General features: G+C 34.0%; 2 protein-coding genes across 2 annotated transcripts; both read left to right on the top strand.

Moving 5' to 3' along the window:
- The first annotated feature begins 31,223 nt into the window (after positions 1-31,223).
- Positions 31,224-58,924, top strand: LOC142607900 (ABC transporter B family member 25, mitochondrial). The gene is made up of 20 exons (XM_075779557.1): positions 31,224-31,757; positions 31,840-32,082; positions 32,169-32,355; positions 32,568-32,629; positions 32,810-32,853; positions 33,288-33,390; positions 33,603-33,710; positions 34,058-34,141; positions 34,262-34,322; positions 35,007-35,152; positions 35,248-35,364; positions 36,028-36,113; positions 40,669-40,757; positions 53,635-53,690; positions 54,369-54,449; positions 54,582-54,647; positions 54,765-54,857; positions 55,328-55,392; positions 57,971-58,106; positions 58,427-58,924. The coding sequence occupies exons 1-20, from the start codon at positions 31,479-31,481 to the stop codon at positions 58,568-58,570; spliced, it is 2,250 nt and encodes a 749-aa protein (XP_075635672.1). The 5' UTR covers positions 31,224-31,478; the 3' UTR covers positions 58,571-58,924.
- Positions 58,925-61,872: 2,948 nt separating this feature from the next.
- On the top strand, positions 61,873-68,177 carry LOC142606235 (uncharacterized). The gene is made up of 9 exons (XM_075777618.1): positions 61,873-62,193; positions 62,550-62,592; positions 62,698-62,776; positions 62,908-62,953; positions 63,064-63,162; positions 63,396-63,464; positions 63,605-63,704; positions 64,166-64,284; positions 66,762-68,177. The coding sequence occupies exons 1-9, from the start codon at positions 61,873-61,875 to the stop codon at positions 68,016-68,018; spliced, it is 2,133 nt and encodes a 710-aa protein (XP_075633733.1). The 3' UTR covers positions 68,019-68,177.
- The last annotated feature ends 3,912 nt before the right edge of the window (positions 68,178-72,089 follow it).

Here is a 72,089-nt window from a genome sequence, read left to right as displayed (position 1 = left end):
GTTTCATACAGGACCTTACCTGTTGGAACATGATTGGAATGGGCCAAATGCTTGATGGACTCTATCTGTTACAAGGTTCAAGTCTTTCCAAGGCTTCCAAGTCTCTTGATGACTTCCTTCTCAAAAATAAGTTCAGCTCTTTCACTGCTTTCTCTTCTTCTGTTTCACATGCCAACTTGTATTCCTTATGGCATTCTAGACTAGGACATCCATCTGATATGAAACTTCATTCTTTGAGTCATCTTTTTCCATTCTTACAACATTGTTGTACTAAAGATTGCAATGTATGTCCCTTAGCTAAGCAAAAGAGGCTGCCTTTTCCTTTTGATAATAAAAGAGTTTTTCATTCATTTGATCTTGTTCACATGGATGTTTGGGGTCCATTTTCTGTTCCCACTACTGCTGGGCATAGATATTTTCTTACCATTGTAGATGATACATCAAGGGCTACTTGGGTTTTTCTTTTAAAAGCTAAATCAGAAGTTAGGCCTTTGATTGTTTCTTTTTACAATATGGTACATACTCAATTTAACACTTCTATCAAGTCCATTAGAACTGATAATGCCTTGGAGTTCAATATGGTTGATTTCTATAGTTCTAAAGGTATTATTCATCAACAAAGCTGTGTGTATACTCCACAACAAAATTTAGTTGTGGAGAGAAAACACCAGCACATTTTGGCTACTACTAGAGCCTTACAAATTCAATCCAATCTCCCTCTTGTTTTTTGGGGAGATTGTGTTCTAACAGCTGTCTATTTGATCAATAGACTCCCTACCCTTTTCCTAAACCATAAGTCTCCTTATGAGGTCCTTTTTCATCAAGTTCCTTCTTATTCTCACTTAAGGACCTTTGGCTGCCTTTGTTTTGCTACTGATGTTACTCCACACAGACACAAGTTTACTCCTAGAGCTAGAAAGTCCATTTTCCTAGGCTATCCTTTCAATATTAAAGGTTACAAATTGTTTGATCTTCAATCTCATACCATTTTCATCTCTAGGGATGTAGTGTTTCATGAAAAAGTCTTTCCTTTTGCTTCATCCTCTTCTCTTCCTCCCACTGATCTCATTCCTTTACCCAATGTCCCTTCTATTCCTTCTGTTTTTCTTGGTCATACATCCTCTGTCACTGCTGATTCTATTATCCAACTTCACCATGATCTTGATTCAGATGATCAAGCTTTTCCTGATGCTTTTGATCATGTTCCATCTGATGCTATTGATCATGTTATATCTGCTAATCCAGCTGTACTCCCTGCTGTTCCTAGGAAGTCTTCTAGGATTTCTAAACCTCCTTCTTATCTTAAGGCTTACCATTGTAACCAGGTTTCCTCAACATCCATTCCCAATCAATCCCAACCAGGTACTTTCCATCCTTTTTCTTCTTTTCTCTCTTATGCCAATCTATCTCATGCCTACAAATCATTTTGTTGTTCTATTAGTACTACCACAGAACCTACATCTTTCTCACAAGCAGTTTCTGACCCCAAATGGAAAGATGTCATGGATGCTGAAATTGCTGCTTTGGAAGCCAATAACACTTGGTCTGTCACACCTTTGCCTCCTACCAAACACCCTATAGGATGCAAATGGGTCTATAGGATTAAGTACAAGGCAGATGGGTCTATTGAACGATACAAGGCTAGGCTGGTTGCCAAAGGATTTACTCAAAAGGAGGGTCTAGACTACCTTGAAACCTTAAGCCCTATTGCAAAAATGGTTTCTATCAAGTGTGCTCTTGCTGTGGCTACTGTGAAAGGTTGGTTCCTTAGCCAACTAGATGTCAATAATGCATTTCTTCATGGTGACTTACATGAAGCAGTGTATATGGCTCTTCCTCCTGGCTTTCACAGCAAGGGGGAGCATGGAGAGCAGCTTGTATGCAAGTTAAACAAGTCCATCTATGGGCTTAAGCAGGCTTCTAGACAATGGTTCTCTAAATTCTCAACCACACTCATTCAGCTTGGTTTCACTCAGTCTAAAGCAGACTACTCTCTCTTTACCAGGCAGCAAGGAAGTTCTTTCATTGTTTTATTGGTATATGTAGATGATGTTCTCATTGCAAGTAATGATAAAGAGCAGGTTGATCAGTTTAAGATGCTATTGAATCAAAAGTTCAAGCTGAAAGATCTAGGAGAGCTGAGGTATTTTCTTGGTTTGGAAGTAGCAAGAACAGATAAAGGCATTTCTTTGTGTTAAAGAAAATATGCTCTTGAGATTTTGGAGGATGCAGGACTACTTGGTTGCAAACCTGTCAAAATTCCCATGGATCAAAACTTGAAGCTTAGTAAACATCAAGGTTCATTGCTTGATAATCCAGGGCAGTATAGAAGATTGGTGGGAAGATTGCTTTACTTGAGCATCACAAGACCTGACATTACTTATGCAGTGCATAAGTTAAGTCATTTCATGGCTAGCCTAAGAAAACCACATCTTGAAGCAGCACTTAAGGTTTTACAATACTTGAAAAATGAACCTGGGAAAGGGATTTTCTTCTCAGCAAGTTCAGAGCTTCATGTGAAAGGATTTACTGACTCTGATTGGGCTGCGTGTCCAGATACAAGAAGGTCTGTCACTGGATATTGTGTTTTCATAGGGGATTCACTAGTTTCATGGAAATCAAAGAAACAATCCACTGTTTCTAGGTCCTCAGCTGAAGCAGAATACAGAGCAATGGCTATCTCCACTTGTGAAATTGTTTGGATTCTATATTTGTTAAAGGATCTTCAGGTTGATCACAACAGGGAGGCTTTATTGTTTTGTGACAGCCAAGCAGCTCTTCATATAGGTTCCAACCCTGTTTTCTATGAAAGAACGAAGCATATAGAGATAGACTGCCATGTTGTAAGAAACAAGGTGTTGGAGAAAGTTATCAAACTTAATCATGTTAGAACTCAGTCCCAATTAGCTGATTTGCTAACTAAACCATTGAACCACAAGCAATTTTCTGCACTTCTTTCCAAGATGGGACTTATCAACATTTATCAATCTAAAGTCCATCTTGAGGGGGAGTATCAAGATCAAGGCAAAATGGCTGAAGAATTGAAGCAGAGGAAGCAAAACTCCACTGATGTGATTGAGGTTCAAGAAGCCATATTTGATGCACTTGTAGTTTAGCAGCTATGTAAATAATTGTTTCCATACGACTTGTAGTTTTACTTGTAGCTTGTAGTTTTACTTGTAGTTTTCTATTTCTGACACGTGAGCTGATTAGTTAGTCACACGTGAGAAGTTATTTAGCTGTTAGTTAGATTAGTTGGTTCTGTTTCAGTCACTAGTTGAGCCCGAGATTGTATATAAAGAAACAAACTAAATTTATTCAAGTCAATTTTCAGTTTTCCCAATTCTGTTGTTCCTCATACTATTGAATTGCTTATTTATTACATTCTACATTTTAGATGCCGAGTTGAAGTTGACTTATGTGATAGAACCGGATCATTGGTAGCCACCTTATTTGGAAACAATGCAGAGTATTTCTTACATTGCACAGTGAAAACATTGATGCACAATGCAGAGAATTTCTTACATTGCACAGAGAAAACATTGATGCTAGCAACCACTAAGGTATAATACAAGCACACTTATAATATGCCATTTATTTGCTTGTTAAACTCATAAAAATGTAGTTTAATAATTCTTAAAGCTCTTGTTTTGATTATGTTTGAAAATATACGAAATTCTCACATTATTTATCTAATGATGGTAGCATGGAATACAAAATTTAGAAACCATTGCAAGGTTTTTTTCCTACCAGGAGTTCATTATCCATCTTAATGTGCAAGCTATGAAGTTCGTGGAGAAGCACAATAGATTTAATATTGTTTCCATCCATGATTTGCCAAATGTAAGTGAAAGAATACAAGTTTTTGTGACAAGTGGATGAATATGTATATCTTTTTGAGAACTTTACCAGAGGTCAGAATTTTTGAAAATTGGAAGATCATGCAAGACAAATAGATACATTGTTAATTATGTATCAATTTTTCTTTCTCCCTTATGTGAATCCAATGTCTACATATGGATGAACTGTTTTTAAGATTTTGATATTAAATATAATATAACAAATTATATTATTTGTCTAATAACAAGTAACACACATATGCAAGTGTCTATGTGTATGATCTTTCACAGTAAAGTATGAAAGTAACATTTGGGAAAGATACAACAAAAAGAGTTTTGTATATATGCAACAAAAAGGGATTTTTATACAAGATATAGTAGAATATATACTCGTGATATTTTAATCAATGATGTTCAAATTATTAACGTGTTAAGATTTGAATGTGCAAAGGATTCTGATCATGAAGGTAATGAATTACTTGGTGAAAGTTAATTTTGTGTCTAGATTTTTTTAGAGGTTGCTTTGTCATGATTGTTACTTCTACGTTTGCCTAAGAAATTGAGAAATTTTCACTGATGGATCAAACACATATATTTTATTTTGCCTTTAATCTGGACTTACAGATGAATATATTGGTTTTATATGAAGTTCAATATCTCAGGTAGATTAATGTAAAGTTTAATTCACTTGTATGAGATTGATTCTTTTAGGAGTTTGTATCTATAATCAACATACTAAAATTTCCTTTGGTCGAACCAACTTGGTGATGTGAGTTCTCTCTTTTGTCAGCTCACTTAAAAATTTTCTTGGCTAGTCTTATACGTGTGATTTCAGTATGACTCTAATTTTCTCAAACATCTGTCTCTTCACTGTGAGAGCTTTTTCATCAACTCTATAAATTTTCTTGGCTAGTCTAATCGTTCCAATATCTGTAGTTTATGTCTCTAAGTTGATGTGCACCGAATTCCACCTGCCTTAGTTAGGGTTGAAATGCACAATTTTCATTTCCCTTAGCAAATTCTTCATGATTGTGTGACTTAAATCTTTTCCTCTTTGTGCAGAAGGCGAACCTTTTAGGTTGTACACAGATAACATTAGCAATTCTTCTCTTGTCTATGCTTCCTTCTTCATATACCCACCTTCAGAAAGTGTATTAAACATTTTTCAATGGACTTTGGGTGTCTTTGAGAGAAATCAATGTCCAATTTCACAGGGTTTGCCGATGCTATCGATTGAATTAATACAGGAGGTAGATATTTCCAAGTGTTCAAGGCTGCATCTTGAAGCGGCTATTACATGCTTCAGCAAGTCCTTTCCTTCTATAAGAACATTAAAAGCAGCTTATCTTTTGAACTTCAATGAAACAACTTTGCATCAATTGGTGCAGAAGTGCCCTCTGCTTTGTGAGTTTGACTTAACCATTGATTCCAGCACAAGTTTCAGTGGGATAGACTAGATCACAATATGTGCACAACGACAATTGATATGAGCACAAATTGTCATCGCAATTTTTTATTTTTTATATTTAAACCTGCAAACATCAACTAGATAATGAATTGTACTATCTTGATCTTGGATGTGTTTGGGAAGAAGTTCTAGCAAGTGTATGTATGCAATAAATTGCACATTAATGATTGTGATATATATATATATATATATATATATATATATATATATATATATATATATTGTTGGAAAATATGACTAAATAAACAAGTTTTGATTCAACAATACAAACCCTAAAAAATTATCAATGACAAAAATTAAATAGATAGAGTTAGAAAGATCTCACAAATTATAGAATCACGCTAAATGCGTTGTCTTTAAATGTTGATTCGTGCCACCCGGAGTAGAACTTGGTGTGGATGGCTCTCTTGGCCGAACAACCCCCCAAGATTAGACTAAAGTGATTTATTCAAGTTGATCACACACTCAAACAAGAAGAACTAGGAATAACCTTAATTGTCTTTCCTTAAAACTAAAAAATTTAGAAGCTGAAATTTTTTGTGGAGATGAGCATAAAGTTTAGGGTTGAACAGAGGAAGGAGAGTGGCAGTAGCAAACTAAAAAAACTGAAGAAAAAAAGAAAACGAAATAGGGTTTCTTATATGCCAACTAAAGAAAGATAAGTGGGCTGACTAAAGGACAAGTTCTCCAACGGCTACTATGTAGATTTGATGCCCAACGGGCTGCTCAGAAGCTCACTAACGAACATAACAAAAATCAAATCAAATTTGGGCTAAAAGAAAGTAAGAGAAAAGGTGAAGCCTAAGAATGATGTAACAAACCCAAACCCAAGCCCAAGCCAACACCTAGCCCATTATGTTCTAACTTACCACCTAAGATATGCAAAGCCTTATAAACTCATAACAAGATTTATTCCTAACCAATGTAGGACACAAAGCAAATGTTAAGTGTTTGCAACACACTCACTCCAACAATCCCCCACATGTTACAAACACTAGACTAGGAAAGGCAATCAACTCAAGAAGGCATGCATCAATATGGCACCCTAAGGTTTTAACCATACTTAGGATAAATAAGTAGGAACTACTAGACAATGGTGGAGTTAGACTCTTTTAACCAAGTTATTAGATAACCAAACTTACCACCCACATACCTTTCTTTACCAAGGTTGTTCCATAAGCGGGTTGGCGCCTTATACAGGCCATGCGCCACTGGGTTTCATGAGAGCTCTAGAGACCTACCTAAGTCTCATAGGAAGCGGCACAACTTCCACTCCCACATAGGTGACATCCATCAAAAGTGTGTGCAGTACATCCCATCCCAAACGGTAGGGACTATGGATCCATTAAGAGCTAGAGCTCAACCTCCAACAATCTGCAACTACACCATAGGGATGGACTCATCACTAATCTCCTCAATGAGATAGCGGAATACATAATAACTGATAGTGCCCATATGGACCACAAATGACCTCTACCCATTTAATCCCTTGCGTGGAATCACCCATCATAAAGGTTGGGCATTGGTCATAGTGTCACAATTTGGGTATCAGTCATATCCCCCTCGATATCTCACTCACTAGCCTTCTTACTAGTGGCTTGGTCAAAGGATCGACCAAATTCCTTTCTGACCTCACAAAGTCCAAGGACATTACACCATTATCAATGAGCTACCTCACAATATTGTGCCTCTATCGGATATGTCGACTTTTTCCATTATAGATTTTGTTCTTAGCACGTGCTATGGCAACCTGGCAATCACAATGTATGCAAATAAAGGTAATAGAGTTAGTATACAATGGTATATCAATTAACAAACTCTGAAGCCACTCGGCTTTAGACCCAACCTTTTCTAAGGCTACTAACTCTGATTTCATGGTGGATCTCGCTATGCAAGTCTGCTTGGATGATTTCCAAGAGACAGCCTCTCCAGCTAGTGTAAACACATATCCACTAGTGGGCTTTACCCCATCTGTATCAAAAATCCAATTAGCATCACAATATCCTTCTAATATAGCAGGATAACCACAATATAACAAACCATAATCAAAAGTACCCTTTAAATATCTCAACAATCTAGATATTGCATCCCAATGTTCAATACTAGGATTATAAGTATATCTACTCAATCTACCAACAACATATGCAATATCCGGGCGAGTACAGTTCGTAAAAAACATCAAACTACCAATGATTTGTGCATATTTATCTTGTGAAACACTATCACCACGATTTTTAAACAAATGCACCTTTGAGTCAAAAGGAGTAGACATAGGTGACATATCAAAGTGTTCAAACTTTTTAAGAATTTTCTCTACATAGTGAAATTGTGATAGTGCAAATGATGCTAAACACTTTCTCCAGCTAGTGTGAACACATATCCACTAGTGAAATTGTGATAGTTGTACCATCCAGTTTTAGTTTCCTTTTAAACACCCATTTGCAACCAATAGGTTTAACTTTGGGTGGAAGCTCAATTAATTCCCAAGTAGGATTATACATATTAGATTCTAATTCATTATTAATTGCTTCCAACCAAAAAGGTGCATCTACAGATTTAATTGCATCATAGTAACTTACAGGTTCATTTTCAACGACATAGGCAAGGAAATCGTTACCGTAATCCTTTTCCTTCCTAGCTCGCTTGCTCCTTCTTATTTCTTGCAAGTCATCAACAAAATCATTAGAAATTTCAATAGAATCATGCGATACTTTTTCCTTATTTTTCAAAGGAAACACATGCTTAAAGAATGTGGCATTTTCGGATTCAATAATAGTATATGATTCTAATATATCACTTTTGATAACAAGAAATCTATAGCATGAACTATTACAAGCATAGCCAATAAACACAAAATCACATGTTCTAGAACCAAGTTTTCTTCTTTTAGGCTCGGGTAGCATGACCTTAGCCAAGTACCCCTACACTTTAAGATATTCCAAGTTAGGTTTACGCCGTTCCCAAAGTTCATAAAGAGTTTTACCGGTTTTCTTATGAGGTACCTTATTTTGAATATGGCAAGCCAAAAGAATGGCCTCCCCCCACATGTTGAAAGATAGCCTAGAACTAACAAGCATAGCATTCATCATCTCTTTAAGAGTTCTATTTTTCCTTTCGGCTATTCCATTAGATTCCGGTGAATAAGGTGGAGTTACCTCATGTATTATGCCATTTTGTTCACAAAATTCCTTAAAAGGATTATACTCATATTCACCACCTCTATTGGTTCCAAGTCTTTTAATCCTTTTATTCTTTTGGTTCTCAACTTCACTTTTATACTTTATAAACATCTTCAAAGCTTCATCTTTGGTTTTTAGTAAATAAAGTTTAGTGAATCTAGAGTAGTCATCAACAAAGATTACATAAAATCTTTTACCACCTCTAGTCATGGTGTGTTTTAAATCGCCCAAGTCACTATGTACCAATCTAAGAAGCTCGGTTTCTCTTGTTATAGATTTACAAGATTTCTTGGTGATTTTAGTTTCGGCACAAATTTCACATTTGTCCATCTTAGCTTCACTTAGTGAGTTAATAATTCCACATTCTTTCATTTTCTTTATATAGCCACAATTAACATGTCCAAGTCTACCATGCCAAACATCAATGGAATCAACTAAGTAAGTACAAGAAGATGAACCACTTTCATTAATAACTTGATCAAAATTAAATACAAAAAGACCTTCATCATCATAGCCCTTACCAACAAAGACTTCATTCTTAGTTAAAGTAACTATGCCACCATCAAATAAAACTTTAATATTGACCTTACCAAGTAAATGTACTGAAATGAGATTGTGTCGAAAGTGAGGTACATGAATGATATTATTGAGTGAAAGAGTTTTACCGGAAGTTAGCTTCAAGAGTACCTTCCCTTTACCACTCACCGGAATGGACCTATTGTCCCCAACATAGACCCATTCGGTGCCTTCTGCCATAGAAGTGTAGAAACTAAACTTCTCTTTGAATGCACCAATGTGTCTTGTGCAAGCCGAGTCAACTACCCATCCCTTCACTTTTGTCACCAAGTGTGCTTCACACACCACCACCGCAATGATCTCTTCGGTTTGCACTACATTTGCCTTAATTGATGTAGAACCTTTGTTGTTGTTCTTATTGTTGTTGAAGTTGCCTCTTGCCCTACATGTTGCCGCATAATGACCTACTTTGCCACAAATAAAACAATTACCCTTTTCCTTTTGGATTTGAGGATTTGGGTAATTTTTATTATGAAATTTTCCTTTTCCCTTAAAATCATGTTTCTTATTATGTTGTAGAGGTCTAGAGGGTCCTCCCTCTACAACATTAGCCTTGGAAGTAAATTCCTTAGCTCTAGAGACCTTTTCTGACATCCTAATTGTTTCTTCAATTTGAATATCAACGATAATTTATTGAAGATTCAAATAGGTTCTATGGTGGCTATACCGGTGTTTATACTCTTTCCAAGAGTCCGGCAACTTAAACACAAGGCCATGAGCCACAAACCTCTCGGGTAAGACATCACCCTCTTTAGCTAAGTCGGATACTAATTTTTGAAAATCTTCAATTTGGCTAGAAACACTTTTTTCCTCAACCATTTGAAAAGACATAAATTTAGCCGTAGCAAATTTTTTAGCACCCTCACCCTTAAACCCATAACGACCATTAAGTTCATCCCATAAATCTTTAGCACAAGTAAAATGACAATAATTATCAAACAACTTGTTAGATAAACCACACTTAATAGTATGAACACATAATTTATTTATTTTTTCCCACTTTTCTATATTTTTAGGATCATCTTTGGGTTTAGGCTCATAAAGAACCCGGTCAATTTCCGTAAATTCCAAGATGGACAAAACCTTTTCTTTCCAATGCTTAAAATTATTTCCATCAAAAGCCTCAAGCTTTGTAATTTCCGAAATGACCTTAAGAGAATCAACAACTTGTTTCCTCATTTTTAAAACACACTAATCAACCTTTAAAATTGTTGGAAAATATGGCTAAATAAACAAGTTTTGATTCAACAATACAAACCCTAAAAAATTAGCAATGACAAAAATTAAATAGATTGAGTTAGAAAGATCTCACAAACTATAGAATCACGCTAAATGCGTTGTCTTTAAAGGTTGATTCGTGCCACCCGGAGTAGAACTCGGTGTGAATGGCTCTCTTGGCCGAACAACCCTCCAAGATTAGATTATAGTGATTTCTTCAAGTTGATCACACACTCAAACAAAAAGAACTAGGAACAACCTTAATTGCCTTTCCTTAAAACTAAAAAATTTAGAAGTTGAAACTTTTTGTGGAGATGAGCAGAAAGTTTAGGGCTGAACAGAGGAAGGAGAGTGGCGGCAGCAAGCTAAAAAAAAACTGAAGAAGAAAAGAAAATGAAATAGGGTTTCTTATATGCCAACTAAAGGAAGATAAGTGGGCTGACTAAAGGACAAGTTCTCCAACGACTACTGTGCAGATTTGATGCCCAACAGGCTGCTCAAAAGCTCACCAACGGACATAACAAAAATCAAATCAAATTTGGGCTAAAAGAAAGTAAGAGAAAAGGTGAAGCCCAAGAATGATGTAACAAACCCAAGCCCAAGCTAACACCTAGCCCATTATGTTTCAACTTACCACCTAAGATATGCAAAGCCTTGTAAACTCATAACAAGATTTATTCCTAACCAATGTGGGACACAAAGCAAATGTTAAGTGTTTGAAACACGCTCACTCCAACATATATATATATATAGGTGAACCATGGCTCATTATGCATAGGATGTTGATATTATCTATAGACTCGGGGCCAAAGTTCAATTATCAAAGGGATTTTGGTGCTGCTAGGAATGAACTTGGGTACAATTTTTACTTGCATCTTTTAGGGTGTTAATGGATTCAGTGTGGTTATACATGAGTTTAGCGTGAGCGAATTAGTGCTGCTTTGGTCTTTGCTAGAAAATGTTGGAACTTTATTTTTTATGATGATGCTATTTGAAAAGAAGTTCATGTGACTTCAAAACTATAAAATATAAAGTAAATGACATAGAAATGGTTTATTTCTTGATATGTTAGTACCTACAGAAATGTTACCCTTTTCTAGCATACTAAAATGTCTAGCATTTATCCTATACTCTGCAGGATTGTATGGAAGTGATCATTGCACAGTTAGGCTTGAGCTCTCACAAGTGTGCCCCAATTCCAATCCAAACGAAGTTTCCATGTAAAAGTTATTATGTGCTCTTTTTGAAGATGTTATTGTCATTTTCTAAAAGAAATTTCTTTGTGAAGGTATTAAAGATTGCTAAACCTTAAGACAGAATACTGAATAGGAGTTTTTCCTGATGCTTTTCTAATTTATAGTAAGGACCCAGTGTAGACTGCACATGGTAACAATGATAATCAAATGAGATGAGATGTTTTACTTGGCTAGTTTAGTCTGACTCCGGTTCGGTAAAGTAAACATGTGCAACGTGATATGAGGAAAAACAGTTCTACTTTGTCTACAACAATACCTTTTTTTTTTTTTTTCATCCCTCAGTCCACGGCCACCACATCAAAATTATGGCAAAAGTTGTGTCTAAACTTTCTATAAAAAAAAAATGTCATCTCACCATTGTGTGTCTTACTCTTACAAGTGAAATTTTTAGTGGGACCCACTCACCAGAGCCACCCCATTCTGATTGGATGGAACATGAGTGGCCTTAGAGCTCCTAAGGTGTCAAAAACACAATCTCAGGCTCCATATTGTACCCGTTCTCCCTAAACTTTCTATGATTCTTGCTGTGTATCACAGCCTTTACTCAAAAATACAATACAGTCTACCAAAATATTGCGTCAAGCTTTTTTTTTTTTTTTTTTGGTGAAAAGAAAAAAGAAGCAAAGATAGCTTAATCTTTTTCTTACATAGAGAAGCAAAGATAGCTGACTATAAATTTGATAACTAATGTACACTCCTCCCTCCTTTCCAAACTGTTGTTCAACCATCCAACAATGTTAGTAAAATAATCTAGAATGAAGAATTTACTACAACATAAAGTTTATGAGACTAAAACTACTCTTCAAGGCTTAAGGGGGCCACAATATAAAAGGACAAAAGGATCTAGATTGTAAGGCATAACCCTTTTTAGACTCTAGAATGGTGGCGATGGAAATACAAATTTTTCTTTGTGTTAGAATTCATTTCCCTCTCCCTTGTGTGTGTTTGTTCTAAAAAAAAAAAAAAACTTATTAGCAAATAAAATTTTCTAAAACAAAACAAAATTAATAAAAAAAAAGGAATAGAATAGAATACTTACAACAAATTCAAATGGAAAGTTCTAGTTCTAGCGTCAAGATCACAGATAGGGATTCTCATAGACAAGTACAATGAGAGAAGTTTAGCATTACAACTTGCAAACCATATAAGAGAGAGAATAGGTTTTCCAGCAATATAAAAGGATGGAAACTATTTGAAGATAAAATGAATCTTTACTAAAACTTCTCTCTTCCCATTCTTTGAAGTTTGAAATTTGATGCCAAAGGAAAAACTAATATTTGTTTCAAACACCTTTAGATAACTTTTAAAATCCATATTCAATTTCTATCCATATATGCTGTTATAAAAAAAAAAGTACTGCAAAGCTGCACCGACTAATGCTTACTAAACAAAAAACCTAGTGGAGTTCATCACCTCTCTATTAATTGCAAAGATAATTGATACTAGCCCAAAATCTTTATGATACGAGCCCATGAGTCAATAAATATTTTAATTTTTAATTTTTATAATACAAGAATTTTATTCAAAATAAAATAGGTATACAACAGTAGCCCCAAAGACTCCACATTGCATAGCACAGACACACCAGCTAAAGTAGGCAAAGTCAACCCTCCTAGGCATGATTATCAGCTAGGGGAAAAATGACATTATAAAATGATTAAGAGAGATGCTACGTCTACAAAATTTTTACAATATTTTCACAACAAATCATAGATGGTTAGTTGTTATTGGTTTAAATTTGAACCTAACACTAAGATTACTTTTTTGCCCCAATAATAACAACCACTGACAACCTGCTACTTAGGATTTGTTATAAAAATATTATGGACATATCATTTCTCAATGAGTAATCATGCATGAAAAAAAGTTTCAAATGGTCAATATTTCTGTATGCCTAATATAATTTCAGTCCTTGGACTTTTGTTCCCAAATCATCACAGGAAACTAGCAAACATATAACCCAAAATACCCAAACCAAATTAAGCTGAAATACCAAACAAATTAACCCAAAATAGGAAAAGAAATAAAGAAATAAACGGCTTAATCAGATCTAACCTTTAATAATAAATAATAATATAAAAATAATAATAACCTAAATCACAAAATTATATGAACAGCTCCTCAAATCATTTTTATACACAGCCCATTTCGCCGGTATTAGGTTTACCACTTAACTTAAAAATAAACGGTCAGGATTAAAACAATAAAAATATACGGCTAAGAATTCCTCTGACTTTCATATTAAAACAATCACTCTCTCTCCTTTTCCTCTCGACAGACCGAAGCGCTCTCTCTCTACTCTCACATCGAAGAAGGCTCCATTGCTCTATTTTCATTGTTCTCCTTCTCTCTCTCACATCGAAGCTCTATTGCTTCGTTTTTATATTCTCTCTCTCTCTTCTCTGTTCTCATCTCAGAACCGAAGCTTTTTGCTGGTTTCTTGCTTTGGGTTAGGGTTTTCCTGATTCAACCTTTAAGGCTCATCTCTGCTTCCATCGATTTGCTAGTTGCTACAAATTCGAAGGTTTCTACCCTATTCCGGTAAGTTATCTATGTCCTTTTTCGTTTCCATTGAACATTGTGAAGAAGAACTAACATTCCCAATTCCTCAATTTATATTCTTTTCTTGTATATTTATTTTTTGATTGATACTGTTATGTGTATATGGTTGCTTGCTGGGTTTTTTTTAATATTTTTTTTTAGATTCAGCAAAAAAAAAAAAAGAGGAGATTATATTTTTTATAGATATTTTCCAGATTATAGCGCAATTATTTGGTGTATCTCATCATCATGTCTGTCCAAGATTCTCCATCTGAAGCTGAAATTGTCACTCCTAAGACAACAAAATGGGGTAGGGGTGGCAACTTCAGTATAGAGGAAGATAAGCTACTTGTATCAGCATGGCTTAATATTAGCGTGGATGTTGAGCATGGTAATGAGCAAAACAAAGGAACATTTTATACAAAAATCGCGAAATACTTCCGCGACCACAAGACTGATTCTACACGTAGTGTTATCTCCCTGAAAAGTCGATGGGGAGTGATTAATAGGGAGACATATAAATTTTGTGAGGTCTTAGCTAAAGTTGAAGCAAAGAATCAAAGTGGTACGAGTACGGCTGAGCAAATGAAGGTATAAATTATATTGCAATGGTGTCAAAATATCCATTTGCTAATATTTTGAAGATACTAATTATGTTTTATTTCTATAATTTGTTTTAGATTGACGCAAAGAACTTGTTTAAAGAAACATACAAGTACAATTTTCAATTCGAACATTGTTGGCTCTTGTTGAAGAATTTACCAAAGTGGGCACTTAATAAGCCTAAGGAAAATTTGAGAAAAGAATTACCTCAAACTTCAGATTCAATGGATCAAGCCAGGGAGAAGGATGTCTTGCTTGATGACACTATGGATTTTGAGAGACCAATAGGTAGGAAATATGAAAAGGCCAATCGAAAGAGAAAAGGTAGTGAGAAAGTTGTTGCAGAATATTTGGAAAAGAAAATGAAATTTCTTGAAGAATCATGCGCACAAGAAAAAGAGATTCTTCGTATCAAAGCGGAAAATGTTCGCTTGGAAGAGTTGAGGGAGAATGAAAGAATTAATATTGAAAAGGAAAGGCTTCATATTGAAAGAATTAAAGAGGATGAAAGAATTATGATGGTGGATACAAGTGGCATGTCGGAACCACAAAAACTATTTTATGATGAACTCCAAAAGGAAATCCTTGCAAGACGAACTTTGAGTAAATAGTTGGGTTGAGATGATGTAGATGATGTCTTGTTCCAATCAAGCTTATTTTAGGCATTGATTTGTATTTTGTGATTTTAGTAAAAGGTCTTGACTCTTATGTGATTCCTTTGTATTTTTTATCATACTATTTATGTAATCATAACATCTTAACTGAATAAAATGTTAAGTATTTTTTATATTTGATGTCATATTACTAAAGAATCTGTGTTTGCTTATGTCTTCCAAGTAAGGAACATTTCATTTGCTGTAAGAAATATATTTGCTTTTGAGTTGTTTGTGTCTTCCTAAGAATACATTCCTTTTCGTCTTCCTATTTTATAAGACTTGTAGAAACATGAGCAGATAGATTATATAATATTTCATACACTAACTAGTTTCTTTACCCCCTTAACAAAAATTGTAGAATCTGTGTTGCTTATGTTTATGGCATTTATAATGATAAATGCTTTCCAATGTTGTCTTGAAGGTTGTCTCCATGGGTCGCTCTCTTTTTCGCAAATTACTTCTTGATGACTCAGACGAAGATGAAATAATTAGACAAGTTTTTATGGGTTCAACATCACAACGTAAGCGTCGTCGATTTATTAGACGTAATCATTTGGCAGGTAATGAAAGGCTTTATCTCGACTACTTTGCCGAATCACCAGTATATCCTCCCAATTTATTTCGAAGGAGATTCCGAATGAGTTGTTCTCTTTTTCTCTATATTCTATCTAAGGTAGAAGCTCATGAACCTTATTTTATCCAAAAAAGAGATAATGCCAAAAGGCTTGGTTTATCTTCCCTTCAAAAGATGACTGCTGCACTTAGGATGCTTGTTTATGGAGTAACGACTGATTTTATGGATGAATATGTGAAGATTGGAGAAAGCACTGCAATACAGTGTTTGAAAAAGTTTGTTGCAGCAGTACTTGATATCTTTTCGGAGGAATACTTGAGGTCCCCAAACAACAAAGATATTGCTAGATTGTTAGTCCATGGCCAAAGTTGTGGATTTCCAGGGATGTTGGGGAGCATTGATTGCATGCATTGGAAATGGAAAAATTGTCCGGCTGCATGGAAAGGTATGTATTGTGATCATGTTCGGGAGCCAAATATTATTTTGGAAGCAGTGGCATCATATGATCTTTGGATATGGCATGCATTTTTTGGGTTACCTGGTTCAAATTATGACATTAATGGGATAGAGCGGTCTCATATCTTTTCCAACCTTGCACGAGGACGTGCTCCTGCAGTTAATTACTCAATCAACGGTAATGACTACACAACGGGATACTACCTTGTTAATGATATATATCCAAAGTGGTCTACATTTGTGAAAACAATCCCAGCTCCATTAGGCAAAAAGGAAAAATTATTTGTAGAAGCTCACAAGACACGTAGAAAGGATGTAGAACGTGCATTTGAAGTGCTTCAAGCACGATTCGCAATTGTACGTGGACCTACCCGTTTTTTTCATCTTGAAATGCTCCAAGACATTATGAAAGCATGCATAATTTTACATAACATGATTATTGAGGATGAGCGAGATGAAGAAATGGTAGACTTTGATTATGAACAAATTGAAGAAAATCCTCATACACAAGTGTTACGTGAGCAAACAAATGAATTTATGGAATTCATTCAAGTGCATCAAAGCATTGGAGACCAAGAAGTTCATTCTCAACTCCAATTAGACCTCGTCGAACATTTATGGCAATTGCAAGACGAGTTGTAGGACCTTGAGCGTGAATTTTCTATGTGATTTTTTTGGGGGTAATTTGACGAGTAATGTATGTGAGTTTTTATGGACTACATTGGTAATTTAAGTAAACTGAAACAACTTAAATTTGGCAGGTTGATATTTATATTGCATCTAGAATTATATTTTCTAGTTTTGATATGAGTACTTACAGCTTTGAAAAATGCTCAACGGGTTTCGTTACATTGATTAATGGGATATTGCCATATTGGTCGTTGCAATCTGGGATTATATTCTAAGTTGTACCAATTTGTTTAGATTAAGATTCTCAAAATTTTTTAGAAGGTTTAGAATTGAAAGTTTTACTGTTTTAGTATTAGGGATAGACGATTAGGCAGTAACTTTCAAATAATTAACATTTTTTCTCTTAAAATATGTCTTAATTGAATATTGTTACCATCACAAATTATTCATATTTGGAAACTTTTTTTCTCAAAAAAAAAAATATATATATATATATATATATTTGGAAACTCTTTTTTTTTTTTTGAGAAAGTCATATTTTGAAACTTGAATGTTAGATTTTATAATCTCATTATATAGTTAATAAAAAAAAAAATTGTCCGTAATTCAAGCCGAATTGGATTATGTTTTTTTTATGAAGTTTATAGCTTTCTTCTTAAAAAAAAAAAGTATAAACTATTATTTACAAAAGTGAGGTAAAACCAAACAATTAAGCAATTCGTTATCTTCATCTTTATCTTAAAATGAAGTATAAATATATCATCTTAAAATCAAGTATCAATATATCAAAGTTATGGTTAATAACACTATTTATATCAATAAATTATGGGTTTAGTTAACGGACACTCTTAGGGTATTTGCTCATTGATTATTTGAGGTAGGTTTTGATACAACTTTTTGGGAAAATATAAAAAACTATAAAATAAAATAAAAATCAGTTACTTTTTTTCTTTTTCTATTAAAAAAATTTTAAAAATATCTTATAAACCAATACTTTTAGAGCATCCGTTAACTTTTCTCTTAAAATATAACATTCACTCACAACAAGGTTATATATCCCATAGCTGTAGGTATTATTATTATAACTCATATACTTGAAATGTAAAAAAATTGATAGCCACAATTTGAAAAAGTTGAGATAGTTGAACAACACTTTTTTTTTTTTTTTAATGAACACAACTTTATTGAGAGAAAAGACAACTACAAGGCCCTGCTGGACTGCTTAAGAATAATAGAAGAGAAACAAGCACGGCTATTACCAAGACCAAAAAGGCTAAAAAAAAAATTACATGCTAGAGACCATTTCGCTAAAGAGTGGGCTGCTATATTGCAAATCCTAGCCGCCCAATTCACAATTAACTTATAAAAAACAGTCAAAAGATTCCTTAAATCAGAGCACAAGGACCTGATCCCCCAATGAGGGGCTCAACCAAATCATTGAGAAGTTGTACACAAGATTGGGAGTTTGACTCCACTATGATGAACTCATTACCCATGGTAGGAGCTAAGGAGGGGGCCCATTTGATGGTCTTTGCTTCCGCCTAGAGAGGGAGGGTGGTGTTCACTTTCATTGAATTGGCGAATACCAACTCCCTTCTCCGATCTCTCACCACCACAGCTGCATCAACATTAATTTTAAATGACAAACCTAGGGGAGGGATCCAAGTTTGAGTAGAGGAAGGGAACTTGCTATCTTGGGGTAGTAGGTCTGGAGATTTTGTGCTCAGAGAAGAGACTGGAAATTTTGGTAGAGACCCCCATCAATATTTAGAGTGCCATCTCCAAAGAGTGATTAATTTCTTTGCTTCCAAATCGTGTTACAAAGGATGGCTCCATACAACAAGAAGTTTTCTTTCTGATCCAAATACTAATCATCAATATATATATAAAAGCAGAGACCTCATGTGAGAGTGCATGAGATCTTGCCACGTGGCACGCTAATATTACATTTAACATTTTTTACCTTTTTTCATTAAGTTTTTTTAACCGTTACCCAATAGATCATAGTACCTTATTTTTACTATTATATAAATTTAGCATTTTTTACTTCTTTTTATTATGTTTTTTTTACAATTACTCAATAGATTATAGTAACTTCTTTTTACTGTCCTGCTACGTAGCATTCTAATATTGCATTTAACCTTTTTTACCTTTTTTCATTAAGTTTTTTTAACCGTTACCCAATAGATCATAGTAACTTATTTTTACTATTATATAAGTTTAACATTTTTTACCTCTTTTTATTAAGTTTTTTTTTTACTGTTACCCAATAGATCATAGTAACTTATTTTTACTATTATATAAAATATGAGATCTTGACAATTAGACACATTAGACCAAAATTAATTCACTATAAAATAAACTACCTTTTAAAAGTAGACCAAACCTTATGAAAAACTTAAGCTAGTTCTTACCTTACATATTATGACCCAAGTTTGACCCTTCCCACGTGTAAATCATAGCAAAAACTCTTACCCTCTTACAAACTCTCTTCTTCCTCCCCACGTATAGGTGATACTTCTAGAAAATCTCATCCTCGTGAAATCATGTCTTCATTTTTCTCTAATTTCAATTCAATATGCGTTTGTCTATTAATAATGTTCTATGCAATTTATGTAGACAAATTCTCTGTCATCGACCAATGCAACAAAAATATATATATAAATCTTAAGATCCTTGAGGTTGCTAAAATAATTGACAAGTGCATATTTTTAAAATTTATAATAACAAAAAAGTCTAATAAATATCATATACTATCTCACAAAATGCCATTAACTTAATATTTTCTTTTAAAAAATTCAATGATAGGAATGGTAAAAAACATGATCCTATACAAGAAATACAAAAAATACATGCAAAAAAAAATTTCATAGGAGGATTTATCTTTAAATATTATGAAGACAATAGTAAAGATAAAATGTATCGAATGAGATCTTACGAACATGTTTGTTATTCATTTCAATTTATACTCATCATTTACGTAAAAAAATAATCATACATCATATTATTTACATTAAAAAAATAATACATATTAATTTCAAAGTTCATTGCAAGATGTAAACTGTTAGGGTATTGCAATAATAAGTAATATTGATACAACAATAGGTTGGTATTACATTTTATGCGTACTTTGTGAAAGGAATGTCAAACTACAAGCAAAATCATTTTGGTATGCAAAATGTGAAACAAAAATAAATCTTTCTATCCCAAAGTTAGAGGCACTCACATTAACTACATACTCTCCAAATATTTATAATATATTTATCTCACTATAACTACTATATATATACAATTGCAAACTACTTCAGATACATGATTCAAATTGAAGTTTTTGATGCAACTATCAAAACAAATTTTGTGATATTTGATTGAGATGTTGAGAAAATCCTAATTGAATCTACAAGATATTTTGCTAAAAAATAAACTGAGGTAGAATTTATTTAAATTATTGTAAAAATATTGATATTAGAGAACGAATTCCACGTGATTTGAAAAAAAAAATTAGGAAAAAAAATGGATTTCTCTACTTCATTTGAATGAATTCAATCTAAAGGGTGATTTTGAAAATTACATAGTTGCTAAGATTTTTGATGCACCTTCAAATGATAAAAAGGTATGGAAGAAAAAAAAAATACACAATTCAATATGCTATATTAATTCTTTTTGCTGCACTATTCCAAAATTAACAAAAATAAAAAATAAAATATTTACAAAAAACTGTAACATCATTGAAATTTAATATAAATGCAAATACTATGAAAAATCTTAGCGACAAAGTCCAAATTTTGTAAGATTCAATTAAGAATCTCTTGATACCAATTCATTAGTGATTAACACAAATTATGCAACAAAAGAAAAAAATTGATGAAAGCTCAAAAATTAAACACATATGGACGGACTAAACTCCAAACGTTGAAGATAGAGAAACTGATGATGATAACAAGCATCACCATACCTTAATAACAAAGATTGAAGAAACAAAAAAAAAAAAAAAAATCGTAATGAAGCTTTTTATTACATCATATAATAAAAATCAATAATGTAGAATGAATTAATATGTTTTTATCAACTTTTATTATACAATATTACTCCAAGTGGTTTTAATTATTGCCCATTACTTGAACAAAATAATTATAATAAATATATGTGAGCAATTTATAATTGTTATTTCTTATGATGAGCTCATTACTAACAAAGTTTTATAATAAATATGCTATAATATATGTCTAATATTTTTCAAAAACAAATTTATATAAACCATTACAACAGTATTCGTGCATCGCACGAGAAACTTACTAGTTATCTATAAAAGGATGAGACAAGAGGGAGCTGACAAAATTTGATGGGGACCCAAATGCAAAAAAAAAAAACCTACTTTCACACCCCATTGACTTCAGAACCATAAGGATTTAACAATAGGGTAGACAATAAAGAGATGAAGAGATGTTTCCGGTGCCGAATTACACAATGGGCAACTCCCATTTACATTCTCATTGAACATACTGATTACTTCTTTAGTAGGCAAAACATTGACAACAATTCTCCATATATGCATCTTGAGGCGCTCATTTATTTTGGTTTTCCATATTTGACCCCTAATGGTGTCAAGGTTCGAGGAAGGAGAGCCTTCCCTACAAAGCTAATAAGTTGACTCAACAGAAAAATATTCCGAAGTTTGTTGCAGTCCAAGACCAACTATCTTCCATAGGGTAATTAGGAATGAGAATTTTCTGGATTAGATCAACCACATGCTTCTCAAACAACAATCTCAACTTTGAAATACCCTAGTTGCTTTGGTCTGGAGAAAGAAGTTGAGAAACCACCAAAGCAATGTCCAAATTGGCATCAACTTTAGGGGTAGGGGTGAAGCCTAGGAGATTAGGGATCCACGAGCCATGATCTGATGGAGTCCCCATTGCCTACCAAAAGGCAAGCTGCCTTTGCAATGAGGTGTTTTACGCCCAACATGCTCTTCCAAAGAAGGGATGCATTGCTAGGAGAAGGGTGAGACAACCAGTTGTCCCGAATCTTGTATTTCACCCTCAAACCTTAATACAGAGACAATCCTTTCTGGATAGAATCCACTAGTTAAGTTTGGAGAGGAAAGCTTGGTTAAAATCCCAGAATTTCCTAAAACCCAAGCCACCCTCCTTTTGTGGCCAACAAAGCAAAGACCAAGACATCATAATCCAGTATGAACCTTGGGGCTCCACCAAAATCTACAAACTAAAGCATCTAATTGATCGCATTGACCTTTAGGGAATTGTATAGCCAACATAGAATAAGCTGGAATGGCATGGGTCATTGATCTTATCAAAGTTTCTCTACCAGACTAAGAAATTTTTTTACTTTTCCACCCACTAAGTTTACTGTCCAATCTTTCTTTAACAAATTAGAAATCTTGAATTTTGCTCTTTGACAGGAAGAGAGGAACATCAAGATAGGTTGTACTTTGTGGAAGTGTATTGAGACCCTAACAACACTTAACTTGATTCATACATTGAGGGCTCACACCTTTGAAAGCGAAGCAGCCAAATTTTTCCATGGTACTAATAAATCTTTTAATTTCAACATAAAAAGCCCATAAATTATCTATGCATGAAAGCCTTAATCAGAACCACAACAAGACAATCATTATTTTAATATCTATAATATAAGCAGAAAAACTTTTACAAATTGAAATTCTTAAGACAGTGTGTTTGATTTTGACATTGAGAATGTGTTGATCCATGGATGCTACTCCCTTCATCCATGCCATTTATATATGAACAACATTTACACAACATAATTAGAATAGCATAACACAAAATATTTCAAAGAGAGCTTTCAAAACTTAAAATAAAACTACATAATGCAAATCCAATATGGAGCTACAAATATGTACTAATAATTTAAATAAAAAGAAACACTGAAAATTAAACTTTTTTTTTCCAATACATCATTTGTATTGCAAACTCATTGATATTTCAACAATTTTTTTATACCTACATCTAAATTTGGTCCAATAGGTCCAAAAATTGCTTAATACATTTGGATATTATGCTTTCCATATTTGTAGTCTTGGATATTTACTTTTTCATTCAGCAAGGATTTTTGATAGCTAAAAGGTTGCATTTGGCGCAACTTCATATTAGTATACAACTCATCAGATAATTGATATTGAACTTAATATCATAAATCTTCAAATTTGTTATCTCTTTAAAAAAAATCCTCAATTAGTCTTTAAATTCAAATTATATCATATCAAAACACTAAAATTGTGTAATTTACTCAAAAACTAAAATACTAATATTAGCAAGGAAAAAGAAAACATAAAAAAAAAAACCACAAATCATTAAATTAAACAATTAAAAAATAATAATAATATTTTTTGTCATCTATATATATATTTTTATAATTTCAAATTTAGAATAGGCACTCTCAAGTTTCAACCCAAACATGTCTTCTTCTTTTTTCCATTCTTAAGTAAGTACACCGAAATGGACCTAATTGAATTGAATGGAACGAAGTGATCGAATTTGACTGAAATGATTGAGGTGACCAAAATGAATTGAATAAACCAAAGTGGACCAAAGTAGACTAAATGGAAAGAAGTAGACTGAAATGAAAGATAGTAGACTAAAATGGACAGAGAGGGAGATGCAATGAATTGAAGTAAGAGTAATGAAGAAAAAGAAAAGTGTGGAGAGACTTCTTTCTGAATTAAAGTAGATGAATGTGTAAAGACAAAGTATATGTAAAGTTAAAATTGTCCAAGATATTATTAGAAGAAAAAAAAGGTCCAAGATTATTAAATAAATAATCTTATTTAATCAAAATGTTTTGTGTGGAGGGGGTAGGGGGTAGGGGGAACAAAATTGAAATATTTTTAAAGTGTGTTAATATGTCTTGAGAAATTGCTTTGCCAAATAGTTAACAAAATTAAAATATAATTTTAATTAAGCTATTTTCAACAATTATGTAGAAAGCGTATATTATATAGAAAGATAATAAAAAATACTTGAAAGTGAAGTGGACACAGCTAAAGGAGGAGGAGGAGGAGGAGAGGGCCAACGAAAGGTATGTGAAGAGTCATAGTTGGGGAACAAAGTCTTCTCATTATCTATCGGTAACATGACACGTTGTGAGAAATTTCCTTTGCCAAATTGTTAACTAAATTAAAATTTATTTCAATTCAGTTATTTACAACAATTTATCTAGAGAATGGATATTATATAGAAAAAATTATATAGCATACTCGAAAATGAGTTGGACGAGGAGTGTAATACCCCACATAATTTTATTTAAGAGTTTTCTTTAAAATATAATTGATGGACTATAGGTTTTCTTTTAATTATTACTGCAGCCCACTACCCACTAAGTCCACATCTTATAATACAAACTACAGGATAGAGGAAGAGATAGTCAGGGTTTTATCTAAGAGGCTAAGATGTGTTTTCCTTGGAGTTAGAGCACATACAATTGAAGAGACAATCAGATTGTTCAAGGTAAGATTTCTCACAATTAGAAACAAAAAAATTAAAAGTTTATAAGGTTATTTAGAAATTTGATTTTGATCCTAAAATTTATATTCTAATGTTTAGATTTGCCGCTGGGTATCCACATTAGATGTTAGATTGTTCATTAGGATATATATATATATATATATATATATATATATATATATATATATATATATATATATATATATATAATCCTAGATTGAGCCACGGATTGCAAGAGAATGTGATTTTGGCTTAAGCCACCTTCGGATTTGAATATATATAATCCTAGATTGAAGTCAAGGAATGCGGCTATTTAGTACATATAATATATATGATAGATATATAAGTCAAAGAATGCGGCTATGGTTTTCATTGCCTCTGGGACCTTTCCTTGAGATTATGCTATGACATATAATATATATGATAGATATATAAGTCAAAAGCATGCGGCTAAGGTTTTCATTGCCTCTGGGACCTTTCCTTGAGTTTATGCTATGCCAGTGTGGTTATATATATATATATTAGGATAGCTGTAAAGTTTTCTATGGTGGATATATATATAATATGGCTTGTTTGGGATTATGTATATCAACTTAAACCCTAAAGTATTAGCTGCTGCCTCTGCGTTTTGATAAATTCAAGGAAAACACATTTTTGGGTAGAAATACTTTGCATTAGTGCTATCATTTAGTTCAGCAAAGTATTTTACTAGTGAGTTAGTTTGTATAGTTTAGTAAAATTTATATTTTGTGGAGGATATTAAGTAATTTCCATGATTGATTATAGGTCCTATTTAAGAGTATTTTGAGGCTCTTTGGAGGTTGTTTCGGCTGGACTTTCAGAGTGATTCAAGTGCAGTAAGTAATTATGTATAATATGCACAAGTTTTGTCCTTCATGTTCTTAGAAGTTAAAAGTTTTCAAAAGTTTATCAAAAAACATTTTTACACTATTGAAAGAGAAATTTCGAATTTTAAATAACGTTTTGAATGTCCAAATACCATTTAAAAGATGGTTTCTAAACTAAACTATTTTCCGAAAATACTTGAGTTTCAAAGTAAGTATTCTAAAAAGATTCTTGTTCTTTAAAATTGTTTCAAACCAAGTGATTTTGAAGTTATATTCTTGTTTTTTTTCAAACGGTATTTAAGACGTTCCTTTTAGCAAACTGGATTTTCAAACTTACTCAAGAATTGTAAAAATATTTATATAAACTCTTCAGCTCCTATTCGTTCTCTAAGAGAGTCAAGCATCTTTTGATTTATGTTTCAATTTGATATTGTGATATTCAATATGTCTTTATTGTTGGAACAATTGTTAATATTGAGAAAATTATTATATGTTGTATAAACTTTATTGTTTGTGATATGTGACTCAAAATGAGTGTTTTTAGAATTGATCAGATATATGTGTAAATCCGCTCACAGGATTGTATGTGAGAATATGTGTTGATCCCTCACCAGCAGGGGTTAGATGTTGGTATCCGCTCACAGGATTGTATGTGAGAATATATAATATGTATATGTGACACTGTGCTCTGATCAATTATTTGTATGTGTTTCCAAAAGACTTTAAGATTTGATTATGGTGGAGTTTGGATAGCGCGTTTCCTGCGTCCGCGTTTTTTTTTTTTTTTTTTTTTTTCCTCCAGCCGCAAGTGTTGACCCAATCTTCTGTGAACAGTGCATTCGTGCACTGTTCACGGACCCACAAATTTCACTTTTCAGCAACTTTTTCATTAAAAATAAGTCCCGCGGTACTATTCACACATTTTAAAATTATTTTGCTACAGTGTTTTCAGTTTTCAGTTTTCAGCAATAAGTTCTATCCAAACGGATCCTATATGTGTATTAAGTGATTCTTTACATGTTTTGAAAACTATATTGGATATTTTGAGTTTTGTGAAATCAAACTCGTGCTTTGCTTGACTCTATTCCGTTGTGTATTCTGTATAATTACTTACTAGATGTGTGGCTCACCTCATCAATCACTATTTTCATATTAAAGTGTAGTTGGGAATATAGAACCCTTGGATTGCTTTGTGAGGTGCAAGGTAGAGCGTGGAAGTTGTAGGCGGCTTCAGTGTTACTTGAAGACTCATAAAAATTTTAGTTACCTTTGTTTTGTAGTTCACATTTTATATAATGGAGATTATTTTCAATTTGTGGAGTTTTGAAAAGATTATTAGTTATTATTTTTTTATTCCGCTTAGACTTCACAATATTTTGGAGATTATTATAAATTGTGGATTTTAGTTATTATAAGAGGTTTATCAGAAGCATTGTTTATTTAGAGTTTTATTGAACTAAGTTTAAATAAATTATGTTTATTGAGCTAGGTAAGGTCAGCAAGTTAGTCATATATTTAAATTCATGTTTCATGGATTTGGGTCGTGACAAGGAGGCCAACTAAAGGTATGTGGAAGGTCATACTCTAGAAATAAAGTCTTCTCATTATCTGTAAGTAACATGAATTGTCTTTAGAAAATGACTTTTGTCAAATCATTAATTAAATTAAAATTATATTCTGAATCAATAGATATTATGTAGAAATTTTTTTTAACGTACTTGAAAGTGAAGTGGACATATCCAATTGAGGAAGGAGCGAACAAAAGTTACGTGGAAGGTCATAGCAGGGAAATAATATCTTCTCTTTCCTTGCAAGTAGCATGAAACATATTGAAATAGTGGTTTTACCAAATCATTAGCTAAAGTAAAATTCATCTGAACTCACCTATCCATTAGGATATATAAAGACTATCGAACATACTAAAAGTGTCCTCAAAAAAAAAAAAAAAAAAAAACCTAAAAGTATAGTTAGGTCTGTCCACAGGTCGAGCCGGGTCGGTTTTGGACCTAGCTCAGGCCCAACTCGCTAGCGTCGGTGGAGGGTGGAGGGACCTGAAAGGCTAAAACTGACCACTAATGTCTATTGGTGGAGTTGGTTTTGAGCTCAGGTCAGTTTGGTTGGTGCTAAAGTTCGTTGGAAATTGCAAATAGTCACCAGAATCTGCAAATCGTTGCTAGAATTTGCAAAACTTCATCAAAATTTGCAAATTTTTGTTGGAATTTGCAAATTTTCACTAAAATTTGCTGTGCTTTGGCCGCATCTGGCTAAATCCCATCAGATCTAGTCAAGATCTCGCCAGATTTGGTTGAGATCTTGCCAAATTTAGCTTGATCTTATCGAATTTGGTTGGATTTTGTATATAACTTTGTCAGGTTTGGATGGCTCAGGTTTGAAGAAGGAAACCCGCCACTTGACCTGCCAATGTTGGTTCTTGAAAATAGAGACCCGCGCAATGACCAACTAGACCTTCGGTTTGGGCAAAATCAAGTTGACATCGGGCCAGTTTGGCTGGGTTTTCAAGCTCTAGACAGGTTTGGATAGCCCTAAGTGTAGTGCACACATCCAATAGAGGAGGGGGTTCATTAAAGTCATGTGGAGGGTTGTCATTGGAGTACAAAGTTTTTTCAGTGACGTAATACTTTTATTTTCTTCTTAATAAAATTACGATGTACTTATCAAAAAAAAATTCATTTGCCCAAATCTTGTACTAATTTAAAATTTATTTAAACTCGACTATCATAAAAAATCTAAGTGAAAATTTGATAATATATAGAAAGATCATCAAATGTGTGTGTATATATAGCAGTATAGTTCTATTTTATTTTATTGATACTAAAATTTGTCTGCCAGCCCTTTTATTTATTTATTTATATATTGCATCCAGGTTCAATGTATCTGTGGTACCCAACCCAAATTTTTTTTAGAATAAAAAATTTATTGGGTGGAGATACATTGAACCTGGACGCAATATATAAATAAAAAAGCGCTAGCAGATTTTAGTATCAATAAAATAAAATAGAATTATACTGCTATTTATATACATTTGATGATCTTTCTATATGTTATCAAATTTTCACTTAGATTTTTTATGATAATCGAGTTTAAATCAATTTTAAATTTTAATAGAACCCAAATTTGATTTTACATTTCGTCCTTCTGTACGAACAGCCCACATGCTCTAGTATTAGTTGGGTTGGGTGTATTTTTTACTATTTTCTTTTATTTATTTTTAAACCTATTATATATATATATATATATATATATATATATTGATAACAATAGTACTATCATATTGGCATAACATAGGTCTTTCTAGTTTATATACTCTATTTAAAAACATACTTCGCTTTTGTTTAAAAAAAAAAAAAACATACTTCGCTTTCTTTGAAGTGCAAATGAGTTGTCATGTACAGGCCAATTAGCTGTAAGCCAAGATTTAGGGTCAAATAATATATTGGCGTAAATGCACTTTTAGTCCTTACATTTTGACCCAATTTCTATTTTGGTCCTTACATTTTATTTTTACTACTTTTAGTCCCTAAACCAATTAACGCGTGACATTTAAGTCCTTACCGTCACCCAACTAACAGAAAATGCTGACGTGGCTAACGGTACAGTAAAATAATAATTAAAAAATCTATTTTGGCATTAAAAAATTGCCACGTCAACGTTTAAATTAATTTTAATTAAATAAAAAAAATTAAAAACAAAAAACTATTTCTTTTTCAAAATTTTCAGATCTGAAACTGATTTTTTATGGGTTTGATTTTGGTTTTTTGCAGATGATTACGGAGGCGATTGTGACTCTGAAGGAGAAGATAGGTTCAAGCCAGTACGCGATCACGAAGTACTCCGAGGAAAAGCACAAGCACTTGCATCAATTTCGTCATCCTTAGTGTTAGTTTCGGGTTCTGTAGTGGCTGAGTCGGATGAGTACAGAAACGATATAGACTTGAGCCGTTCGAGAATGGAAGGAGTCTTGGCAATTTGGGTCGGAGGATCCGGGTTAACATGCTCTTTCAACTCGCCTGTGTTAGTTTCGGGTTCTGGAGTGGACGAGTCGGACCGGTACAGAACCGATATAGACTTGAGCCATTCGAGAAGAGAAGGAGTTCTGGTGATTTGGGTCAGAGGATCTGGGTTAACATGCACAGGTTCGGATTGCTGGAGGTTCGGATATTCGGAGAGCACTGGTGGTTCTGGGTTGTTGGGTTGGTCGAACTTGTAGAGCGAAAACTTGAAGGATGTGAATCGTTCTAACACAGAGGGTGCTCGTACCAGTTGTTGATGTTGTTCTTGTTGGTGTGGTTTTTTGTTAGAGGTGAAAAGAGAGGCGTGGGTTTGTTGTTGTTGGTTTGGGTGTGGTTCGATTTGATCTATTTTGTTGTTGTTGATATTCATGTTCTTGATTCTGGGTTTGTTGGTTTGGGTGTGGTTCGGTCTGATCTATTTTGTTGTTGTTGATGTTCATGTTCTTGATTCTGAGTTTGATGTTCATGTTCTTGATTTTGGATTTGTTGTTGTTGACGTTCATTTTCAAGTTTTTGTTTTTAATTTTTTTAATTTAATTAAAATTAATTTAAACGCCGACGTGGCAATTTTTTAATGCCAAAATAGATTTTTTAATTATTATTTTACTGTGCCATTAGCCACGTCAGCATTTTCTGTTAGTTGGGTGACGGTAAGGACTTAAATGTCACGCGTTAATTGGTTTAGGGACTAAAAGTAGTAAAAATAAAATGTAGGGACCAAAATAGAAATTGGGTCAAAATGTAGGGACTAAAAGTGCATTTACGCCTAATATATTTTATGTGATTTAAAGTATTATTTGAAGGAGAGAAAATATAAGAGAAGGCATATATATATATATATATGTGTGTGTGTGTGTGTGTGTGATTTCGCCCATTTGTGGCATCTATATTCTATACATAATAAGTGAGAAATCACATATATTTTCAAAACACAATATAAGTGTTGAAATCATGTTTTTAAAACATAATTTCATGTTAAATCATGTGGCATATTAGGGGTAAAAATCATATATATATTTTTTGTTTATTTGAGAATGAATTCCTAAATTACTTGAAAGCATTACCAATTTTAATAATAGTTATTATCCTTAAAATAATATTATTTACCAAAGTAACCGAGGAGGGTGTTACGAAATTCTATTTATATGACTCTCACCAAAAAGAAGAAAAGAAGAAGAAGAAGAAGAAGAAGAAGAAGAAGTTACATTATATATTCATATGTGTAATTTGATTGTATTTGTTCAAGTGCAGTTTTTCATATTTATTTATAAGTTAAAATACAAAATTTGCCCTCTAAATTTCACTATAATTCATTTTAATTTTCTAATTTTTCTTTCATTCACATTAGTCCACTAATTTTCAAGTTTATTTAATTAAAGTCTCTTTGTCAACACCGTTAACTTTTTTAATTTAGAAATTATTTTTCAATCACTAATTAATTTTTTTTAAATAAAAAATTTGACAATTAATTACAACATTTGACAAAAGTTGATAAAAAGATCTTAATTGAATAATCGAAAGTTTTGAAAGATTTTAATCTATGTCGTCCGCTTCTGACGATAACTCTTTATCATCAAACTAAGACACCAATCAATTTTTTGTGTAGACGAGGATTGAATCCTAAACCCTAAATCTCTTATACAACCTTCAGAAACTTTACCAGTTAAACTAACTAAAAACTACAAAAACTTTATATTTTAGTTTAGCTATTTTTATACTATTTCTTAATATTCTTTTAGTTCTAGTCCGAGAAGCAGAGCTGAGGGCTTTTGATTTATGGGGATAGAAAGTGAATAAAAAGTCAAAAATACCCCACCTCCATCCACTCAAACTCTAGCTTGCAGCTGTTGTGCTGGCTGACTCTGCCGCCTGCAAACATCGCGGGAAGTGTTCCTATAAACTAATAAACTACAAATATCTCTAACACCTCTCTCTTTCTCACTCTCTTTCCGTGTCCCTTTTGTTCTTCTCCTTCTTTGTAAAATCACTACTACCATTCAATTTTTGAATTTCACTACACAAATTCTTCAGCTACATTAAAAACACATCGTATTAGGGTTTTCTCCAATTTCTATTGAAAACAATTCTGAAGTTAGTGTTCAAAAAAAAAAAAAAAAAAATGCTAGCAGCGGCTGCAGTTGCTGCTGCAGCATCGAAGAGCCTTAGGGCTTCATTGCTTGTCCAACGCAAGTTTCTGTATCCAAACACTACCACTACTTTCTTGCGTTCATACCATTCTCCTCTTCGTAATTTCAATCTCAGAACAACAACAACAACAACAATAAGAAGAACAACAAATCCCTATCCTCTTACCTATCATGTCAAATCGTTCCTTTCCGATTCACCTTCTTCTTCGTCTTCCGGCCGAGCAGGCAACAGAGCCTATCCTCTACATCCAGTTAGTCTATCATATCTTGTAACTTTTTGTATTGCTATTGTTTCACTAGACAATTAATAATTTGATTGATCAATTTTGACAGAGTTTTATGGTGAATGGGCGCATATCGTTCTCAACTTCAACTCCAAAAACTAGTACTATTACGGATGAGAATAATAATAATAATGATAATAAGAATGATGCGAAACTCGTGAAGTCGGCTTCACAGGACAGGGTTGCTGATATGAACATCCTGCGTACTCTTGCCACTTACATTTGGGTGAAAGACAACTTCGAATTCCGTCTCCGGATCATCACTGCCTTGGCCTTTCTCGTTGGTGCCAAGGTAAAGTAATCACTACTGCTACTACTTCCAACACACTTCAATTGGTTGAGGCTCTAATAAAATTTTGGTTGGTTCTTTCATTGCAGGTTGTGAATATTCAGGTGCCTTTCCTCTTCAAGCTTGCTGTTGATTGGCTAACAACCTATTCCAGCAATGCTGCTGCTCTCACTTCCTTCACAACCGCCAATCCAACTGCTCTGGCTCTTTTCGCCACCCCAGCTTCCGTTTTGATTGGATATGGGATTGCGCGGGCGTGTTCTTCTGCTTTCAACGGTACTACTACACTGAAGTAATTGCTAATTCTTGTCCACATTTCATTTTTGTTTCTGTTTTAAAGCTTCAATCTTTGATTATATGTGTTTATTCCCCGATATCAGAATCATATGCTACTATTGCTACCATAATTTCTTACGTGGTTTTCTTGGTTGTTTGTCATTATCCATTGATTCTGTTCTTTGTAACTGAACACAATTCTGTTGTGGCAGAACTGAGGACTGCCGTGTTTTCTAAGGTGGCTTTGCGAACAATTCGAACAATATCTAGGAAGGTATGTCGCTGCCAAAAAATTTGTTCCTTTATTATATTAGAATACACAGATACACATTACTTTCCCAATATCTCACACAATCTTCTTACTCGTAATTTCACGTTTCTTATTTGAAATTCTTATATATAGTCAGCAAATTCCTTCAACATGACTTGTGTAATTGTATCTTACTTTCTGCAGGTGTTTGCTCATTTGCATGACCTTGACCTTCGATATCATCTTAGGTATAGCTAATAACTGAGAAACACTTTTGTCACTTTTGTTCCTTTCTTTAATTCTTTTGTTGTTACTATGCACTAGGTACGTTACATGCATAATTAAGTGGACATATGGTGTCTCGTTTTTTATTTGTCCTCCAATGAGCTGAGTCATTTGTCAATTATAATAATCTGTTTTTGAAATGTCACTTATGTATAAAAAGACTCATCCTTATCAATTTGCATTTGTTGAGTATGTTGTGCCAATATGATATAGCGCTTAGCACTCTAATCTTTTTAAAGTTATATCTCCATTCTCCAAGGGATATTAATGCTTAAATTCAGGATGACTTCCCCTTTGCAATAGAATTTTTTTTGATAATATATATTTGCAATGGAAACAATTTTGAGCGGTTAAGTTACATATTTTCCTATTTCTCACATGGCTTCTGTATTTCCAGTCGAGAAACGGGTGGATTAAATAGAATTATTGATCGTGGAAGCCGTGCTATAAATTTCATTCTCTCAGCTATGGTGTTCAATGTTGTACCCACCATCTTAGAGGTATGGGGATGGATATTCAATTGATTATTAAGCTACCTAACATTTATGATGCCACTGGATTTTGTACCTTGAATGCTGCTGTTTAATTTTAGTGACGCATATATCATACCATACTTTGGTGTCTTTCTTGGTACATCTTATTACATGATCATCCTTGCTTCTTCTTCTTTTTTCCTGAAACAATTCTACAGATTTAACATGTATCCTTCCAGATATCTATGGTATCAGGTATTCTAGCATACAAATTTGGAGCACCTTTTGCATGGATTACTTCGCTATCGGTTGCTGCATATATCATTTTTACATTATCAGTGACACAGGTATCATTTCCCAATCCAGGTCTTTATCAGAAATGTATGCATATGGTTTAGAGAAATGGAAAAATAGACTTCATTTGCTTTCTTTTTCCATGGTTATGTCATAACTGTCTTTATGCACACAGCATTCCGACAGATTGTATGCTTTGCAAAATTTTCCTAACCCAAATCACAATGTTTAAAGGCATATGTACTGTGCATTGGCTCCTGAGAGTCCTACAGGGTTGAATTTATTAAATATTAGTTTTTTTTTGGGGGGGGGGGGGGGGGAGGGTGTTTGGGGGCGTGTGCAAGAAGGTTAACCTTTTGGGCTTATCATTCTCAGCAAAGGTTTTTCTTTGTTTTTCCAGTGGAGGACAAAATTCAGAAAGGCTATGAATAAAGCTGATAATGATGCAAGTACAAGGGCAATTGATTCACTTATTAATTATGAGGTGAGGCTGTGATGTACTTTTATTGTTTGATTTTCTCCTTATGGATCGTTTGATGCCTTATTTTCTCCTTATGGAATATTTGATGCCTTATTTTCTCCAATTATGTCCATTTTTTCCCAGACTGTCAAGTACTTCAACAATGAAGCTTTTGAAGCTGATCAATATGATGAGTACTTAAAGAGTAAGTTATCATAGTGGTATGGTAGTTATTACATTGACGCGTAATTATCAATTCAGGTGTATTGATTTAAAAGGGTTATAGCCCACCAGGTTCTAGGATAGTTAGGAATCAAGAGGCTTAGTTGCTCTGCTGCCTCATGGAGAAAACCTTTATTCCTTCTTCATTGGCTGTATAATGCAGTATATAATTTGGGCAACCTTCAATCTGATGGGCAATTACCCAACTTGTAGGTTGTCTTTTGTGTGCACAATGCCAGCTAACTGGGTGGGCTGGGTTTGGGTTTCCAAATTGGGAACCTGTGTTTTGTTGGTTTAGAACAAAGTTTGCTCCTGTGGGTTCAGGTTTAAGAAGGGGCTTCCCATCTCAATCCTGGTCTGTTGCCACTCCTACCCTAATTGGGACTTGGTGATCGCTCCTCCTTCATGCTTCTAATAGTTTGGAATTGGTGATTTTATGTGGCCAACGACCAAATCAATTTTAATATGGTTCAGGTGGTGTTGGATTTTCTTTATTATTTATGTTCTTTTTAATCTCTTGCCTTCTCAGTCCCCCCCCCCCCCTCTTCTTCCTGATAGTATGGCAAAAGTGCAAGTTATGTCCTTCCATTTAAAGTATTTTCATTACAAATTTACTCTAATTGAATCTTAATGCTGTTCTGTTACTGTTGGTGATTCAATTGCTCAGGGTATGAAGATGCTGCTTTAAAAACACAACGTAGCCTTGCATATTTGAACTTCGGCCAAAATGTAATATTTAGCACGGCTCTTTCAATAGCTATGGTGTTATGTTCAAATGGAATTATGAATGGCGAGATGACAGTTGGTGATTTGGTAAAATATGTTCTTATATGCTTGTAATGAAACTTGTATTTTCAGAAAGGATTGGCTGATGGTTACACAAATTATGGATTAATGTCATGGTGCAGGTCATGGTGAATGGACTTCTCTTCCAATTATCTCTTCCACTGAATTATCTTGGCAGTGTTTATCGTGAGACCATACAGAGTCTTGTTGATATGAAGTCCATGTTTCAGTTGCTAGAGGTATTTCTCAGGAACTTCCTACAATTCTCTTGCAGTTTAATTATCCTGGGTTTTATAGTTTGTTTATTGTTGCATAATATGTCTGTTAGTTTGGATTTTCTTTCATCTCAGTATGTGTTTTTCCTTGAGAAAATGACTCGTAATTTCTTCATAGGAGATCAAGATTCATTTCTAAATTATTTTTGGATGGTGATGAATGTAGGAAAAAGATCACAGCTTATGTTGGCGACATATGCTTTTCTTTATTTAGTTCACTTTCACAAAGGCTTTGCTATTCTATTATAACAGGAAAGCTACTTCATATTTAATGAGCCCTTCTAATGAAGGCTTAAAAAGGAAACACATGCTCTATAATGCTTCGGGTGTTGTTACTTTCATTTCTCTGCTTGATATGCTTGATTTTATCCTTTCATTGCTGTTTAGTTTCTTTTTCTTTGTTGCCTCTTAGCACAATGCCTGTGTGCCTTTGTTTTATCTATTTTTTATTATAATAATTTCAATGAAGTCTATTACTTATCAACAAAAAAAAAAAAATATTAAAGATAAAGAGAATTTTTTCTTGGTTATTTGAGTTATTTTGTTGTTCGTCTTCCTAGTAATCTAAATTTTCTTTCTAAGTGCCTATTTCCTGAGCATTATTAATTTTTTCTATGATCAATGCAGGAGAGGGCTGAGATTAGAGACAAAGATGATGCAAAGCCTCTTAAGTTGGATGGAGGGAGCATTCAATTCAATAATGTACACTTTGGGTATGCTCTCTTTTCTTTTTTCTTTTTTCAAATCCTTCTCTAAGGGAATGGTCTTACCTAGCTATTTCTCTAATATATTGGTTTCTAAGCATATGATTTAGTGGCAAATTTTGATGGTGTAGCAAGCAACAGAAAGTGGTCATCAGTTGAGATTATCTTATTTGAAAAATTAGCACACCACATTATGCAAGCCTTGAAAATATTTTTAAACTGAGATGCTTTAAATCCATCTCTTCATACCATCAACCCCAAAAGTCTGAGCTAGTTAGGAAGAAGGCCAATGATGCATAACAAGACAAGCATACACACCTAATAATAGTCAAGAAATATGGACCTCAGATATGATAATTAGAAGATATAATGAGAAGTCGGGGTTAACTACTCTTGAACCAAAGATCTCATAGTCCACCAAAGTATGATATTAAGTTTGTCAGCCATCAGCCCAAAAGTTTTAGATGTTGGGAAGTGTGTTAAGAACGGACATCAAGCACACACTAACACCATCAGATTTTTGGTTTGGATCTTATATTTGCAAGCACAAAAATGAGATATAAGGAAGCTTGATGATTTTCTTCTGTCATGTTGTATATTCAGTCTTTAGCACTCACCTCTTTATTTGTTAGAAATCAGATGTCATAAAGCTACCCTAATAAGCTCTACATTGTCCTATTTGATATCTGCAATTTCTTTAGATTGGATGGCAAAGATTATTATTCTCCTTAAAGAGTGTACTTATGGAAAAAAGTGGTGTATACTTGTTGACTTTACGATGTAGCCTTGGAAGATCAAAATTTTCTACCTCGCAATCTCGTTTATTCAAGATTCACTTCATGGTGTCAATGTTCAAAGTTCAATTGAAGCAAGAGTCTGTGGCTTTAAAGCTTTAATAAGTATTTTAGGTAGTCCTATGGTTTACAGATTTGATAAGTATTTTAGGTTTTACAAAATTTTTAGTTTGTGTTTTTATTTTGAAAGCTATGATTTTGTAATCAGGGACAAAATTGTAATTTTGCAATCTTACAAATTAAATGTATTTTGTTAATTGAGTTGAGTCTAGAGTTTTTTTAGGAGATGCTAAAGGTTTGTTGTTTTGGGCTTTGTGTTTTTCAAAATTGGTTTTCTAGTGTTTTCACACCAAAAAAGAAAAAGAAAAAGGAAAGATGAATCATGTTTTCCATTCATCTATTCTCCCCTCCCCGCCATCCCTTTCTCATAAATCATAAAAAATGGCCAAAATTAACCATAAAAAATTAACAAAAATCAACCCAGCAGTCTAACACTACCCCAGCAGTGCACCACCACCACTGATGCAACAGCAAATCCATTGCCTGAAGAAAAAAAATCCGCAAAGCCCCCCTGCATTGAATTCCACCCTTGCCAGAAAAGATCCACCTCCACAAGTAAATCCACAAAAAACTCCACCGCCAATTGCCACCACCCCCACAAAATCCCAACCCCCAAAAACGATTTTACCCCGCCACCAGTCCTCTGTTGCCTCAACCTCAACCCATTTTGCACCGACCCAACCCCAAAAACGCATCTCCTCCACCACTACATCACCCAGGGTCCTTGGTGAAGGATGGCTTAGAGAGAGAGAGAGAGAGATGAATGACTGAATGAAAAAATATATATATATTTCTTATAACAAATTATTATTTTTATTTATCAGTGTGAACAGTATTTTGAGAACTGTAAATGAGAAGAGAAAAATGTTGTGATTTGCACTGTGATTTTAGAACAAGTTTTTTATATGTGTTTTTAAAAACAAGCAGCCAAACAAGATGTCAAAATGTGGGACCAACCATTTTTAAATCATGAAAACTGTTTGAAGTAGGCAACCAAACAATTTCTAAGTTTCTTGGGTTTATTTTCTTTGACCAAGTTAGCCTTTTAGGTTACTAGTCTAAATAGGAGTCTTAATTTAACTGGAATTCTATTTGCACTCTTATCCAACTTGGAGGCTTAGGGTTAGGAAGTTTTTGGTTTTTAACCAAGCTCAATTTGGCCAATGGCTATGGTGCTTTGTAGTGTAGATGGATTCCATTTGGAGGAGAGTGATGGAAATTAAATATGGAAATTCTTGGGGTGGATGGCACTGATTTTGTTATGATGGGATTGTGGAATATATGGAACCCTACATTGCTAATATATTTGAATTTTGTGACTCTTTTAAGAAGATTTGAGACTATTTTTTGTTGATAGCTAAAGATTTGAGACTTTATTGTAGAATATTTTTTCATCAGATTATTTTTTCCTCAGAATTATGAGAGAATTTTCATTGCTAAGTAGTTTGAAAAACTTTATTTGAATACTATAGTACTCTTAACAGTATGTGAGCTCAATTTTTTTTTTGATAAGTAACATAAAAACTTTATTAAAACTCAGCCCAATATATAGAAAATGTACGAAAATGGCATAAACATCAAGAAACCAAGGTACAATGATCAATCAACACAAGAAGGGAGAAACAAGAAAAAGATGGTAAAACAAAAAACCATTCAAGAAGAGTAAAAAAGAAAAAAGACTTAAATTCAAGAATGGACCGTTCTTGACCCTCAAAGCTTATAGGATTTCATTCCCGCTAGATACACCAGTGTGAGCTCAAATATTGCAATATAGGCCTTTTACTACTGATTTGGAGCAACAAAAGTGTCATGAGGAGGAATTTATTATTGCTACTTTGCAAATTGTCTTAGACTCTGACTTACCTTCGTTCAATGATCAAATCCTTACTAGTGAAACCTTAGCTTTAGCTGCTAATGCTTATTCTTGACTATTGCACCTGTCAATAGGATATGACTCCATTGTGACTGGCTCCACTGTCTCTTCATTTGAGTCTTTTGCCTCAGGTTCAAGCAGGGGCTATGGTAGCTTTGGTGGTGGTTTTTGTGGCGGTTGTGGTTTTAGTGGTGGTTCTTGTGGTCATATTGGTGATGGTGATAGGAAGTATGATCATTGTGGTGGTACTAATCATATTGAAGCTTATTGCTGAGTTAAATATGGCAAGCCATATTGTGTGCATCAAGTCATTGAGATGCTGCACAACCACAACCTACTTCTACATCATCTAAGCATGCAACTCCTGATTATCGTTCTTGTGATGCAGTCATTACTCGTCTTAGTGAGCTAGTTCAACAATTGTGTACCAATTACTCTAGGTTAAAACAATTAATAATTTTTATTTTTATTTTTATTTTATAAGTTATGGTTAATTTTGTAACCTGGGTAGAAGTATAATTTTTGTTCTACAAATATACACCAAACCATACATAAGGGAAGCAAGAGTTGTATGGTTTTAAAGGTCTGATTATAATTACTCTAGATTTAAAAGAATATATAATTTTGATAATTATATATATATATATATATATATATATATATATATAGAGAGAGAGAGAGAGAGAGGGAGAGATTTAATTTTGGTTTTTATTTTATGAGGTATGATTAGTTTTGTAATCAGTGTAGAATTGTAATTTCTTCTACTTTTGCAAATTCAGGGTATTTTGATAATTGTGAAGTCTAGAACTTTCTAGGAGTTTCTAAGTGTATTGGGTTTATTTTCTTTTAAAGTCAAAGTTATCCATTTCTCACCTTACTGGCTTGTTAGTATTAGGATTCATTATTTTACAAGTACAAGAAAGAGTCCTCACATATTATGCTCACTGTACTTAAAGATTTTAATGAGTGCTTTGATATTGAGGCACATTGACCTTAGTGTGTTGTTTTCTTCTTCTTTTATTTTATTTTTATTTTTATTCTATGCACTGTCACTGTTTGTGATACTGTTCGTGCATGTGTTAGTACACACTGTTCATACTATTGTTCGCACCATGTGGACAGATTTGATATCAGTTTTTCATTCACCACTTTGCAACCCTAAATCAAGTCTTTCTCTTTCTCTACCAAAAGCTTTAACCCTTCTTATTAGAGTTCTTAACAGAGAGCTTTAAATTCTCAACCCTTAAGCTCACTACAAGTAAATGTACATAGATTCCCCAATATGCCCTATGTTACTTTACTAGTATATTTTCATTGCACACTTATTTATTTATTTTTTAATGTAAATTATGTATGCCATGCATTGTCACAGTTCTGTATAAGTTATTGCATTTTATCATTTAAAATTTGTAAGCACTTAGGGTTCTAAGTTCCCTTCAACTTTTGGATTCATAATTGAGGTAAAAAATTTGTAGATACTTATTTGCATCAACCTACTAAATTCTATATATTCCTTCAAAGTATAAAGAAATTTGTTGTTACAACTGTCCTACATCAAAAGAATGAGATTTTACACATGGTAACTGAGTGTTTAGATCTCTCTGAGATTGTCAACTTCATTGTATTGTGCTCATGTTTAAGGTCTATATGGACTACAACTGCGAGTCTTGATTATCATGGAATTGGATGGGAGATTATAATTATTGCATTAATCTTATTCATAAGCATACTATATATATATATATATATTTTAAGTGTGTGTGTGTGTATATATATATATATATATTTAAAAAGATTAAATTTCTGATTCATGTTACTTTTTTTACTTAAAATTCAGCTACCTGACAGAAAGAAAGATTCTTGATGGGGTTTCTTTTGTTGTACCAGCTGGGAAGAGTGTGGCTATTGTTGGAACCAGTGGCAGTGGTAAGTATCAATTAGCAGCAAGTAGGTTTTAGGTTATTTAATTTACTTTAACACACATAAAAAAAAAAAAAAAACATTAAACAGATATTTATTTCATATATATATATATATATATGAGATTCAACTTGTTATTTTTATGTGGGTACTTCTAATGATATTACAATTTTACCCCTCACTATACTATTACATATTCATAACTCTCCTCACTAATGATATCAAAGAAAATTCTTGGTTGACTATTTTTTCTCTCACCAGTTACAATTTTATTTAGTTTTATATAATTTTAGAATTTAATTGTATTTTTTTTCTATCAGTCTATTGGATTTTATTAGCTAGTGTACTCCATGGAGACAATTTGCTTTAGTAATAATATTTATTGTTAGAGTTTGTTCCTTAAATAGCTTGGTGTTGATTTCACGGAACCCAGTGTTTGATTTCTAGGTTTTGTTTTGTTTTGCTTGGTGTTGATTCTAAGCAAGCCTAGGTGTTGCTTTTGCTTGGTGTTGATTCCAAGTAGGTATATGTGTTGATTATATTTATTTTATTTTCTTTCTTCTGTTGATTCTCAATCTCTTTTGAGAATTGGTGCTGCATCAATTTTGGTATCAAAGCAAAATGTGATCAACCCCTACTGCCGGTCTAAGACACCATCGTCAAACTCCAAACCACCCTTGACTGAGATTCCCACCACATCCAACAACCCCACATGTTCGATTTCAAGGACAGCCAAAAGAGTGCATTATAGACAATGGAAACCACAAAGGAGCAAGGTGAAGCATAACATTGATCATGAAAAAGTCAAGACCTAGGAAGATGTTGATATTATTGCTATGGATCCATTCAAAAAGGATTTTTTTTTTTGGATGAGTAATAAGAATCATATTAATCATGAAGAAAAAGCGAAAACAGCAAATACAAGGTGTTCATGATGGTGAACACAAGAAACAGCAACAAAAAACAACAAAGATATGAAAGGCAACTTAAGGGGCAAATCTAAGGGAAGTAAGAAACTCCAGAGTAAAAGAACAATTTGAAGAACCCAAGCACCTAGCCCAATCAAAAAGAGTACTCTGGCAGAGAGCTTGTAACTGAACAAGTGATTTCTCTTTAGCCTCAAAAGAGCGCCGATTTCTTTCCATCCAAACAACCCACATTAAACAGCCAGGCACCATGTTCCATATGTCCGAAGAAAATTTCCCTAGCCAATTACTCCAACAAAACACCAAACTCTCCACTGAAGTTGGCATGACCCATTGGATCCCGAAAACTTGTAACATTTGCACCCACAAAGAATGAGCTACAGGACAATGTAGGAGAAGATGGTCCACAAATTCCTCATTACAGCTGCACATACAGCACATATTTGCCAAAGGGAGACCTCGGAGCATCAAATTATCCAAGTTAAGTGTCCGACCATGAGCTGCAGTCCACATGAAGAAAGCCACCATTTTAGGAACCTTGACTATCCAAATCCCCTTCCAAGGGAAGCTAGAGAAAGAGGTACCCCTGATCTTATTATAAAAGGACTGAATATCGAACTTACCATTCCCATTAAGACACCAATGGGGACTTGCACCCAATGCCTCTCAGAATTCGTGACTACATGAAATCCAAGAAAGAGAAGGCAGCTTCTAATTCCCTCTTATGAAAATTCCTATAAACTCTCAAGTATTATTCCCACCCTCCTGATGACACAATACATCAGAAATGCAAGCTTCCTTGTCACTTGAACACGTATATAACTGAGGATAGAGCATTTTAAGTGAGGAATCCCCAATCCACCTATCATGCCAAAAAAGAATGCGAGAGCCATCACCCACCATGAGGGCCAAATGTTTGGAGAACCTCTTCCAACCGTTATTATTACCACGCCAAAGACCACACCCGTGGGCCTTTCTGCAAACTTTTGTATTCCGCCCCCCTTGACCCTCTCCATATTTGGTGGCAATAACCCTCCGCCAGAGATGAGTTCCTTCTTGGCCAAACCTCCATAACTATTTTTCTAATAGGGCTTGATTGAAGTGAACTAACTTCCTAACCCCCAAACCGCCCATCTCTAGTGGTGAACACACCTTCTCCCAAGCCACCAAAGAATGTTTGAAACACTCCTCTGAAGACCCCCACAAAAAATTCCTTTGAATACGCTCCAATCTGTCAGCCACAGCTATAGGGATGGTAAATAAGGATAGGTAGTATGTGGGAAGGCTAGAAAGAGTACTCTTCAAAAGAGTAAGTCTACCACCTTTAGAAAAATATAGACGCTTCCAACTAGATAACTTCTTCTCCGAAATAGGATTCCAAATAGATGCAATCTTGTATGGAGTACCCAACGACATTCCCTAATATTTCATAGGCAGACTACCCACCCTACAACGGAGAATGTTAGCCAAAGCACCTATATTACCAACCTCCCCAACCGGGACAATCTTACTCTTCCCTGCATTTACTTTCAAACCAGTAAAATTTTGGAAGCTAGACAAAGTGAGCCTAATGGACAACAACTGTTATCTAGAAGCATCACAAAACAAAATGGCATCGTTTGCAAATAACAAATGTGATATGTGTACCCCAATAGAGTTAACTGGTCCCACATGAAAACCACGAAGCAGACCACTATCCTTAGTTTTCTTCAGAATCTGACTAAAACTTCCATAATCAAAAGGAAAAGAAGAGGGGACAAATGATCACCTTGTCTCAAACCACGAGAACTTCCAAAAAAACCTGCTGGGGATCCATTCACAAGAACAGAGAAGTGAACAGTAGATATGCAAGCCTTAATCCACTCCCTCTACTTCAACCCAAAGCCCATCCTATTCAACAAATAGAGTAAGGCATCCTAATTCACATGATCGTAGATTTTTTCTATGTCCAACTTACAAACCACACCTAGTGAGTGGCATTTCAATCTGCTGTCTAGGCACTCATTAGCAATTAGCACTGAGTCCAAAATTTGTCTTCCACCAACAAAGGGATTTTGAGACTCTGAGATCAGATTGTCTAACACCAGCCTCAACCTATTCGCCAACACCTTAGATAGCAACTTGTAAACACTGCCCACCAAGCTAATAGGCCGGAAATCCTTTATATTGACAGCATTAGTTTTCTTAGGAATTAAAGACAAAAAAGAAGCATTTAGAGACCGTTCAAATACTGCGTACTTGTGAAAATGCTTAAATATAGCCATAACATCATCCTCTACAACCCTCCAACATTTGTGAAAAAATGCCATGGTGAACCTGTCCGGACCAGGGGCTTTATCCCCCTCCATCTCTACCAGAACCTAGGTAACTTCTTCTTTCAAGAATTCTCTCTCAAGGGACAACCTATCATCCTCCCCAATACAAGAAAAATCCAACCCATCCACAGTTGGACACCATGTGCCAGTCTCTGTATAAAGCTCCTGATAAAATTGGACCAACTGAGAACGTACACTAGATTTATCCTCATATAAAACACCATCTACCTCTACGCTGCTAATATGATTAGCTCTTCTATGAGAATTTGCTAATCTATGAAAGAAGCGTGTGTTGTTATCTCCCTCCTTCACATATAGAGCACAAGACTTTTGTCTCCAGAAAGTCTCTTCCAAAGAAGCTAAAACTTCGATATCACCTTTAACATGTGTTCTGCGAGCTTGTTCCTTATGCAAAAGGTCCAAAATTTCATCCTTAGCATCCAAACCCAATAATTCAGACAACAAACTCTTCTTCTTAATAGCCAAATCACCAAATTCCTCCTTATTCCACTTCTTTAGGTCATCTTTAAGAGCCTTTAATTTTTGAGCCAAAACAAAACTTGGAGGACCTATACAACAATAACCATTCCACCATTGTTGAGCCTTCTCAACAAAACCCTCAACTTTTAGCCACATATTCTCAAACTTAAAAGCACAGCGCCCCCTACCAACACCACCAGTTTCCACCAAAAGCGGACAATGATCAGAAATAACACGAGGAAGCACCCTTCGAGGCACGTTTCCAAAATGTTCCTCCCAATCTGCAGAGACCAAGGTCCTGTCAATACGGGACATAGACTTCGGTTTGGAGTCCCTAAACTAGGTGAAAGAGGCCCCATCTAATGGTAAATCCACTTGGAAATTATTCTCTATAAAATCCGAAAAAGCAAACATGGCTGGACTGAAAGAGTCACAGCCAAGCCTCTCACAAGGATATCTAATGATATTGAAGTCTCCAAAAAATAACCAAGCATTGGTCCATCAAACACGCACCGTTGATAACTCCTCCCACAAAGCAGCCCTATGTTGGTCTGCATTTGGACCATAAATACCAGTACAAACCCATTCAAAACCATCCAATACTCCTATAAGAAGTACACTAACTAAGAATTGACCAACCAAAACATCAATTTTCTCAACCACCCGCTTATCCCAAAGCAGCAAAACCCCCCCAGATGTCCAGATGTTTGAACCGCATCCAGGACAGCCCAATCAATGAAGGGACTACCCCATAAGCTTCGCACAACAACAAAATTTACTAAAGAAAGTTTAGTTTCCTAGAGGCAGACTATATCACACCGCCATTCCTTAAGGAGATTCTTACAAACTTCCCTCTTCCAGGGATTATTCAAACCCCTAACATTCCAAGAAAGGAGTCTTAAAGTCATTTATAACCACCAATAGCCCCAAAATCATTCGACGAACCTCTATTACGAGAAGAGGACCCATCATAATTTACTGTGGATACTAGACCCCGAAGTTCTCTAAGACCTTTCTGACCAACTTTAATAGGTCTTCGAACTTATGAAGCACGGGTGCGGGACTCGGCAATTTTTAAAAAAGTAGGATGCGGGTGTGGCGATTAAAAAATTATTAAAAACATTTTTATTAATATTTTCTTTATATTACTAAGCATACTTTTTCACATAAGTGTAAATATATACCAACGTAAGAATAATAGTATATAATAACTAAAACATGATATTCATAAATTAGAATACAACCCACAAGTTTATTTTTATTATTTTTTTAACATGTATTTTGGCCAATTTCCGCCAGAATCTGTGCCGAATTGGCGCGAATTGGCCTGTATCAGGGTGAATCTGTGTGTATAATTTAAAAAAAAAAAAGGTCGAATCGGCACATCGCTGGAAGTCCTGTGCGGGTGCGGCAGCCCTGGAGCTGCACCTATGCTTTCTAACTTTGAACACACCCATCATTTACAACCTCAAGACATTCTTGTTCCAGTAAACGAAATAAAGCTACACATTTAGCTTTGTGTCTTACGATAGGAAAACCCAACATTTTGCAAAAACTTCTCATCAATGTGGACACCCATTTAGACTGGTCACCCTCTTCATCAACCCTGGTCATATAATTGTAAATATATACAAATTTAAGAGTAATAGTAGATAATAACTAAAACATGATATTCATAAATTAGAATATAACTCACAAGTTTATTTTTATTATTTTTTTAACATGTATTTCAGCCAGTTTTGGCTGATTTCGGCTGGAATCTACGCCAAATTGGCCAGAATCGGTGCGAATTGGCGCATATCGGCGTGAATTGAAAAAAAAAAAAAGGCCATATCAGTGCGTCGGAGGAGCATCACCACGAGTCCGGTGCGGGTGCGGCAGCCCTGGAGCCGCACTCATGCTTTCTAGCTTCGAACACACCCATCATTTACAACCTCAAGACATTCTTGTTCTAGTAAATGAAATATAGCCACACACTAAGCTTCATGTCTTACAATAGGAAAACCCACCATTTTGCGAAAACTTCTCATCATTATGGACACCCATTTAGACTGTTCACCCTCTTCATCAACCCTGGTCAGCACCTTATCCGTAACTGCCTTAGGATCCCACCGTGACAGCAGTACACACTCCAGAGGACCACTCTCTTTCACCCCAATACCAGAAACACTAGAGCCAGCTCCACTTTGTTCCCGTGGAAAAAGCAGAAGCTCTGACCCCCCATTTTGCAACCCATCTACCAGCTCAACACCCGAAAACATCATACCTGTTTGGGAAGCACCCCCATTGTTGACCTGTTTGAAAAGTACTCTAGTCATTGATTTTATCGTTTCAAACAAATTAAATGATGTGGTAGCAAAAAAAAATTTGTTATTCTTAATTCTCCAACGGTGATTGAAGAATTGCTTTAAGTTTTTTTGTTAAGCAAGAATTGGTTTAAGTTAGTTCAAAGATTCTTATGCTTCAACGCTATAAAACTCAAGACTGAGTTTTTTCCAGCAAGGGGAGAATGATGCAGCAATGGAAGATTAATTCATTACTTCACAAATTCCTCTATTTAAGACTTATTTATGGGGGCCACATGTGAAGTCCCACTGAAGTAAAAGTCATGTTAGTGTTAAAGGTCTAGTTATGCATGTCCTTGTGTTAAAACAAATTTTCATTTGAGTTTTTATCTAATAATTTATTGTCAATTTGAATTTGAGGCAAAATTGTAATTATTGCAATCCCTACTAATTAAGGTTATTTTGGTAGTTTAGTTGAGTTTAGGATTTTCTAGGAGACCCTAAGTATCTTAGGTTTTATTTTCTCTAATTCTTTAGGTTTTTAGTTTACTTGTCAAACTAAGAGTCCTAATATTACTAGTATAAGAAAGAGTTTATATATATGAAATAAATTTACTTGATATATAGAGAAGTTGATTGATAAAAATATTAAGTGTTTTCAGCATTGAGGCGTGTTGGGTGTGTTCTTTTCTCCCTTTCTCTTCTCCCTTTTCTTATTTTCTCTCTTGTTGTGCTATTCTCAAGTACCGTTCATAAAACTCCTAAACACCATCAAATTCTCTCTTTTCCTTCTCCCTTAAAAATTAAAACTCCAAATCAAGCCATTTCTTTTAACTATCAAAACCCTAAACCCCATTCTTTCTTCTACCAAATGGCCATCAAATAACACATCAAACCACCATTAAATCTTCACAGACCCCATAATCATTTCTTCAATAATTCTTAACCATCACAAACATGCATAGAAAAATTCACCAATTTGTCCCACGTCACTAAAAACCACCAAAACCTGGCCAAAATGGGAATTTAACATTAATTTTTAAACATTATAATTAGTAGGTACTGTTTATAAACTATATATTTTACTAGTATCTCGAGTCTAATAGAGTCGATTTTGGGCTATAAATCGAGTCTCAAAGACTCGATTTTTATGGTCAGATCAAGTCTGATGTGGCATTTTTTCCATGTGGACTCCACCTGGAAATCGAGTATCTGACACTCGATTTATAACTTTCACTTTGTTTTTTCTTATTTTCCTTTTCCTTCTTTTTTCTGAGTATCATTTCCTCTGTGTATCTATTGCTGCTTCCTGCACAAGCTCAGCCACCACAGGCCCATCGCCGCCAACCCAGCAGCGCGACCCAAGCGGTGCGACCCCAGGCCGCAAGACCCAGGCACGCGACCCAAGCCGCGAGACCCAGGCGCGCGACCCAGGTCGCGACCCAAGCGCGCGACCCAAGCGCGCGACCCAGGTCGTGACCCAGGCGGTGCGACCCAGGTCGCGATTTCTGGGATTTCTTAATTTTTTTTTTTTGGGAGAGACTTAAAATTTTTTTGGTTTGTAAATCGAGTCTTAGACTCGATTTCCAGGTGGACACCACGTGGATAAAATGCCACATCAGACGTGATAGACCATGAAAATCAAGTCTTTGAGTCTCGATTTTGGCCCCCAAAATCGACTCTCTTAGACTCAAGATATTAGTATTATATTTCCTTTCAAAACAGTACCTACTAACTATATTCTTGAGCAATCATGGCTAATGGCCCATTTTCCCCCCAAAACCTACCTAAACCTACCTAAGCCGCTGCTGTGAAACACATACCTAGGACATTTATCTCATCTCCATCACCACAGACCCCTGACAAGTTGTCACCATTGCATTCATTTTCCACAGGACATGACCCATCTCACACCAAAGCAGCCCCTCACTGTTTGCTAGCCTAAATGCCACCAATTCAGATGAATATTGTTCAAGGTTGATTGCTCCACTTGTTCAAGGACAAGTTGTCAGGTTATTGGCCCTTAGAGCGATGTCTCATAAGATCTTTTTCTCCGCTTGTTATCGCACTACCGAATTTGCTCCTTGTCCCTCTTGTTGTATCCTCTCCAACCTTGGTATCTAAGTCCCTTGACTGCTTTGTTCTCAAAAAAAAAAAAAAAAAAGTCCCTCGACTGCTTCTTGGGTTTAGACCCTAGCATAGATCTGTTCGGACAATGCTGATCCATCCTATTGATCTGTAACCTTGCTTTATTTGTCAATTAAAAACAAATTTGAAGCAATATAGTTGGAATTCTTGACTATTAGTTTGGCCCAATTAACACGTGGTATGGCTCAAGAATTTAACACATTGGGCTATCCTTTAGTGTTCAAATAGTGCATGGCATGTGTGCTTCCTCTCTTTATTTATTTGAAGCCATGGCAGTAGCTTCTTTAGTGAGCTTTATTTACTAACTCCAGGTGGACAGAATTCCCAACTTGTGCGTCATGGTGATATTGGAAGACCTACATTTGATGGTCATTGAGATGTATGGATCTTTACCAATTGGTTACATAAAATGAGCCAATTCTTTGAACAAATACATTACTAGATGATAAGAAGGTTAGATTTGCCTGGATGAAACTCATAAGTAGAGCCAAAGAATACTTGTACATTACTAAGAAGCTAATAAACCTGCTATAAATGATTGGGAAAAAAATGAAAAAACTTTAAAGAGAAATATCTACATCAGTCATATCAAGGGAAATATCTGTCCCAATTCTATCATGGTGTTTGTGTAGTTTCTAGTTCTAAGTTCCAAGTTGCCATGAAACAAACCCTAGAAAACCTAATGAAAGCCTTCATAGACCAATCCGCAAGTTCGGATAGAAGGGTGCTAAAACTAATGCCCGTTTTGATTCATTGGAGACATCTTTTCACAAGATGACTGGTAACAATGAGATCACAGCTTCATTTATAGGAGACAATAACCTTGGTAATGAGACCATGGTGAGGAAGGAACATAAAGAACTGCTAAAGCCTATTGTTGAAATAGCAGTACAAGTGTCAAAAGATGTTTCTATTGTGCTAGACCAGCAAGAAAAAAAAATTGCAGAGCATATATAGCGAGTTGGAACTCACACTGTGTAGGAGATTTAATATAACCTGTTGAAGAGTTAGGTATACACTCACTGGGAGGTAAGATTTTCCACTACTTGATGAAAAGAAAGTTCAAGAAGATAGCCAAGAATTTGAGGGTGCATATGTTGTAAAAAATGAGTTTGATGCATCTGCTATTGATTAACCCTCCATGGTGCATGAAGTGGAAAAGTTTGATATGACAGTGCTTTATGTGGATCAAGATAAGGTTATATTTTATCCACCTATCAATGTAATCATTTGAGATGAATGATATGGAAGAACGAAAAGCCTCTTTGTTCTTAGTGAGGCCAAAGGTTACGACAAGCAATAATTCCCTTCCTTAAACACTTTAACACCCGAGCTCGAGTTTTCTCTAACTAGGGTAATGCAAAGACAATTTTATTTAGTTTTATGTAACCTTAGAAGTCATTTGTAATTTTTTCTGTTGGTTCATTGGATTTTATCAGCAAATTAGGTTATTAGTATTTTATTTTTTAATTTCTTGGAGTCAAGGTTAGCTTCTTAATTCAATAATTAGGCTTTGACCTAAGCCAATCAGGATTGGGGTTCTTAATTAAATAATTAGGCTTTGACCAAAGTCAATTAGGATTAGGGTTTAGACCTAATAGTCTATAAAAGCTTGCTGTTGTACTCCAATGGAGACAATTTGCTTGAGTAATAAAATTTATTGTTGGAGTTTTCAATAGTTCGGTATTAATTCCCGGAAAACCCAGGTATCAATTCATAGGTCCTGTTTTCTTATGCTTGGTATTGATTCCCAGCAAACCAAGGTGCTGATTTCTAGGTTATTATTATAATTATTTTATTTCATTTTTGTTGTTCTTGTTGTTTCTCAATTCCTTTAAGAATGCATCATCTTATTCAGAAAGCAGGAAGATTATAGCATAACATATCTAGAAATTATCCACAACACCAAATTTCTCCATTTATTATTTTTTTGATTGGTAAGAAAAAAATTTATTGTGAAAAGACAACTTCATTAAAAGCATGAAGTAACAAAAAAACCAACCACTGTGATGGTCTATCAGCACCTCCAGGGTTGAATTTCTCCTATATTATCTTTTTGGCTTGTGATTTGACACAAATTTCTACTTCATTTTCCTCCTTGTTTCTTTGAAATGCTACGATATGTGCTTAGAGAAAAAAGTATAAAGTTTCATATAAGATGTCACATGCCACATAATTGATTTCCCTTTTTTATATAAATGGGACCATTTCAAGGTTTTTATTTTTTTGATAAGTAATAAAGATGTATATTCAAGAACACTACCTTATGCAGAAAGTCATAAGGCAAAGAAAAAAATTACAAAGAGAGAAGATAAAAAAAGAAAGAAAAGATACTAATTACAAAGGAGAGAGTTAAGGAACATAGGGAGAAAATCACTAGAGGTGAGTCCCCAAACCCTAGACCAATCCAAAAAGGAGCTACTGAAAGAAGCCAATAGCTGGTCGTTTGAACTTTCCATGTCCTCAAATGTCCTCCAATTTTGCTCCCTCCAAAGACACCACATTAAGCACAATGGAGCTAAATTTCAAATGCTAGACGAATGCTTTCCAGGCCAATTCCACCAACCAAAGAGAGTATCCGTAACCAATCTTGGCAAGACCTATGAAATCCCAAAAGATCTAAGATCCAAACTCCACAACCAGTAAGCCTTACCACAATGAAGTAGCAAATGATCCACCATCTCCCCATTACAACAACACATAATGCTCCAGTTAACAAAATTCATCCCTCTACCCCTCAAATTGTCACCTGTAAGGATCTTATCCCATACAGCAGTCCATACAAAGAAAGAAACACGCCGAGGAGCCTTAAACTTCCAAACACCTTTCTAAGGAAAGATAATGGGCAAGAGACCTCTTAACTTATTATAAAACAATCAGATATCAAAATTCTCATTGTTCGTTAACTTCCGTCGCATACATCTCCATTCTCAGTAGGAGGTAAATTAGAACCCAAAGTACGGAGAAATTCATCCACACCACCCATCTCCCAATCATTTGGTCTCCAAATGAAACGAACATCCCAACTTCTCCGTTCTCTATCCCCAACCGTTCAAGAGAAGAGGCCACTAATGCCTCTTTATTGGAAGCAATCCCATACACACCAGGAAAGGTCAATTGAAATGGAGAATCCCCACCTCATTGATCTGTCCAAAGCTTCACTCTATCCCCCACCCCTACCTCAAACCGGATATTTTTGCTAAAAACCTCCCAACCCATTCAGATACTTCTCCACAAACCACACCCATGTACCCCTCTATCTAGCTTGGAGGTCCATCCCTCCCATTCTTCCCCAAACTTTAGAGCTACAACCCTTCTTCAAAGTTTTGTCTCCTCAACCCCAAACCGTCATAACCATTTCTCTAGTAAAGTTTTATTAAAAGTAGTTAATTTCCTTACTCCTAACCTACCATATTCCAAAGGTGCACACACCTTGTCCCATCCCACCAAATGTGTCTTGGAACCCCCCCACAAGAAATCCCTTTACAACCTCTCAATTTTATTAGCCACATGCATAGGGATAGTAAAAAGAGATAAAAAGTAAGTAGGAAGACTAAATAATGTACTCTTAAACAACATCAGTCTTCCACCCTTTGACAAATACATCTTTTTCCACACAGCCAACTTACACTCAATTTTCTCGAAGATAGGATTCCAAATAGTAGGGGACTTGTGAGATGCCCCCAATGGCATACTAAGATAGGTCATAGGCAAAGACCCAATCCAGCAACCCAAAATCTCTGCCAAGACATGGACATTAGGAACCTCCCAATGGGAACGATCCAAACAAAGAAGAAAAACCTGTCTTGGTATCAAAGCCTGTCATTAAACCTGTCACAGCCTGGAAAACCTGTCTGTGACAGCCTAGAAACAAAGAAGAAGCACCCGAACATGTAGAATTTGCTCCTCATCTGCATCGCAAAACGGAATCATATCATCCACAAACAAAAGATGCGAGACACATACCCCTCCACCCCATCTACCATCGGCCCTAAAACCTCGAAGTAAACTAGCCCTTTCAACTCTTTTCATCATCTTACTGAAGACCTCCATCATAACCAGAAACAACATAGGAGGTGTACTGTGATAAGAATGCTGATTTTATTTTTAATTTTGAAACAGTAAGCGCCAGTCTATTTTCTGTCCATTGCATTTGAGGTGCCACTATAATTTACCTTATCTTAAGGAAATAACCTTTTGACTTGGGACAATTTGTGTCTTCTATATTTTTGTACTTGCCTTCCAAGTTGTCTGTTTATCTCAGTTTTGCAATGCTTTTATAACTATGGGTTTGTCATGCTTGCTTGAAAATTCGATATGGCATCAAGATCCAAACTTGAAGTTTGCATGTATTAACTGTTTCATTTACTTTATAGTTGCTCTCTTCAGTTCACACCTATAGGGTCTTACTAATGTCTTCACTATCATCTTTCTTTTCATTACTTTGTACTGGTTGCTCTCTTCAGTCCACATGTATAGGGTAGTACTAATCTCTTTACAATCATCTTAGTGTATGATCATTTGCTCTGATTTTCGTGAAATACTTGAACAAGTGAGTGATTTATATAAAAATGCAGTTTCATAATCATTCCAATTTATTTTCAGTCAGTGGTTGGTGGATACTTCCATTTGTGTTAAACCTTAAACCTTGTTATTGCATCATCGAATGCCTTTTCTACTCATCTCCTTGCAGCATCATTAATTTATTGAAACTGGTATCTGCTTGCAGGCAAGTCGACCATTCTTAGATTGCTCTTCAGGTTCTTTGACATCAATTCTGGAAGTGTAAGAATTGATGCTGTGATTCTCTTTTTTTTGTTTTCTATTGGTACAATATTGGTATCTTACATCCTAATGTACTCAATTCTTTAATGATGTGTACTTGCATTTACTAACTGCATCAGTAGTGGATATATTCTACTTGCAAATTTTGACATGCTAGACAAACAGAAACTAAACATTTAGACTACCCCTTTCCATACAAAACTAATAAGGTAAAAAGAAGATAATCATTATGATTAAATGTTTTTTGTTATTTATTTTAAAATGTATTGTTGGTAGCACAGGGCATGAAATGAGAACAGAGCTTCACATTTTATGTATGAAAAGATGATCACCTTCATAAAATTGTATGTATTCTTAAAGCTCCAAATGACACCTTTTGCCGGTTGCTAATTATGAAGCTATTGGTCACCGACTCTTTTTCACCCTAGAACTTCTTAAGCACATATATTGTAGGGTATTTTCTCATCTAGCTATATGTCTAGCATTGTTATTAGTTTTTACTGCTATTTTATCATCCTGGAATATTCTTGATGGACAAAGACATGAAAAGACATCTTCAATATGATATGATGAAGAATGGAAATGGAAGTTTTTTTCTTCTTCTTCTTCTTCTTCGTATGATGGCATTTCGACCACTGACTTGCTTCCCTTCATAAACACGGAATTTGTCCTTCACAGATAAGGATAGATGGTCGAGATATTCGTGAGGTAACTCTAGAGAGTCTACGGAAATCTATTGGTGTTGTGCCACAAGATACGGTTAGTTCAATTAAGTGATTTCATATTTCTTTTTCTTGTTCTAGTCTTCTATATATGAATATATAGGTATTCCTTGTTAGATCTTGCAAGTTGTAAGACTTATAAGACAAGCAACTTGTGCTTGATGGACAGGTACTCTTCAATGACACAATATTCCATAACATTCATTACGGCCGTCTTTCAGCAACAGACGAAGAGGTATGTGATGCACCTGTGTTACTTCTTCCTTTGTTTATTTGGGTTCTGCAAATAATGCATAGTTGAAAATTCTAAGTTATTTTTCTAGCCTAATTTTCTTCTTGTGTATCTGTTAAGGTGTATGATGCCGCTCGACATGCAGCGATTCATGACACTATCATGAATTTCCCGGAGAAATATTCTACTGTTGTGGGGGAACGTGGGCTGAAGGTAAGAGGACCACTGCAGTAATAAATTTTCTTAGTTATGGTGGTAAATGGAAAGACACCCCTCTTTCCAGGCTGAGCTGCTGGATGGAGTGTGGGGCTGGATACAATTGCCAGTTCTCAATAAGATATGCATGTCTGTGTACATTGATAATAGGATTCTACATTTTTTTTTAATGAATACTTCAGGCTATATAGCAGTGTTTTTGTAATTGGCAGAAAGATCCCTGGATTAAACCATTACATAGTTTTTAAAAACATATTTATATACAGTTCTAGGTGAGACACCACATAAGTAAATATTTGTTGAGCTTTTGGAGTTTTAGTTATGCTTCTGGCAAAGACAATACTCAGCCAGACCTTTAAGGTTTATGGAAACTGATTATCAAATAAACTGCAATTATTTATTTATTTTTTGGAGAGCTTGTCAGTCAACTCTTGAATTTTCATTAAATGGGTGGCTTTTCTATACAGCTAAGTGGTGGTGAGAAGCAGCGTGTCGCTCTAGCCCGTGCATTTTTGAAAGCACCCGCAATTCTGTGAGCATTTTTACTTTATCCTTTTCTTCTTGATTGAACCTTTATTTTTAGGCGTAAATGCACTTTTAGTCCCTACATTTTGACCCGATTTCTATTTTGGTCCTTACATTTTATTTTTACCACTTTTAGTCCCTAAACCAATTAACGCGTGACGTTTAAGTCCTTACCGTCACTCAACTAACAGAAAATGCTGATGTGGCTAACGGCACAGTAAAATAATAATTAAAAAATCTATTTTCGCATTAAAAAATTGCCACGTCAGCATTTAAATTAATTTTAATTAAATAAAAAAATTAAAAACTAAATTAAAACAAAAAATTACATGAATTGAACATCAAAGAACATGAACATCAAACCCAGCAACAACATCAGACCCAGAATCAAAGAACATGACCTACAGGAAAAAAAAAATATATCACCAGATCAAAAAGCATGAACAAGAGCAAACACAGAGAACTCACACGAAACCACACTCAAACCAACAACAACAAACCCACACCGATCATCCGTTCAAACCCAGTCAAACCCACCAACGATCACCGATGAGAAAGCCCAGATTTCAGCAAACCCAGTCGAACCCAGCACCCACCATCTCTTTCTCTAAACCTAGATCCGATCAAACCCAGTCAAACCCAGCACAGAAACGAAAAGCCAGCAACCCCAGTGGCGGCGGCGTGTCGAACTCTCCCTCTTCATCAACGCCGTCGAAGCGCTTGAACAAATCACACAAATCAACAATCACCCCAGCAAACCCATTATTTCAGCACCCACGCAATCAAACTCCGATCCATAGAACCCACGCGATCAAAACCCCATCGAAACGAAACCCACGCAATCAAAACCCGATCTCCATATACACCAATCAAAACTCCGATCTCCAGAGAACCCACGCCGATCAAAACTCCATCAGAACCCACCCGATCTCCTTCCGCCGATCAAAACTCCATCTGAACCCACCCAAAAGCTATACAAGTTCGCAAAAACGGCGTTGATAAAGATATTCGCGCACCCATATGCGACTGTGTGACTTGTATTGCTGTGGAGGAGGAGGATTCGCGCATCAATTCTTCTCTCTTTCTCTTTCTCTTTGCTATTAGTTTTGGTTATTGGGTTTTAGTGTTTGTTGTTTTGGTAGCTGGGTTAGTTTTAGTTGTGACGGATCTGTTAGTGAGTTTTGAAAAAATTTGGGTTTGTTAGTGAGTTTTGATTTTGATGCATACGGAATAATTTTGTTTTTAATTTTTTTTATTTAATTAAAATTAATTTAAATGCTGACGTGGCAATTTTTTAATGCGAAAATAGATTTTTTAATTATTATTTTACTGTGCCGTTAGTCACGTCAGCATTTTCTGTTAGTTGGGTGACAGTAAGGATTTAAACGTTACGCGTTAATTGGTTTAGGGACTAAAAGTGGTAAAAATAAAATGTAGGGACCAAAATAGAAATCGGGTCAAAATGTAGGGACTAAAAGTGCATTTACGCCTTATTTTTATTCACATTTGTGTGCATTTATATACTTAGGTAGGTGAATATACATTCAGTACCATAAATGCATAAGGATAAACTGGCATGCGGGCAGTAGGCATGAGAGTTTGAGAACCATTCTTTCTTTCTGCTCCTGGAGAACTCATCTTTGATGATGTCTTTCTCTGTTGAACATTTTGGAATTCGCTGTTTTCCTTTCTCATTATTTGGAGAATGTTCAAATCAAATTGCTATGTTATAATTGAGATGTGTTGTTTTTGTCTGTTTTAGGTATATCATTCAATTAAGTCTTATTCTGCCTCTGCCAATAAAAGTTGCTAATTGAGAAATAAATTAGTTATAATTGATAGATCATTTTTGACAAAAATATTCTCTTCATCCTTGAAATATAGGTACTTGTTCTATTTCGTCCCTAAAATTTAAAAAGTTCTATTCTCATGCCTAAAAATTTAAAATGCCACCAATTTCATCCATTTGTCCACTTTCATTAAATTTGTTGCTAGTGTATTCCGCATAAAACTATATTTTAGAGACGAAGAAAGAACCTAAACTATATTTTAGGGACATAAAAAGATATAGTTTTATTTTTGTCCTTGAAATATCATCCAGGTTTTATATTTATTTTCTCATAAATAGCACCTAGTTCCTAATATAGTGAACTTAGAGTAACAATACGCTACATGCACGCACACATTCTTGAGTAACAAAGGATGATTATGTTGTCCAAATTTGTATGGTTTAAAAATTCTCTCTATGTTGGTAGTTTTTGGTATGTTTTCTGGAGCTTGCAATAATTCTCTAGGCCACATTACATGCTTTCAGATTTGATCTTATGAGCAAACTCCTCAAACATTTCCCTCACGGATGATTGATTTTTGGTACATTGTAGCCATCAGCAATTAACTTTGGTCTAATTTAGGCTACATCTGCAGTTTTAAGCCTAATTAGGGTCACTGATTTCATTTATAGGCATATGTGATATTACGAAATATTGGTCAGAATGTTTATTGATGGACTTCTCCATATATAGAGGAAAAAGATGAGTTGAATTGTTTTTTTTGTTAATTCTGTGGATCTGATCTGTTATCTCCAGATTGTGTGATGAAGCTACAAGTGCACTGGACAGCACAACAGAAGCGGAGATTTTAAGTGCATTGAAGTCCCTAGCAAATAATCGAACTTCAATATTCATTGCTCATAGGCTTACCACTGCAATGCAATGTGATGAGGTAGGCATTCTTGGTATTAATTATGCGCAAATCTTATGGGGATGGGATCCCATCCCATTTAAATTATCTAGTTCCCTCAAATATTTAGCCGGATATTCCATTTAAATTCACCAATTCCCTCCAATATGCCTTGCTTTTTTTATTTATACCACTGATTTTAGTACACACCTGCACTACAGGTCAGCCATACCTTAAAACAATGGCACTTAATAATAGATTACCAAGTTTTCCGTGCATTTCCTATGTGCCATATTGTGTACCCTGCGCATATTAAATGCTCCTATATGTTACTCATCCATCTTTCAAAATGTAATAATCAGATTGTAGTTTTGGAGAATGGGAAGGTCGTTGAAAATGGACCCCATGAAATTCTCTTATCAAAGGCAGGAAGATATGCACAGTTGTGGGGACAGCAAAACAACACTGTGGATGCATTTGATACAGCCATCAACTTGAAGTCATGACCTTGAAACAGAAAAATGAAAGAAACATTGTAAAAGAAAATGGAACTTATATAGTTTCTTTTTTTTGACTATTTTACCCTTTGACTATGCTTAGCATAAACAATTTTCAAGTTGACATATATTCAAAAAAAAAGTTGCCTATGAGGTGCATTTAGGCGCTTTGGGCAATTGATGGGTGATTGCATCTATGTCTCACCAGTGCAATTTGAGGTGACTTTTTTTTACTCAAATTTTGTAAGTTGGGCAGGGATTGGACTGGGTGGACTAGTGATGAAGACTGCTCAGGATTAAAGTTTAATTAAATCCATTCATACATTTTCTGTATCAAAGGGGAAAGGAACTAAGATTTTATGTCAATTGTTATCAGAACTGACAACTTCTTGGTCATTTTCATCTGATTATGATAAAATTGCGAAACTTGTTTCTGATGTGCATACGCCAACAGCAGGACTATCTGTGTAGGCTTTACTGAAATATTTCCTGATGTATAATTTTGCCACTGCATGTGTGTTATGTTCTTCAACTTATAGTAAACTTGTGCACACAGATATCATGCCTGACCTGCTGAGTTGTGATTCAACATTGGGGTTGCGGAATGCGTTTTGAGCTTTAATGCTGCTTACCATAATAGTTTTGTCATATTGATAACGACGCCACCAAATGCAAGGCTTTTTACCTAATGTGGCGTAATAATTTCGCATCAAACCAAATTGGAAGTTAGGAATTTTTAAAGAGGGAATCCAATCACTGTACATTTGTCGAATGGATCGTTCCATGTAACGCCTAACCTTATCACCGAAAATACTACGGAGCATTACAATTTAAAACCGCGCTTAAGGAACCAGAGTTAATTTAGGTATCCTTTGTGTGTGACCATGTTTGGCTTATGGGGCTCCTTTAAATCAAGAACCACTGAAAGATTTGCTTAGTTTCAGAGAGATTCTGACTAGGGAAAAGAGGGGGAAGGTTTCACTTGTTGATTAGAAAGAATTGATTTGGTAATTTTGTCTTTCCTCCTTTGCCTTTGTTTGTGGCATTAAGTGGTGCTTCATTTGTTTAACAAGCTGATCTCTTCCTATTAGGTTTGTTCCTACTGTTCTTTGCTCAAATTGATCTTTCTGTGTTTATTGTAGATCCGGTGTTCTACCACATTTACCTATTTTATTGTATTTTCCTTTTTTTCGTGTTTGGGTGTTAAAGATTAGGCCTTCCTGGCATGGTTTTCTATTTCAGTCAAGATCTTTATAGATCTCAAAGTACATGCCATTTCATTTGATAGAGTACACCGAAAGGTTTCAAATTGTGGAGTTTTTACTTCAAAACCCCCTGTTTTGAGCCTAGTGTTTAAATCAAAATTGGGATTTTTATCTATTTTATACTTATTTCTGTGCTATCAATTTTGAGATTTCTTTTTTGTATTCACAATCTTTCAGTCATTCTGTTGATTTTTTGGTTGGTAGATTCTCGTCAGGAATTTATATATATATATATATATACACACACACACACACAACAACAACAATAACAATCATAAATTCTTAAAAATTAATTTTAAAAACTTTATAAAAAAAATTTACATATATATAAAATATAATATTTATATTATATATATATATATATATTTTTAATGTATGTATATAAATTGATAGTGGAAAGCAAGACAAAGAGAGCCTGTCATATTTGGATGTGAGTCTGTGGGGGGGAGGGGGTTGACACCAACCTCTGTAGTCTATAGTCCCTCCCCAACTCGATCCATTTGATGATATCAATATATTGTCGTATTTCTTTTTATAACGGCGTGAATTATGAAATTTTGGGGGGGGGGGGTGGGATGTGTGGTTGACATCAACCTCTGTAGTCTGTAGTCCCTCCCCAACTCGATTTGATAATATTAATATATTGTCGTATATCTTTAGATAACAGCGTGAATTATGAAATGGAAGTGTATGATTAATTTTATACGTCTATGTGTCTATATATATATATATATATATATATATATATATATTTCAATTGACAAAGGTGTATGGGAGATAGAAGGACCAACAATGAAACTATATTTATCAATCTTGGTGAAAACTGTAATCAGAGTCATATTATGTTGACTGTGGTTTAAGGGTTTTAACAACTGGATTTTATTTGTCTCAATTTTATTTATTTATTAATTTTCATTTTCTTCTCTATTATTTTCATCGTTATCCTCTCTCTAAGAAAAAGATAACGAAGTATGACTATAGTTTTAGAAACCGAAACAATAAAAAAACCGAAAAATGGTTTAATTTTTTTTTTTTACCAATTGAACTACTAGTTTGGCCTTTTTTACTAGATCCGTTTAGTGTTCAAATCTCGTCTAACCAATGGGTCCGATCCAATTTATAAAACTATGATACTACTACTAACAAGTGTCATTTAGTCATTATATTTTGCTCATGGTTTAAACATCTACAGATTATATATATATATATATATATATATATATATATATATATATATATATATATAATTAGTCTGAATGGAGGTATTTTTCGAGAATTATTTAGATTTCAATTTTTAGTTTAAATGAATTAAATAAAGTGTAAAATGACTATTTTTTCTAATGATAAAATTTAAGGAAAAAATTGAGCCTTTTTTAATAAGTGGATTTGATATAATTAAGTGTATGATATTATTTCAAATTTATAATATCATATGTAATTTTTTTGAATAAATTTTCCAAAACTCAAATTATCATGTACTATAAAATTTAATCAAACAATTTACATTAATAATTAATTTTCAAAGTTCTTGATATTATTTGTTTCTCAAAAAAAAAAAAAAGTTCTTGATATTAAATCTTTAAATCCAAAAAGCAACCTTAGAATTTTTTTAGGACAATTTAATATTCTTAAAATCCTATTATTTAATTAATTGTTAAATGAGTAGATATAATTTTATTATACTATGAACATCTAAATATATTCGATGAGTGACTTTGATACTATAAAACACACACACACACACACAATACATACATATATATACAAATTATCTATATTTCTTTTAAAGGTTTTTTTGATCGTGTTGTTTTTAAAATCCTATCTATTAATTATTAAATGAGTTTACATCGTCAATGTAGAGAGAGAGCAAGATGAAAAGCAAGAATCAAATGTGATGAACCACATATGAAGTTATTATATTAATGTTTACTTTGGCATTTCTCGTGTTAATTGGCCTAAGAACTGGAAGACATTTTAGTTGAAACTCTGAGATAGTAGCAAAGTACATATGAATTGTGTAAATGTTTATTTGTTTTACGTAGTAAAATGGCTGAGGAGGGAGGACATATATCAGAAATGGGGAGGAGGAGGAGTGCCCGAATATTGGCATTGGAAGAGGAAAGGAAGAGAAAGATGAAGATGAAGATGAAGATGAAGAAGACGGAGGCTGAGGAAGTGGTGGAACACAAAGCTGAGGTCCTGCTGCATTCTCAGCAACAAGTGCATGATCAGAAGCACCAACATGGTCTAGTTTCACGTACAACTGCACCTTCTACTACTGTCAGGCAGTACGGCCGCAGGAGGGTCTGCAAGCGCAAAAGACTCCAAGATGTAGCTGCCACTTCTCTTGCTTACCCATCTCAACAGGTCTCTCTCTTCTGCTTCTTCTGGACAAAGTTTTCTTCCAAACTGTGCTGCAAGAATCTTCTCTAACTCATTACATTGCAGATCATAATAAAACCACTCATGTGTTTTAAATTACATGATTTATTAAACTACCATTTAAACAAGTCACATAACTATTAAATATGTTAAGTAAAAAAAAGGTACACATAGATTATCTTAAACCATCAGGCATTGGGTTTGGATTGGAGGAAAATTCTGTGTTTTGTGGACTTAGATGTTCACTGCCATACTAAATGAGTTGACATGAGGGTTGCACTCCTCATGGCCTGCAAATATATTTATGTTGTTAATGTGCTTCTCGTTTTTATTGCATGCAGATTGGAGAAAACCGAAAGTATGGAGGTATTGCAATCAGAAATGGTGAGACTAGTATTAGTATATAAACGTATATAGCTTATGTTCTCCTGTTCTAAGATCTTAATCACTAAGATGTTTAATTAGTGGTTTTTCTTGTGTTTGTATTAGATCCACGAGCAACTTCTTCATTTCTTCAACAAATGCCAGAAAAACGAGCGCTCGAGCTTGTCCTTGATATACTGCAAAGGTAAACTCTTTACTGTGATAATTTTCTGACTTGGTTTTGAAAAGGAATCAATTCCACTACCTGAATAACTTAATATCATGCGAATTCCTTGCTTACAAGGTTTTCTAATTTAATTATTCTTCCCTATTCAGGAGAGACACACATGCAATATTTGCTCAGCCAGTTAATCCTCAAGAGGTTAGTGGTTGTTTTTTTTTTTTTTTTTTGGTGTCTCTACATGTTTTGTTCAAAATGTTTTGTATATTAAATTCAAATCTAAATACTAATGGATTTCTTGCTTTTGGAAGGTGGAGGACTATCACAAAATCATAAAGCAGCCAATGGATTTTGGCACAATGAGGGCTAAACTTCAGCATGGAATGTATACAAGCTTAGCACAATTTGAGGTATGCTTCTATGCCTTTTGCTCTCATTTTCAGTGTCTAGTTTGAATGACGACCAAGTTGATATCACTAAGTATTTATGTCCAAGTATGTAAGCAGGTTGGTCCATATGTGAAGACCTCTGTATCTTCAGGGAGAGAAATTTAATTAAAGCAGATCTACCTTTGAGAATTATTATATGCACTAGTTCTCATTTGAGCTATTAACTGATTATCAATTCTTTGAATTTTCTACAGCGTGATGTGTTTCTAGTTTCCTGCAATGCAATGCATTTTAATGCACCCACTACCATATTCTATAGAGAGGTACACTTGAAATGGTTCTTGTGGCATATCATACTACACTAGAAATGGTTCTTGCGGTATATCATACTTTAGAAAGAATATGTATGTTACCAGGAGAACTCAATTTTCTTCAATATTAATCCATATTTTATGATATCCAGGCACGTGGTATACATGAACTGGCACAGAAGGTTTTTCATACTCTGAAAACCAATCCACAGAATTTTGGGTTGGCGGTCTCTCCAGCAAGAAGACGCCCAGGTAGGAATCCCCAAGGTGAATCCAGAGGTCCCTGCACTAAGCTTGCTAGATGTGGCAATGTGAATTTTGGCGTTTCACCAAAAAGTAGACCGTGTTGCTTTTATGGTCCATCTCTACAAAGAAACACCAAAATAGACCGACCATTAAGTTCAAAATTCAAACCCTGATGGAAACCATATCTTTGATATATGTCCCTTAAACACTGAACACATACAGGAGTTGATAAAATTAAACCCTTTTTTATCAATAGCTTCTTGTTTTTCTTTTTTAATTTTGCAGTAGTTTCTTGTGTGCGATTAAATTATAGAAAAATCCTGAACTATATGTGTTAATTGAACCTCTCTTTCTCATTTTTGTTTACAAAATATTTTATACCATTGCGGAAGTTCTCTTATTCTCTGCATTTATCTTCTAATGGAGTAGGCAGGAAGATTTCTAAATTCTTCCTTCGTTTCGAACAGGGTCTAGAGATGGCTTTGAAACAGAAAAGCGTCAAACATATAGGCCTTGTACCCCTTTTGCCAATGGGAATGAGGCACTAGTTTCATCAGTCTACAGTGCTCCAAAACCAATTGTTCATGTAAGTATATCATACATAAACACACGTACTGGTGTTGGGGAGGGAAGGAAAAGAAAGAAAGTCTTTTAGTACACATGCATTCACAGCACTCCCCCAAAATAGTAAGACCTTAATGTCTAATCTAGTCCAAATAATACACAGTAGAGAATTCTCTATTTATCTGAATTCAATGGGAAAGTGATCTAAAGCTATGGCTGGAAGGTATTTGAGCTTTTCACCTGAGAGCATTACTCTCCAATCAATATTTGCAACTGCTCTGTCCAGCCATTCTTTGATCTTTGATGTTGTGTATGCCTACTAATTTGTTTGACCAAGTCAAGATGTTACCACAGAAACCTAGATTAATTAATTTCTCGGCTTTTATACTCTTACTCTTGTTTATTTTACCTCCATTTTCATGCGTACATTTCTGCATCAATTATGGATATTTATGTGAAACAGATGATATAAACTAGTGTGAAATAATATTTTCCATATTCAAAAAGCCTATGAACCCACTTGTGGAGGACTCCCTACCCATCTTCCCCCAATCTTCTTCAACTATTAGAGGTTGTTGAAGTCCCCTAAAGTAAAGTTGAGTTATTCTAAAATCATAACCAATTCCATATTCATTTTCACAACTATTCTATAAGACAAACTGTGATTGGCTGCCTGTCACTTTCACGTAAACTTACTTTTTTTTTCTTTTTTTTTTTCCACCACTCACAGTCAATTACATTAGATAATTATGAAAATAAGTGTACAATTAATTGTGATCTGAAATTTTTTCACGTAGAACTAGGGGCTGTAAATGATTTCCCAACCTTGGAGAGCATATCCTATAACTTCACTCTCCTTGCTTTGTATGGCGGCCCATAAACAACAGTAAGCACCCAACATTTGTTTGGAGGATCAGAGAAGACCAATAAATTGATCTATGATTTGTTTTGGGTCATTATTTCCAAATCCTCTCCATTCTTCCAACCTAGCACAATCCATCTGCTAAACCTTTTAAGGAAACAAAAATCAAGTTGTTAAGCCTTCATCTCTAACAGTGCATTTGGTCTACCAACTTCTACTTTTGTTTTTCGAAGAAAAATACAATCTAGACTATATATTGATAATATAATATCAATAAATAGTATTTTTTCCGTAGCAAAAATTATATATAACTATATAAGGTTATATGGTTGGTGAATCTAACATTTATAAGTTTATCAACTAAAATATTCTCATTTAAGTAACTTAAATAATATAGTGTCAATAATTTAATTATATATCATTAGCATAGATTTCTGAATGGGTTAAAATTGTTAGTCGTGATGTTTACTAATATGTGAGAAAATAAAAAATTAATTATCTTATGAAGAAGTTTGAGCATTGTTTTGACAAAAATAATAGATTATGTTTGGACATATAATCTAATTAAGTGATCAACTTGAGTCCGATTTGTGGTTGAAATAAAATTAAATGAAAAATCTTGAACTTTAAATATTTGGCTTGGCTTAGATCTTTTACAATCCTACTTGCATCTTTTAGTAGTGCAACAAGAGTTGTTTGTATTAAGAGAAATGATATGTCCACAACATTTTCACAACATTTTTACAACAAATCTTAAGTGGCAAGATGTTACTGGTTGTTATTGTTGGGGCAAAAAAGTAATCTTAGTGTTAGGTTCAAATTTGAACCAATAACAACTAACCACCTATGATTTGTTGTAAAAATGTTGTAAAAATGTTGTGGAAGTAGCACTTCTCTTGTATTAATTTAGGGTCCAAACCAATTGTAGGCACACGTACTTGTAAAACAAGTAAAGTAACCTCAGGTTAGTTTATGGTTAATCTGGGGTTAGTTTAGTATTTTCTAGTATATAAATCTTACATTGGGTTCATTTGTAACACAAGAGCTTAATAGACAATATGTAGCCATCAAGGGCTTTCATTGTAGATGTAGGCCATTAGGCTAAATCACAAAAAAATTCGTGTTTGCTCTCTTGTTCATGTTTTTCACTCAATAACTTTAACAATTTGAAACTAGTTGAAAAATCAGGAGAGATTTTCCACCGAAGGTGCTTCAAATATATAGAAGAATGCTTTTTGAATGTCTTAAGCTTGCCGGCTTTTATGTGTTAAGTACATGTCCTAACCATGGTAAATAGGCCCTTTTAGCCCTAGAATTATGTCATTGGCTCACACTCTTAGCATTATGCATGCGTGCATATATATGCGTGTTCTTTTTTATGGAACTCGATATTTTAATTTTATGAAGGTGTTGATTTTAATGAATCTGAAAGATTCTCTTTGGGAGTAAACCATGCTTTTTTCTTGGGGGTTAAAAATGCAAGTACAAGTCAAAATATATTAATTTGCTAAACTTTTGTGTGCTATCTACATATTGATTATCTAGCAAAAAAATCTTCATATTGATTATTTGATACTTTTTTTTTTTGTTGGATACTTCTCCATGTCTATGCTGATTGATATATGTATACACTGTAGATTACTAATGCGGACCTTGATTACAAAAAAAGTCTGATGCGGTTTGCTAAAGAGTTGGGACCAATGGCTCAAACGGTTACCAATAGGAAATTGGAGCAATATCTGCAGATTGAAGCTTCACATAATCAATCCCAGAGTACTCCAATACTCCCTCCGGCAATGACTCCAAATTATCAAGTTCCTGGACCATCTCTCATGCAGCCTCCTGCTTCTCTGGGTGGTGTTAACAAAGGCAAAATGCCTGAGACTCAGAGTGTCCTCCATGACTTTCCTTGGGATTTGAATGTCAATGCCTGCGCCAACATGCCATTGAACATTCATAGTGATCCCTCCAAAGAACAAAGCACCCACTCCAGCAGTCACAGGATTAATATCAAAGATGGTGCCAACAAAGGAAAGATGGTTTGCGGAGACATGAGCAGAATGGACCTAAATAGAACTTATCTAAGAGGCATGGTGCCCCCATCTGACAGACTGAGAATTGGAAGCAATCCACCAATTGAAAACGCTCACTTCAATAGCACAAAGGGTGTTACGATTGGTTCCTCAGGAGAAATAGCTGCCAACAGACGTAAAGATGGGAACTTTTTGGTTCCAAATTCTAAAGGCAAGGGGAAAATGGTTAGTACTGATGATAACAACATGGACCATCTTCCTAGGAAAATTGCTCATCAAAATCAAAGCCAACAGCTTGGGTTAGGCTCACATTTCCCTTTTGCTGGAAAGGAAAATATGAGTAGTAATGCTGGGAATTATGGGGTCACAAACATGTCCAGCAACTACACGAATGTAGAGATGATGATGATGCCAAAATCTACACAAGTAGGTAACCAGGTGCAGCCAAGTCAATTGGGGAAATTACAGTCAAAGCTGATGGACTTGATTTCAAAAAGCCCTTATTCAGACACATCTTTCTTGCATCCACAAGCTGCAAAGTTGTTGTCTCAACCCATCACTTCCTTGCCTTGTTTTGGCACACAGAATGAGGGTGGAGTTTACTCTGCGGTACAGCCTAGTCACTTGGTGGATTGGAGCCAACACTCAAGTCAGAGAGAATTTCCAAATATGCAAATGCAGGTTAACAAGAACAAAGACTCTGACAGTGGTGCAATACTACACCAACCATCAAAGCTTGTAGCAGCTCAGAAAATGGCTTTGTTACATGCAATGAGTTTCTATGAAAAAGAAACTCCTGAAGGCCGGCAAGCCGCGGAGGCCAGTGATGCCAAAAAGCTTGATTTAGCTCTTCAGCTGTGAATCAAGCATGGACTCCTATTTAAAAAAACTTTGCAAGAGAAATAAGAGACATATGTTGGTGTCTCATAGTCTTTTTCCTGGAACAAAAGAACATTCCAGCTTTCCTTTGTTTATGTTTCTATATCCCATGCTTGTTTGCTGAGTGCAAGAACACTCCAATATTTATAATAAGTCTCAGTGTCTGAAAAACTAATTTTGGAAATATGTTCTTCATTTCCATCGTTGAAAATTAACAATTGTTAAAGCTGTTCTTTTTGAACTATAACTATGAAAAATAAATAAATAAAAGGACGAAGAAATTGTCCCTAGCTAGATAATTAATGGTGCTTTTGTAATTAGCTAGGGACAGACCCAAAATCTGCTATAGAATTCGCGACTTCTAGGACTAAAATAAAATTTCTTGAAATTAATATATATACACACTCTTTCTCGTATACATTTGCTATTTGATTTGAAATGGTGACGAAAGTTTTTACATTTTGTGAGTGATAACTAAACTAAAATTATAGAAAAAATTTAAATTAATTAATTTTTTTGGATTTAACATCATATATATTTTTTTAAAATACTATTTTTCTTATAAAATTGAATAAGTCATGTAATTAAAAAATTGAAGATCAATAAAGTTTTATAAACAAAATTTAATCTAAATTAAGTAATTATATGATATTTGTAGTATAGTTATAGCTTATTCATGTGTTATTAGATCATTTTGACTTTATTGAAACTATTAGGGTATGTTTGGTAACTGTTTTTTTTTTTTTTTTTTACTTATTTTTTGTTTTCAAAAACAATTTTCTATTTTTGAGATTGAAAAACTTGTTTAGCAACTCAAAATGGACCAAAAACAGAAATTGTTTTCAAAACTCAGTTTGTGAAGGAAACTAAAAACATGCAAAAAGTTGTTTTCAGTTTCTAACTTTCAAAAATAATAAAAATACACATTTAATTTAATAAATATGTCTCATTTAATGAGTTAGCATTAGGCTCCGCTTGGGAGTTCACAAGGGAATGGAATGGAATGATCATAAGAGAATGGAATGAAATGAAATGGAATTAGGTAACCTTGATTGGATATTTTAAAATAAAATAATGGAAATGAATGAAAATGAATGGAATGTAAGTAATATTGTTTGGGAGTAACATGGAGGGAATGGAATGGAATCATTTTATGACAATATTACTATTAGACCCCTATTTTATAATAAAAGGTTGAATATATAGGGGTATTTTGGGAGTTTTAATAAAAAATTCATTAAATCTAATTTTATTCCCTCCCATTCCTCCCAATTTCGGGAGAATGAAAATTTGAGGTTTTAAGGGAATAGAGAGAAATGAGTGTTCCCTCTTATCCATTCCATTCTCTCCCACTTAAACTCCCAAATAAGGGAATGGACTTTCTATTCCCTCCATTAAAACTCCCAAACAAAGGAAGAGAAGAATATTCTAAAATTATTTTTTTCATTCCATTCCATTCCCTCCTCTCAAGAAAATATTTTAGTATTTTCTATTTGTTTTCTTCAAAAAACTATTGTTTTAATTTCAACTAACCAAACATGTTTTTGATTTAAAAAAAAAAAAAAAAATTGTTTTTTCTTTATATTTTTAAAAACAAGTTTTTGAAAATAGAAAACAAAAACTGTTACCAAACATAACCTTAACCTCTTAAGCATTTGAATGTATATTTCCCAAAAAAAAAACTTCATTTACAACTTGCAAATTACAATACTAACAAATTTGTGGAATACATTATACGCCTAATATATATATAAATTATTTGGCTCACAAATAACAAAACAATAGCCATATACCAATCAATAATCATTTTAAGAATATCATTTCGATCAATCAGTCTCTTAAAAAACTCTTCTTCTTTTCTTTTCAATTGACATCTCCTGTGACTTTGCATTCTTTCGTGAGTTAAAAATGAAACATATTAAATACCATCAAGTAAGAAGAAAAAAAATTGAGGGGAAATTTAAGTATTGAAGAAAATTTTGAAAACATGTTAAACACATTATTCGTGAGTGCACCGTTGAAAATGGGATGACAAGACCTAAAAGTACTCCTTAGATTTTTTTTTTTTTTTTTTTCTGAATTCTTTAGATTATATTTTATTATTCATATCAAATATGTCTTTTATTTTGGATTTGACAATGAATTTTATTTAGCCACATGCCTTAATTATTAATGTATTAGAACCACTTAAAAATATTGTAATGCATATTATTTCAATAAAAAAATGAATTTGAGTGGCGCCAATTCTTTTTTTCTTTTTTTTTTTGAAGGCAAAAAGTTTAATTTTAACCAAAAGACACATAAAATATTTAAAACATTTTGGAATTTGAGAGGCCATGGCCCCTTTAAGTCTAAAGAGGGCTCCATCCGTTTTTAGAGAAACTTGGGTGCGCTAAGAGTTCATCTTTAACTAATTTATATAAAAAAAATCTCTTTTTGCCAAATTTCATTTCTGAGGTTTTGATCAATGAGTATCATGATGGAACGTTAGAGGATTCACATTAAGTACTTCAAATTTTGGGTTAAATTTTAGTTAAACGGCAACTTTTTCTATTTAAAAAGTTTATATTTTTTCAAAAATCCTAACATTATTCTCTAATTTTTTTTCCTTATACCCGGCCCATCTATAATTTATCAAAAAATCCTATAATGATAAAATTTTCTCATACATTGCATGAGTTACCGACTATAGAATATGAAAAAATTTATATAATAAATATCTATCAAAAATTACCACTATTATATATTATATAATTCCACATAAAGATACAATCATAATAAATACATATTAATAAATTTCATAATTATTAAATTTCATACTTAATATTTCATATACAAATAGAATCAAATTTATTGTCTATTAATAAATATATAAAATCAACTTATCAAAAAAAAAATATATAAAATCAATTTTTGGTTGAAATCATACAATTGTGCCACCTTATCATTTTAGTCTTCATAATTTACAAACAAAATAAGGGGTATTTTTTAATTTAAATTCCATTATTTATTTAAAACAGCCATTAAAATCTTAACACATTATATTTGCTTTAAATTGTAAGATATATAGTTCCATATACAACACAATCAAAATAAATAACTAGGAAAATTATTAAGTACTCTTGGAATACCATAAATGCGTACTTCTCCCTCTCACATGAATGGTAGGCCCCATCATAAATTTAATTAATGAAATCCACCATTCATGTGAAAGGAGAGAATACGTATTTATGGTACTCCGGGAGTACATAATAATTTCTCAAATAACTAATAGTAGAATATATAGTTTCACATATAAACACAATCATAATAAATGAATAATAATAAATACTATAATTTTCAAACTTCATACCTAAATAAATAAATAAACCATATAATCCTAAATATTGTAACAAATCATCCTAAAAAAATTATTGTAACAAATCAAAGTATATATTTATTAACAATTATCGTAATTATATATTTAATAGTTCTATAAATAATTCTACTCCAAAAAAAAATAGTTCTATAAATAATAATTAGACATAAAAACATAATCATAAATAATTACCATAATTATCAAATTTCATAATATTTTTAAGATGAGTATTAAATTGCATATTTAATATTTCCTATACAAATGTAATCATAATAAATGTAGTATCTATTAAAAATTACCATAATTATATATTATGTAATTCCTATTTAAAAACACAACCATAACTAATACCTATTAATAAATAACCTAGTAATTAAATTCATGTTTAATATTCCATTTATAAAAAAAAACATAATAATTATCTATCAATAAATATCATAATTATATATTTAATAATTGCACATAAAAAAATAATCATAACAAATACCTATAAATAATTACCATAATTATCAAATTTCATAATATTTTTAAGATGAGTATTGAATTTCATATTTAGTATTTCTTATATAAATGCAATCATAATAAATACAGTAACTATTAAAAATTACCATAATTATATATTATGTAATTCCTATTTAAAAACCTAACCATAACTAATAACTATTCATAAATACCATAATTATCAAAAAAAAAAT

The sequence above is a fragment of the Castanea sativa genome, chromosome 8, assembly GCF_040712315.1.
Source record: "Castanea sativa cultivar Marrone di Chiusa Pesio chromosome 8, ASM4071231v1".
Classification (NCBI taxonomy): Eukaryota; Viridiplantae; Streptophyta; class Magnoliopsida; order Fagales; family Fagaceae; genus Castanea; species Castanea sativa.
This window is presented reverse-complemented; position numbering and strand designations above follow the sequence as displayed.

Bases quoted from the DNA above. Each gene is read 5' to 3' on its own strand.
- LOC142606235 (XM_075777618.1), top strand. From the start codon at position 61,873: ATGGCTGAGGAGGGAGGACATATATCAGAAATGGGGAGGAGGAGGAGT. The intron at 63,163-63,395 runs GTATGCTTCTAT...AATTTTCTACAG, and splicing joins CAAGCTTAGCACAATTTGAG to CGTGATGTGTTTCTAGTTTC. The intron at 63,705-64,165 runs GTAGGAATCCCC...CGTTTCGAACAG, and splicing joins TCCAGCAAGAAGACGCCCAG to GGTCTAGAGATGGCTTTGAA.
- LOC142607900 (XM_075779557.1), top strand. From the start codon at position 31,479: ATGCTAGCAGCGGCTGCAGTTGCTGCTGCAGCATCGAAGAGCCTTAGG. The intron at 32,854-33,287 runs GTATAGCTAATA...CTGTATTTCCAG, and splicing joins GACCTTCGATATCATCTTAG to TCGAGAAACGGGTGGATTAA. The intron at 53,691-54,368 runs GTAAGAATTGAT...TGTCCTTCACAG, and splicing joins TTGACATCAATTCTGGAAGT to ATAAGGATAGATGGTCGAGA.